The 72,089-nt window shown below is 46.5% G+C and overlaps 2 protein-coding genes and 2 pseudogenes across 2 annotated transcripts; 2 read left to right on the top strand and 2 right to left on the bottom strand.

Moving 5' to 3' along the window:
• Positions 1–7,064: 7,064 nt before the first annotated feature.
• Positions 7,065–24,026, bottom strand: LOC144124066 (putative transporter YutK). Its single transcript, XM_077656735.1, has 11 exons — positions 24,006–24,026; positions 22,985–23,338; positions 22,300–22,469; positions 22,064–22,205; positions 19,962–20,183; positions 18,871–19,032; positions 15,716–15,841; positions 14,308–14,401; positions 13,614–13,828; positions 10,717–11,056; positions 7,065–7,386 (listed from the first exon to the last, which is right to left on the bottom strand). Exons 1-11 carry the CDS (start codon positions 24,024–24,026, stop codon positions 7,322–7,324), a joined length of 1,911 nt encoding a protein of 636 aa, XP_077512861.1. The 3' UTR covers positions 7,065–7,321.
• A 10,810-nt stretch (positions 24,027–34,836) lies between these two features.
• On the top strand, positions 34,837–36,489 carry LOC144124065 (solute carrier family 22 member 4-like). Its single transcript, XM_077656734.1, has one exon. The coding sequence runs from the start codon at positions 34,837–34,839 to the stop codon at positions 36,487–36,489; it is 1,653 nt and encodes a 550-aa protein (XP_077512860.1).
• A 19,177-nt stretch (positions 36,490–55,666) lies between these two features.
• Positions 55,667–61,640, top strand: LOC144124064 (carbohydrate sulfotransferase 4-like; annotated as a pseudogene).
• Positions 61,641–67,500: 5,860 nt separating this feature from the next.
• Positions 67,501–70,697, bottom strand: LOC144124063 (prolyl 4-hydroxylase subunit alpha-1-like; annotated as a pseudogene).
• Positions 70,698–72,089: the final 1,392 nt, after the last annotated feature.

Genomic DNA, 72,089 nt, shown 5'->3' with positions numbered 1-72,089 from the left:
GTATGCCATCTGTGACGCTATATACTCGGGAGATGGACATGCTTCACAGTTGATAGTGGTTCGGCGGCATATTCACGCGCTTTTGAAGCGGGTTTTTGCTTTTTATGAAATCTTTTCTGGTTGGCAATGCGCATGTGTGCAGCTTTAGTGTTGTATAAATTCGTGTGCGTACTTCCAATAAAGCTTAGTTGCAACTTCAGCGCCGTTCTGTGTGTTTCTTCTATTCTGTCCTGTTTGTTTGCACTGTTGAACAATGGTGAATATACTCTTGGTTTGCCTCATCGATAATTATTGAGTCCGTTTCAATCCAGTTGAAAATCTGCGCGCGTTGTGTGGTATGGGGACGCCAACCTACAAGAGAGAGTGTGTTCACGGTGATATACCGCCCCTGTTTCAAGCGATATCTTTTCAGCCTCAAAGGTCAACCTGTTGATACAGCTCGGTAGGCGTCCAGATTTCTTCTCGAATGTAGTGTTTTCAATTTCCACAATCAAAAATGGTAAATTCATACTTCGCTTATGTTGTCACTGCTCAAAATGGCTTTGCCTCATTCGGTCTAGAACTCTAGAACTCTAGAACTCGCAGGGCAGATCCATTGACTGAATTAAATTAACCCAGGTCAAGTGATTCCTCACATAGCTGATTGACGTAAGAGTGAAACATTTTCGTTTTCCTTTTACGCCACGACCTCGGCATATCTGAATATCTCGCATGCATAATGTAGCATCCCTGACTAATGTCTGCAGTAAAGTCTCACAGCATTTTATAAATGCGCATTATCTCATTATTCTTGAAGGCAACGAATTTTTCCATCAATTCCGAAAATGTCTGTCTTCCGTAACGAAGCTTACCTTAACTATTCATGATTTTACTTTAGCTATAGATCTTCACGAGCAATTCGTTGTGGTCTGCATAGTCTTCGCAAGAGCTATCGACGAACTTTCCCGCAGTAAATTAGTGTTGAAGATAGAAAAAGCAACGATCTGTGGCACTATTTTCAAATAAATTGAAGTCTATTTGCCCAATCGCAGGCTACTGTGCACGCAAACGACTGCTCGTCCTCTTCGTCAGCAGTGTTTTCGGCTATCCCACAAGAGTCTGTTTTAGCTCCGTCATTATTCTTAGTGTGTAATAATGACATTACTGATGCTGTGCAGTTTCCGGGGGAATTCAAGCTTTTTGTGGATGATTGCATCTATGGTGCAAAAAAAATGGTATGTGAAAATGAATTACAGTAAATCGATATTTAAGCCGATTACTAACAAGAAGAGTGGGCTGCCATTTTGCTTTATCACTGGGACTGACAAATTATGAAATATGGACACATTCACGAACTTGGAAGTCACAATTACAGACATAGTTTGCACTGGCACAAACATATCGACTTTGCGTGCTCGACAGTTTGCGATAAACTGCCCTTTCTTAGGAAAAATGTCAGAAGATGCAGCGAATAATGCAACTGTCTAAAACACCCATACGTCCATCCTTACAGCACGCTTGTGTTCTTCTCAAGCCCCCAACAAAACATTCTAAAAGAGAAGTGTAAACATTTCAAAGAATGGTTGGTCATTATATTTGTCCAAAGCACAAAAAGGCGGACTCAGTAACAGCCATGCTATGATCAAATAGGTTTGAATTATTGAATAGACGAAGGCACAGAGCCACACTAAGGTTTTTCTTTCAGGGGAGTGGTGGTAAAAACTTTTATATACACACAAGAGTTTCTGGCACGCAGGTACCAGGGCCGCCACACGGTTCCACTACACTCACACGTTCATGTTCCTATGTCCATAAAGTCGGCAGCCCGGTCCCTTCCGGTCGTCGCCCAGATCAGGTCCTATGAGCGTAGCACGGTCCCCCAATCTTCCCAGTTTGTGAGATGTTCCATGCCCCGCGGGTGAGGATCCGCCAGGCATTTGAATAGCTTGTGGGCAAGGGTGACGGTGGCGTGGTTGCAGAGTGTGCAAGGGTGGTCGGTAAGGGTTTCATGGTACGGTACATAATACAAGGACATGATAGGGTTCTCATATGGAGCCGTCGGAATGGGGTTTGGTGGTTATTTTCATGGAGGCGACGAGGGTAACGCTGCCTCTGCTCGTTCGGCCTGAGTCCGCTCACTTAACGTGTGCATGCACTCTCGGGAGAACTCCAATGCGGGGGCCGCCTGTGCGCGGTATATCAGACTTCGGGCTTAGCTGCTGGCGGCCTCGTTGCCGAGGTTCCTCGAGTGCGCAACCACCAAGAGCAGCTACATATGGCGGGGAGAATTGGCACCAGGCGAGATCTTTCAAGGGCAAACTAAGATGTTCACAAGGTGTCCCGAAATTTGAAGAACGCGGCGGATCGCTCAAAAGTGTCAAATTCAATTGTGTTGCATTGTGTTCTGTCGCGTGTCCTCACTTTAATGACCCTGATGCGAGGATTAACAGGATCAGCAATGAATAACGAACCTCGTACAGAGCTGTTAAATCTTTACAACCACAAGTTCAGAGATACTGTTTCTAATATTACGTATATTTTTAAGCGTGTAGATAAGCCATTGTAAATCGTCTGACGCTTACTGCGATCATGTACCTTTAGTAGGCAAGGAAACACTTTTCTTTTTTCTGAGAATACCTAAGCGAGTGTGCATTTGTAATTTCAGGATGATTTATTTCCTGTAGATAGTTAAAGTTGTGCAAGTGACAGTAAGAAACGTAAGAAATGCGAAGAGAGGAATAATATAATATCCAAATTGGTTTCACCTTATTAATGTTCAAGTGCGCTTGTACTGTGACCCACACTGCTGCAGAGGAATGTCGGCTTTTTGATATATTGATTTGTTCTTTTTTAACCAAACGGTTTGCTTGTAGAAGAGGTTTTCTTCAAATGGACCAAGAAACGGTTAACAATTCTAGCACTTAAGCGTTTTCGCGGAGTCAGCATTTGTATGCTTTTTATTTTAGCTTCGGTGTTTAATGAAATAGCACCCGTAAATCCTCCAGGTTAGAAGCAAGTCAAGTTGCATTGCTCAATGAACGCTTTGGTATGGTAGCTGTAGGAACACATTTTGCAAAGTAACTGACTGAAAAGTAAGCATCTAGACTACTGGCATCGGTTATTGCCTGTATATATGACTATCTAGAAAGCTATTTTCTGCGTCTTCCCTCGCAGTCACCATGGAGCCTGTATAGCCGCCTACTTTCTTCTGGTGTCCGGAGCGAGCCTTCTCCACACCGCAACACGATCGCGGTTGCTGTTGGTACCACAGTTCTAATCTGCGCTGAAGTGCTACTATTGCTCGGGCTTTTCCGCGAATGGCGCCGAAACAAGATCACGCTCTGCGTGACCTCCGGCTGCGAGCAGTTCGCCAAGCTCTTCGCGGACGCCATTAATTGGTCCGTCGACCCGTGTGCCAACTTCGACGCGTACGTCTGTAGTGGCTGGCGGACCAGGCAGCAATATTCGGTGTACGAGCAGCTTATCGCCAATGCCGTGGACAAAATGACAAATGTCGTCAATAAGGACGCGAACGTGCCAGCCACCGGTCAGAGCATCCTTCAGAAGGCAACCGTCTTCTACCGGTCGTGCGACATGGTGTGGCGTGGCGAGCGCGACGAGGTCCCCGTGATCCGAGAGTGCTTCCGGCGAGCTGGCATCTTGTGGCCGAGCAGATCCCCAGCGCCGAATGTCTTACGAACGCTCTTTAGCCTCAGCATAGAGTTCAACTGGGCCGTGGTCATTAATGTGGTCCCAGTGCGAAACAGCCTCTGGATTCTTGTGCCATACTCCTTAGTGTTGGCTGCAGAAGAGCAAGAGAGGAGGCAGGAGCTCGACAGCAGAAGACGCACTTTTGAGTTGATCAGCGCACATTTTTCTGAGGGCGGTGCAGATTCAGTCGTTGCATTTGAAGAAGCTAATGATTTGGAGGAGGCGTTTTTTAATCCTCTTGACGACGCGAGAATCAACTCGGAAGTTCCGGCGTTGGATTCGAAAAACCTTGAGGAAGACAAATGGATTACGTTGCTCGACGAATTCAACGTGACGGCTGTGTCGAAGTTACAGGCCTTCAACCGAAATTACCTGATGACATTTGTCGACCTGTGGAAGAAGCATGGCGAGGACAAGACTCACGTTTTCATCTCGTGGATGGCGGCGAGGTACGCCAGTCTATTCGCAAACTACGAGCTTGTATCCAACTACTACGGCACAACGAATAAGGATTTTATTAAATACATGCATGGACACTGGTGTTATGAACTCGCGTACGTATTCTTCGGGGACTTTCTGTTCGCTCCGTACAACGCCCTCGTGTTTCAGCCGGATGTCCGTCGAGACGTGGAAGACATTGCCCTGAATATCCGAAACGTATTTCAAGCTCGTCTTTCGAAAAGGCTGACGTATCCTGTCCACGCATATATGGAGGTCTTGTGGAGCTCACTGGAGACGGTATTGAGCGCGTTGACTACAACAGTGCACCAGACAGAGAACGAAAGCATTGAAATCAACTCTCTGCTACCAAACATGAATCTCTCGCTTACAAGAAACTGGGAGGCCGCCTGGAAAACGACCCGGAGAGCAAGCAACGCCACTCCACCACAGAAGCTTGGCTGGCGTGCCGTCCACATGTTCCTGCCCTACGACCTCAGGTTCGGAGATTTTGTCATCGCTCCGTACATCCTCTTGTTTCCGTTCTACGACATTAACGTCGTAGACGCTGTCAAATACGGGGCACTCGGCGCTCACATGGCGAAAGCATCCGTTGATGTGTTCCTCAATAATTACGCCATTAGTAACCTGACGGACCAAGCAGTTGAAGATGCCCTTGGCTGTGCCAGCATATCTGATACTACCAAGGCAACTAAGACCCTGTCAGACGTGACGTCATTAGACGTACTGGTTCAAGTGTTTGCAGCGTACGGCTCCCAGTGGATACTCGCGGGTCTTAACAGCCTTACCGCGACGCAGCTGCTCTTCATTGCCTGGTGTTATATCAGGTGCCGCGTTTACTCGGAGCCTCTGGGCGACGAATGCAACACTGCTGTAAAGCATGTGACTGCATTCAGCACTGCTTTCACCTGCACAAGTGGTGCGCCTCTGAACGTGGAAAAGAAGTGTTCCATCTTCTGAACTTTTGTTCCAGAGCCCGTGACACTACATACCATCATAAAAAGGAAAAGCAGTGCACCTCAGATAGTGCACCTTTTCCCGTATGTCAGTGACACTGCTTTCGCTCAAATTGTATGCGGCACTGGGTCGTGTTTAGAGCATTTACTTTTTTTCATTTGATCGCTCTTGCATATTTCCAGCTTCCTTTATTAACACGAGGTTGCTTTAAATAATGTTATGTGCAAATGTTTGTCGTACTCACCTTAATTCGTCGTACTTCGATTCGGCGTGATTTGTTTATGTTCACTGGAAAACTATTGCAACGTGCGCCTTCGCCCGTTTCATACTGGGTGAATTTTGTTCATACCTGTTTATTTCCCGGCGACTGCCTGATAATGATATTGGCTGCTTCGAATGTTAGCATGGAATTTCCCGACCGTGTCCGCTATCTCACCTGGTGCAGAAACATAAAGCTACTTGTGTCAATATACGCTATTTTTTTCTATTCCAACTAATCCAGCTATATTTCACGCCCCTAGCGTCACCGCTACAGGCGCCGACCGATTGGAAGCGCATAACCAAAGGGTGGATGATGGCGATGACCACTGTTTAGACCAAGTAACCCGAGAACCTGCTCAGATGGCCGAGTAGTCTAATGGCCCTTGTCTGTTCGGCAATCCGGAGTGCGTTTTATATCTCTGCGAAATGAAAAGCATATCGCAATGGGCGATTTGGATTGAAATCCTTAAGGTTCATTTCTAGATCGGCGGTTGTAATATGCTACAAAGCGCTGGGGCAACTAAGCTGCTGGTGTGAATTCGGCTCTGAGCTATTATACGGTAAAGCCATCATAATGCTGTTAAGGCCGCATTTCCGGAGTATGCGGCACAGTTAGGAGTTAACAAGTTCCTTCATGGCAATGCTGCGCTTATTTGTAAAAACTCGAAGATGTCAAGTATGGCATTGCAAAAATTCGCCAAAATGGCTGGTCAAAATACAGTTTCCGTACAGGTCTGAACGAAATTATGAAGCCCTTGATATTACGAGCTCCCATCTCCTTCTATCTGCCCCCCTAAACACTTATCTGGCGTCTGTTGCAACTGACGTCTGTCTTACAACCTAATATGAATGGATTTGGATGGTTTATTAAGCGAGATGAAGAGGCAATGGATGGCTGTGGATTAATTTTCACCCCTTGGGGTATTTTAGCGGATATTCGCATCGCACGCCACAGCGGCATCCTTGGAATTTGGGCTGCATTGAAACGCAGCCGCTGTTGCCGAAATTTTTCTCTGCGCTGTCGGGCACAGGAACCACACGCCGTAGCCATTGTGTGGTGGAAGCGAAACGAAAAACACGCCCGTATGATGCGAGTGGTCAATGCACGGTAAAGATCGCCAGGTGGTGGAAACTTTTCTGAGCCCTCCAGCTAAGTCCTTGACGAAACGAAGTCACAATTAGACTCCCGCACACAAACACCTCCCACACGTTAGTTTCATCTATAAGGTACAGTCTTGGTCAAAAGTCTTACGGCCACACAGTTCAGGTGCAGCGAAATGTATTCTCCTAGAATGCTACGTGTAGCGGATAATTGAAAACACAAGGCAAGTAGGAAGTTTCTCAATCGCAAGACAAAACCTTCTGCTAGCATTTCAAGATAATTCGATCTTTAATTGTGCCATAATGGCTCTGTTATGCGGCTGAAGCGAAAAGCTTTTGGCCTGAAGACCTTTGACCAACACTGTACATCCAAAGATATACGTACCAGGACACATGCCCATTGTGAGGAGAACACCTAAGCCTATATGACAGGGTTTTAAAGTGTCAAAGAAACAAAGCAATATAGGCAATACCTAACCCAACACAAAAGCAGTGGAGGGACCCCCGATCGGCTGAAACCTCGATGGCCAGGCGAATAAAACATTTTTATTGCGCAAATTTTTTTATGCCGCAGGCTGCATGATGCTGGTGGCGTTGATGTGTAGCTCCTCCCTTTGTAGCGAGTACACACTAAACCATAGTGCTGCCATCTCTCGAGCGTATTTCAACTTGATCGCAAATTTTCGGCACCACATGAAAGACGGCAGAGGATCCGCATGTGGACTAGCTAATGGAAGAACATGAAATCGCCGGATGCGCTCCGAAAGTGCAACATGGATGCCAAGATTGTATTTTTGCATTAATGCGTTATACATTTCTGCATATATTACTGCAGGAATTTTTATTCTTAATTCTAGACAAATTCGTAACTGTTAAATCGAGCTGGAGCTTCGTACGCAGCGGTGTCCGTCAGAGCACCTGCAGAAAAATGTGACAGTTGTTAGCTCTAATGAACACAAATATTGCATAAATTAGTTCCCATATTTTAACGCCACTTTTGAAAGGTAAGGCAGTAAATTACGGAACTGAAGAGACCCTACAAAATAATTTTATTATCCTTGTAGAACATGTACCCATGTACAACTTTCTATAGGCACCGCCATGAATAAGAATCCTCGTTCAAACTGCAAGAACTTTTTATCTGTTATTTCTTTTTATAGTAACATGAAATACTTGAGAAGAAACCTTTTAAAAACTATTCCAATGTTGGTACAAGGGCAGGTATAATACGCTAAAAGAGTAGCTGAGGTGCGCAATTGATTAAGGTAATACTCTAAGACAAACACGATTTCACAAGATGAAATATTCGCTTTCAAATATCGTCTGGGCCGTATCATGTGGATGCTTAACAAGCTATACAGTTCTCTCATCTCTTTGCAGCTGATGAAACAGTCACGCTCTTCCTGGGAAGCTAATACCGCCTGACCTGGATATAAAACAGAAAAGCTTTTTTATAGCTAGCCTCACTTTCAGAAGACGCGTTACGCTTCTTTGTATAGTGTGTGCGCCGCAGATGCGTGAATGTCAGCAGTTATCAATCGCAAGATTTAGGATGACCCTACATTCTGGGAGTCCCAAAGTTCAGTTAACATCAATTTCGCTCTAAGTAGGTTAGTTTTGCACTGTTCCGCCATCTCGTAGCATCCTGGTACGTAGGTCAGTCCAGTAGGCAACCGCACCAAGGGGTCAGTGGTTTGAGCATCTGCCTCAAGGGTGGGAAGAGCTCCGTTCGATTCCAGGTGCCGAAGGTTATTCAGCGATTTTTTACGCCTACTAAACTGCCACCGTCCGGGTGCGTAGCTTCCGTTGGAGAAAAATCTTTTAAAAAAGGGTCATTGACCAAACCGCTTCTTCGAATGGTCGTTGATTAGTCCCGCCGCCGTTGAAATAAGATCGTGCAGTAAAAACCCAATTTCTGACCTGCTCTTTTCTCCCCCTTAGTTCTGGAGGCACGGTGCTAATATGCAGTGGAGTGAGGTTGAGGCAGCTAGCTAAGAAAACGAAACCGGACACAGTTGAAAACAAAATGACGAACGATCTCACACTGTGATGTGGCCAATCTGTGACAACATGGTGTCAAACGTGCAGCCTAGGCTTGGGCTTCGCGTTTTCTGGGCCTCACTTCTAATTCGGCTGCTCGCAAGGCTGGATCATCGCTATTTTTTGGTTTAGCTTCCGCTTGAAACATGCGCACCGCTGAGCTTTTGCGTGCTGCTCTTCCCGCTGCCCCCTTGCCCGCCGCCAATCGGCACTCCGAACATTCGGAAAGTCGTCGTTAGAGAGCGCACCCATCTCAATCACAGGGCCGAATACGACTGAACACAGCGCCGTGCACTGAGCTGGCCCGCGACGTCGACGACGTCAAGCTACAAACTAAACCATCTCTCACTCGCCTCCGAGCTTCCTCCTTCAACTTCTTCAACGGAACGTCGATGCGCGCTCCGCTAGGGGCGCTGGAGTAGTTTGCAGACAGCGCACAACGGCGACTTGGTGAAAGAGCGGCATAATGGCGTCGCAATAAAAAGGCGTAGGTATAACACTACGACCAGCAAATGAAAACCTGGATTAAAAAATTGCTCTCTTAGGGAGTCAATGATGAAGAACCGGAATTTTTCATTTGGCATTTTCCTCTTCTATTTCTTATGTCGGTCCACTAACCTCTGCGAAATGGCCACAGCGAATAACCGTGTTGCGAAGCGGATCTCTCAAGTGAAAAAATGTGCTGCCATTGGTGAGTTGGTTTGATATAATCGCACTTGTGTCTTCTCACTTCCTCGTCCTGTCCTCGCGTTGTTCTTTCCGTTGCCTTAAAGCTCGCCGGATTTTATACGAGACGAGCTCCTTAAAGCTATCGCGCAAAAGTATGCGCGAACTGCTATTGGCTGCTAATGAGGCCTGACTCTGATCTATGTGAACGACGGCAGCCGTGGGTCATCAAATTGAAGCATCGTGTACAACGCTCCTGCGACGATTCCTATACTGCTTTTATGTATATGCGAGTTCCCGCCTGCGACTTCCTCCTCACCGGTCCCTGATCATTCCACAAGTTACAAGGGCACGAAAAAAACCAGGCTGCGTCCACGCTTCAACAGCACAGGCGATGACCCACTACAGCCGTCATTCACATAGACCAGAACCGGGCCTTATTTACATCCAATAGCACTGCACGCATACTTTTACGCGATAGCTTTAAGGAGCTCGTGTCGTAGAAAATCCGGCGTTGCCATCGGCGTCGTTGACAGTGAGCGACAAATCCGTGAAAAATCCCGAGAAGCAACCTGGGAGGAAAATGGGCCACCAATGCCACGTAACCTTTGTCGTCATCACAGCCTGCCCATCGGATTGTGAGCAAACTGCCCACCGTGGCACATCGCGGTTAATGACTGGTCGGGAGAGGTTGCTCGCCAAGAAAATCTTGGGTCGCACAGGCGAGACCGATGGCGGCACCTGCCATAATGGCGCATTGCCTAACCGCTGCACCACAGCGCTAGGAACGGTACGAGGACTCACAGGTATGTGTGAATTTTAAGTAAATAACTACCAATCCTGCATATAAAGGCACTAACCTACTGAAGCTATCACGACATACTCTTATGGCGAAGCTTAAGTGTCCCATTCAATTTTTTAAGTTATTTTCTGCAATGGCAAGAGACAAGCTGAAAATTTTGATACAATGTGTTACAAAATAAGTAAATGGAAGAACTGCAAAAACAGGTTCACAAGCAGTGACCTGTCCTCGCAGGTTATTTTAAAACTGATGATCATTATGAATTTTTATGGCTCAAGGGCATCTTTGGCCAAAGAGCGCCATGAAACAAGGTATTTTCGACTTCTCATGGTGGGGTCAGAGACCCATTTCCCAAGAATTTCACCCTAAACAAGCCGAGCACCAGACCAGAAGAAAGCTTGTGCCCATTGCATCACCGGTGGGCACCCGACGGCACTGGGTATCGAACCCCGCACCTGCCGCATGCGATGTGGATGTTATTTTAAAACTGCTCATGCCCTTACAGAACGGTTTGTTATGACGACAGCAGTTCCTGCAGTAGAGTACGGCCCTTGTTTACAAAGACAGCTCAGCCCCGACAGCACCAGCCGTGGACATCTAAGGCTAATGGTGTTACTACGTCCAGAATTTCTGCCGATAGGACACGTATATATCCCAAAATGCAGAGAGATTTCATTGACAAGATAGTTCTACATTGTTTCAGTTGGGGGGTAGCCACACTCCAGTTCTGCCAGGCTCACCGGCTGTGCAGGCAGTCATGAAGCAGGCCACCGAGCCCGCGACCAAGGCCCGGCCGGCGACGCGGGCGCAGTCAGAAAGCCTCCCGGGAGCCAGGGCCGCGTATGCGCCCAGCTGCACGCCTAGGGCCCCGACGCTGGAGAAGCCGCAGAGCGCGTGCGTGCACACTAGCTGGGCGCGGGGCGACAGGAGGCCCTTCTGGGCGAGGCCGACCATCTCGCTGTAGGCCACCACTTCGTTCAGCGCCGTCTTGAGGCCCACCAGGTAGGCGACGCGCGAGCACTCTTCTGGACTCACGCCCATGGCCAGCGCCAGGGGGAAGAGCAGTCGGCCCACCAGCCACTGCGCATGCGGGAGAATAATAATGATAATAATAATTGGTTTTTTGGGAGGAAAGGAAATGGCGCAGTACCTATCTCGTATATCGTTGGACACCGGACCCGCACCGCAAAGGAAGGGATAAACGTGGGAGTGAAAGACGCAGCTGCTGCGGTAGGGTTCGAACCCGGGAACTCCGGATCAGTAGCCGAGCGCGCTAACCACTGAGCCATCGCGGCGGGTTGCAGGAGAACGCTGTCTCGAGTTAGAGGGACTTAAAAATGGAAGTTTGTCGAAAAGTACTACTGAGGGTGTTTATTCTCATAACTATACCATCACATATGCTAGGGTTTTTCTTATTTTTAATCCTGAGCTTGAAATTAGGAATGATTCATTTTAGCACATGTTTCATGATCGTACAAGTGTGGCCACTTCTAACGTGAAGACGAGACCACACTATGAAGTTACATCCCAGCTTAACAGAGCTTCACACTAGATGAATGTCCACATTACAGCACACTTGCAAGCAGCACGGGCCCTATAAAACGCCGCGCGCTTCCTCCTCCTCCTCGTTAGTTGCAAAGTATCGAACATATGACGTTTTGTATTTATACTAATAGTTTTTAATAAGCTGTGATATGTCTACAACCAAAACTCCACGTCACCAAAAAAAAAAATGTTTAGTCCGCGGGCACTATTGGCCTCCTAACCAAGAAAAAGCCGGTGTTAGGTGAAGCCTCTGCAGATAATCACGTGATGTAGGAAATAGCGGGAAATAAACGAGACTTGTAGTTAGTGTGACCTTTGCCAACCTGGAGAACTAAAATAAATATTTCCGCGACAGGGCTTCGAACGCATGGCGGCGCGTACAGCTCAGCTTCGCTGGCCAGTGCACGAGAGCATTATGATATTGCCGCAGCCGATCACGCCTCGTGTTAAACTGCAGCACACTCGCGCTGCGCATCCAACGTCGTCGTCTCTATCAACTGCCGTCTGTGCGCAAGTCACGAAAGGAAAGAAAACGAGCGTTCAATCGCGCTTTCTGGGGCTTGGCGGTGGTGTTCACGTGTAAAAACCTGCTTGCGCAGTAATGTCGTGGTTAACAATGCAAAATCACAGGAGGTTTTTGTGTTTTTCGCCGGTTTAGCTTTTTTTCCGGCTCTCCTTCATTTAGTTCCTGCTACCCCAGAATGTACACTTAATGGCGCAAGCAACAGGCCCCAGTCACCCTGAAGAAGAAGCCGAGCTGGCTTTCAAACGTAAAAAAAAGAGATTTAGTTGGAGTTGATAATTAACCAAACCCAACCAGACAGGCAATTCTGTCGAAACGGTGAGATTTCACTCCTAATTGTGGACGGCATTCTATGTGTTGTGTTCTTGTGTCATCCCTATATTTTTTCCTCGTGACTGAAATGACTGCGCTTCTTGTATTGGAGTGGTTACTAGTATATCGGGTACCAATTCAGCTATGAATACAAGCATGAGCGTGTATAGTATAATCCCATCAGATTTTTTCACTCATTCATCGACACACCTGACAGCCAACAAAGTCAAGCGTTGCCTAAAACTTCCACTGATGCCATCCCGATAGCATTAGCAATCCTTGGTCGTTTGTTTGCATAGAATCCCAAAAATACTTTTCTAACATCATGAATATCTATCGGGGAGACAGCAAAAAGTTCGCACCTTAGCGAAAATTTCACTCATTACGTGCGAGCGCGAAACTCAGGGACAAGCTCTAACTACTGAATTTATTTTCTTAACTACTGAACTTTTCCTTCCGTTCTTTAGCGAATATTTTTGTAATGTTAACTGTTCAAGCGCCTTCTGTATTGTGTGACATAAAAGCAGAGCATGTTTATTAATTATGACTGCCCTCGATGCAGACTTTTATCTTTGCATTCACAGATCTGTTCTCTCTGCACCAAAAATCACATAAAATGAATTTGAACAAATAAGTTTGATTAGCCCTAGCTTACACTAAACAGCCGTTGCGCACTCAATGCACATTTAGTCAGTCGGCTTTCATAAAAGGCAACGAGCAACCAGGATTTGTAGCCTAAAAAAATCCGACGCTTTATATTTTCGTTCCCAGCAAATCTCCTTCCAGGTGCCCATAAAAGCCAGAACCGGATAGCGTACTGCTCGCCCATTGCCGAGACGCATTTTGCTGCCCTGTGACTAACGAATAGAAAATTATTTTTTGACGTGAAATTGTTCGTATTGCGCCCTGCTTTCGGTTAAGGAAATACTCTGTTCCCAAAGGGCAAAGCTATGGGGGAATCAGCTAGCTGTCTTTTTTTTGTGAGTGTAAGACAACAGAAATCACCGAAAGGCATCGGTTACTAAGTCTCAACAAGATGTCTCTATTTGCGGCAGCTCTGCAACTATGAACAGTAATTGCAACACGCGTAACTTCATCATTCTTTCTTCAATAACGCCGAGCAGACTTGGTAATACAACGCATTTCAATTTGGAGGCTTCTACAAAACAAATTTCTTCACTAAAGCACCCAAGAGTCGACCCATTTACATATTGGCTTTAAATTGATCGTATCTTGTTTCGAGTCCGATCTCCTCACGTTGAGGCTGACGAAGTCCCAGCCAAGTAGGGCCCCGAGGTAGGCGAGCAGGGCGTCGACCAGCGCGATGAAGGCCAGGAAGCCGAGCAACGAGGCCACCACGTTGGCCGCCACGAGGAGCAGCGAGGACACGCCGCGGCTCATCGACTCCAGCACGGTGCACTCGGGGCCGCAGCTGCAGGGTCGATTGAGGTACAACGCAGACTCATCTTCCGCTACAGTAATGAAGGAGAAACCGCTTCATCCTACCTAGTCTCAGCCTCCTCATTTCGGAGCCGAGTCCCAGGTCTTCCTTGAATGACATGACATGACGACACCGGTTGGCACATTATAACGAGCCCACACTCATAAATTCGCCTCTTAATTCTGACAGTTCATAAGCACGCGCACAAGCCTCTGCGGACTGTGGATCCAAAGTCCAACGCTTTCGTTAGGACATATAATGTCCACGAAGTTTACATTAAGTAATATCGCCTCTACACCTCGACCTATGAAATCACTACTTTGCGCTTTGGACAAGCTGGGATTGCCACGAAAGTAGAAGCTGTGCCACCTGCGTCACAGCCGCAACGTAGCCGTGCAGCTGAAGCTTTTTGTCTCGCCAGAGTTTGCGTTTGTACCACTGAAGCATTTCAAGGCGCCGGACGGTGGCGTTACCTCTTCCGGACGTCACTCATTCTCTCTCGGGCGGCACCGTTCTCCTCTTCCTCTGGATAAAGCAGCTTGGAGAAGCCGAGCGCCGCCGGTGCCGACATCAGCGAGGCCGCCATCATGTGCTCAGCCTTCACCTGCGTGATTATGCATCTGTTTGGCTTAATATGGAGCAAGATACGCTTGCAATACAAGCGTTTTATTACAAAGGTTGGTTTATTATATCCCTTACGCTTTATGCGGTAACCAGCCTCCACTAATGATAGCTCAAAAGCGCTACCAGCCGGTGCGTAAGCTGAAGCAAGTAACTTAACAGAAAGTCTACACCTGTGACATGAAGCAGATCAGGTAAATATTGTATTGTATTGAATTGTAGGAATGGCAGCTGTTTCTATGTAAGACGCAGTAACTAGAAACACGAAATACAAAAACAAACATATCCGTAGGTGTGGCGACTACTGTCCTTTTTATCGCCTCGATATCCTGTAGAATGCCTTCTCCACTTATATTGATATATAAAAAACTGCCTCTTCGATTATGCTTCTTCCGCCACGTGTTTTAACAGCGTATCGACTTCAATTCAATTCAATAGTCTCGCGTTTGTGGAAGAGGCCATGCGGCTAAAATACAACCAAGTGTTCTCTAAACTGCAGAAACAAACATCCAAGGAATCATGCCGTACCCGCAACCCTCTGCATTGTGTTAACACCGTTTTCCTAACACAGTTGTCCTGAGTCTGTAACTGAGAGCTCTCGCTTTCCCACTTTGGCACAGACGTTTATTTTACAGCGTGAGCTGTTATGACTGCGTTTCGTTTCCTGCGGCGTTGTTGTCGGAATTGTAAAATGCCATATGCAGTCAGTCACGTTGGCTGGCCATCATAGTGTGGCTTCACGCTTCATCTCATTACAACGCGCACGCTCTGCGGCCACACATCTAGTAGTGCAAAAAAACCGCTAAAGGCACCCCTTAACCGAGTCACCAATCTGACTGATATGGACATTTCACACCACTAGAGCTGGTGCTGAATTTCACGTTACTTTAGAGGTAAACCTCCGGTCAGTTTTTTTAGTCATGTAGTTCAGGTACCCTCCAGTGGATGCGGCCCCGTTATGTGTGATGCGAGTATTTTTGCTCGGTTTCGACTAAAAGCACAGTCAAAAATCTCGAGTTTTCTTTCATTTCAGATGGAAACTATTGCTTCTAAGGTAAAAGCATATCCCACCTATGATACCTGGTTAGGCACTCAAAAAACACTGCTGCAAACACTCCCGTTGTAGGACGCAGCATGCAGTACTGACGGTTCATCAAACAGAGTAATTATTTTTAGGGTATCGGGTTTCCGATTCCCTTAAGCCAGCTTTCATTTTTGAAATGTCCAAGTTCTTGACCTGCTTGCCTTAGGCAAGCTAAGCAGTTCCGCTGCTAAAGACTACTTGTTTTACACTCACGCCAAGAGTTGTGAAGACGGCGAAGAGGCTCCCGGAGATTGTGGCAAAGCCGCATGCCATGACGGAGTGCAGCTCCGACTTGGTCAGTTGCGCCAGGTACGGTTTTATCAGGAGCGCCGAGTCGGTCTGCGTAAGTGGTAAACTTCAACTGGAATTCGAGCGCCAGTGTGCAATGTAGGCTGGTCCAAAAGAGAGTGGCGATTATATATTCATCAGAGAAACCAAGTCTCGTCGTACTAGTTAATCTCGTGCGCTTCCGATTGATTTAGAGTTACCTTGCTGTTCGTAATTGAAGCATGTTGTTTTTAATTTATTGTTTCGAAATTTTAGCACTGTTTCCAAGTGATCGTGAACTTTCCTTGCCAGGAACGCCAAGCCTCTATTAGGTCAGTGTTGCTCTTTGGAATCGACTGATTTTTTAAATATGTGAAAGCCCTGCAGGTGAAAATAATAATCTTACAGAATGCTCTTTAGAGGAGGTATTCACGGATAAGTGCATTTCAAGGAACGAACTTTCATCTGAACGCTGTCATAATGCTAAAAAGGAAGGATTTGAGGGGCGCTTAAGAATAAAATGAGATAGCGTTGTCGGGTCACGTTCGCATAGCCTACAAAGTTACCTAAACGGTAATTATCATATTCACAGTTTTTCATGTGCGCATCCGTACATAGCCGCCGCGGTGCCGCCGAAGTTATGGTGCTCGGCTGCTGACCAGAAACACGCGGGTTTGATCCCAGCCCTGACGGTCACATTTAGATGGAGGTAAAATGCCAGAGGGACATGTAATGTGCACAGTCAGTGCACGTTAAACACCCAAGATTGTCGAAATTATCGGGAGCCTCCCCTACAGCGACCCTCATCGCCTCAGTCGCTTTGAGACGTTAAACCCCATAAACCATAACAAAGCATCGACCTGTGTCTCTAAGGCATTTCACTAAGCAGGAGACAACACTGTATTCACTAAGTCCACCTTTCTTCAGCTTGAACCAACGAGCACGTCGTGGTCAATGAGAAACGTGCCTGCCTCCCCATCCAAAGGTCATGGTTTCGATTCATGCCGGACCCGGACCCCTATTATATAAAATTTAGTTTCAGATCACTTTTATAATTTTTTTGATTCTACCGGGATTTTTCGCTCCCGGCCAACGACGCAGACGACGCCGAATTTCCTGCGACACAGAACCCTTAATGCGATCACTTTAACATCTTTCATTATAGGCACATGAATGCCGCTCACGATAAGCATAGCAGTAGTTATTGTACTACAATTTCTTGTTATGAATGGGCTTTCCTAAAAGAGCCCGAAGGGATTGGCATATCCTGCGTTGAAAGCAGAAGTGATGCGCTTAGTCTGACCAAGCGCTGCGCTAGCCCAAACTACTGCAAGACATAGGCATCAAACGTCTAGCCTGGTTAGGCACTGCTTCTACCATTAAAATAAAGTGCCTCGAGTACAGTTTTACCTAAAACAGCTCCAGGTGATCCGTTTGCAGAAACGAACACAGAAAGTGACAGTCATGGCTGCTTTCATTTGTGAAATTGTTGAATTAATCCATATCTAAAAACGTCTCTAACAACCTCCATTTACATGGCCGCTGCTTTTATTTTAGCAGGCATCGGCCTCCCCGAAAACGCCGTTGAACAAAGCGCTTTTCCACTTGACCCTCCCACGTTGAGCTTGCGGGCAATGAGAGAGCAGATGCATGCGCAGCACAAGCCCGAATTGGTCAAATAAAACAAGTGAACATACCGCAAAGAGATTCCTTCAAAGTACTGCTGTTTCTATAGAAGTTGCAGAACAGAAAGAAGTTGCAGGCTGCATGGGAAGAGCAGGCAAATAACCAACTGCATTCTATAAAGCCCTATTTATGAGAATGGAAATGATGTAGACATCAGGAACGTTTTATAATATTAATATTTGATTTTTTGGGGGAAGTAACTGGCGCAGTATCTGTCTCATATATCGTTGGACACCTGAACCGCGCAGTCAGGGAATGGATAAAGGAGGGAGACAAAGAAGAAAGGAAGAGAGAGGTGCCGTAATGCGGGGCTCCGGAATAATTTCGATCACCTGCGGATCTTTAACGTGCACTGACATCGCACCGCACATGGGCGCCTTAGCGTTTTGCCTCCATAAAAACGCAGCCACCGCGGTAGGGTTTTGAACCCGGGAACTCCGGATCAGTAGCCGAGTGCCCTAACCAGTGAGTCACCACGGCGGGTCCTTCTGAAGAAACCAGAAATTCCTCTCTGCGAAATGTGTGGTGATGAACTCACAGTAAACCACATTTTAATATCATGTACAAAACTTGAGCAACTAAGGAAAAAAAATTCAGAATATTATACAATGAATTCATCCCATTAAACTCGATGTTGCTTTTAAGTGATCGAGTACTGGTTGAATTTTCAAGTATATTTAAGTTTCTCAATGAAGCGAATGTTTTAAACTCTAGAAATAAAAAGCCTCACCTTCCACAAAAGCTCTAACCTTATCTTTGGCGCATCATAGCCTTAGTTGTCTTTGGGGCATTAAAATTAATATAACTACATTACTTGACTCTCCTCGAAAAGTTTTAGCCATGCTAGGCTCTGGGAACGTCTGCCTACTGAGGCGCAGAGATGCTGTAATGTACGCATATGCTGTAAGCGGATTCGGTACAGGAGTGCCGACAGAGTGTAGGCCTAGATAGAGCTGAGGAACGGCACCTCAGAAGGCTGCAAACGGGGTCGTTTCTAAGCCCTGCGATTCTAAAACACACAGACCCGTCTTTTTCGGGGTACTGTGAGATGTGGGCAGATGCATGTCATATGGTATGGGGCTGCAAGAAAAATACGGAAACAAAATGAGTAAGTCCGCCAACGAGAGAAGACTGGGAGGCGACCTTTTCCAACTGCTTGGACCTGGAGTCCCAGGGGGCTCTGGTTCAAAGAGTGGCAGCGGCTACCGCCAATGGTGTCCCGGAATGAGGACAACCACCCAGGCGAGGGAGTGGTGAAACCCTCCACTACCCTCTGAAACCAGCCCCAGTGCATCCAGTAAAGTTTTACCACCACCACCAGATACGATAGGTGCGTGACAAAGCTTAACGAATCATGACTCCGATTTTACCAAAGCCAGCCATGCCACAGAAAACGCAAGCTAGAAAAAACGCACCATGCCCAGGAAGACATTGCAAGCGGCGCAGTACGACTCGCAGGCCGCCGTGCCCAGGGCCGCTGCCATTACCCGGCCGAGCCTGAGCGCCAGGAACTGCAAGATTCCGTAGTGGCAGAGCACCGACACCAGCAGCCCGAAGAATACGATGGTGGACACCACCTGTGGAGACGCCGACAGTTGAACCAAACCACATGAGAACCAGGTCAAGCACATGAAACTAGTCTCCATAGTCCTCTTTTCCGCAGATGAACGACCACTTAGTACAGTGACACTGTTCGCGCGGATTTATAAAACAAAATGAATTGCACAAGAGCAAACGAGGAAAACTAAAATGTGACTGGGACAACAATTTGCTTTCATCGCCTAAATAGGTAATCATTAGGTTCTACCCCTAATCATGTGCCGTGCAAGGCAGCTTTGCACAGTGCTGAAATTGCTACGAAGACCTGCACGAAGCATGGAGGCATAGTGTAAAATGACAAGAGAATTAGATAGGCACATACAAATTTCAAAATATCCTTAGCATGGAACAACCCAGCGTAATCATGTAAAAAGCACCAGATGGCCGGAGCGGCCTTGCAGCCCAGTGGTAGCGCTGCAGTCTCCAGCGCTTGCTGGTGCGCTCCAGCTGAAATTCTAAAATGGCTAATGTAAATCTGCGCTCTCGCTCAGTATGAAGCACCTTGATGGCGCGAAATCGCTCCCCGCACATTCTACCCTCTCAATTCTTATCATCCAAGCAAGGATAGGGATGACATGGTTTACTGTACGATAACTGGTTTAAACCCGCTTCAGCCAGGCCCGGGGACCGCGGCCTCGCCACTCGGCTGCTCGGACAATTTTGAAAACTTCAGTACCTTCTGCAAGCATGGAATTTCTCTATGCTATAAGTTTCAGTGTTGAACGGCGGACGCCAAGTGTATCCTCTGTTGCGATCGTTCTGTTGAGAACCTCTCATTGTGCTAAAGCGTCCCTTTGATATGGCACTCTTGAAAAAAAAACAATTATTAGGAAAAAATATCTCAACTTTAAGCTTAGGCGACAACGGGACACATTCTCAGGCCAACGGGACAGGCCCTGGTACCCACCGTGAATGCAAGCACTGGCTGCTGGCGCGGCACGACACCCTCGAGCTCCCCGGTGCTGAGGTAGCTGAAAACGAACTTGGCCCCATGGCCGGCGAAGGATACGACTGTGGCCACCTTCTCGGCAATGCAGACGAGGGCGCCCCGGCCGACGTGCCAGCGAACGAGGAACAAGCCCAAAATGAACTGGAGCAGCAGCCCGCTCAGCACAGGCCGCCACTTGATCTGGAGCAGACGGCGGCACGACTTGAACATTTAGTAGCTCCGTATGCCCCCACAACACAGCACACATTCCCACTTCAAGACACGTGAAAACACAATGGTGCCATAGCATATATAGGCATCCTGTGCAAATATAGTAAGTACGTTGTCTACACTGTTTCCTAAATGATCTCATCTTTTCGAGAGATAATCAGGCCCCACACTATGACGAGCTCGGTTCACTCTCTCACATGGTGTGGCCTGTCAGCGCAGTCCCTATTTTCCTCCCCATCCCACACCCAACTAAAGATGCTTGGGAGACCTTCCCCCTTCTAGTGCTCGAGTGCGATGGCACAAGCTGCCCTAGCACTCCGGGCTCGCAAGGCGTTGGGATCTCGCGGCATCCAGGACTAGGGACGCAGACCAAGATGATGTCGCTATTCACCAACTGCGCCGGCTCATCCTATTTCCTTAATAAAGGTTTGCTCTCTCTGTCTGTCTCTCAGGCGCCCGCCTGAAAATCCAAGAGGATTATACACTCTGTAGCCTCAGTATAAATTTATCGAATTAATCAGGTTCACTAGAAAGTTGAACCACACCCTCAGAACCTTCTAAACGTGAGATCATAGCAACAGTAGTTGTGATATGCAGTTGACTTTCAGGTTCTAAAGAACAGCGCAAAATTTCTAAGTCCCACGATTTAACCAAAACGTTCTAAACACCACGCCCGTGGCAGCGCCCCTCCTATTATAGGAGTCATTGAAATGACTGAGCCAAAATGTTGCCGCCGCTGTAGTCTTGAGCATAAAAAGTTTTCAGCAACTGCTTCATCTGCGTCATTCCATCTTTGCACTCTGCCATTCTCCGGTTGACATTCTCCCGGTGCGTTCGACGCACTAAAAGCTAACTAAATAAATCGTAGTGCTTTTTTTAAAGCATAAAATAGATTTTATTTCTGTAGCGCTAGTCGAGCACGCAACCCTTAAATCTTTTAAACTGAGAAAATGTACATGCCGTTTAGCTTTTGCACATGTCTTAGTATGTGTTGCGGTATGTCGCCCTCAACGTCTGGAAGCGGTAGATGGGCTATCAGCAGCGCCATAGTAGAGAACTTCGTATTGATTTCAACAACTAGAGGTTCTTGAATGTGCTCTGACATCGTACAGAATATGGGTGTTTTGAAATTTTGCCTTCAACGCCATGCGGGCGCAGCTACTCAATTCGCCCCCGCAGCCTTAGAATCAGCAGCCTAACGCCAAAGGTAACAAGCCCCCGCGCGAAATCCGTGGCTGTGCTCTCATTTGAAGCCTCGTATAATTCCAACAAGCCAACAAAGAAAGCTTGGAAACTCTCTTGAGATTTAGCAGAAAAACACCGCAGTACAAGCTGTAAGAAAATTAAGGGGGCGGTGAGTGTAATTGGTGCGACTGGATACGATAGCTTGCAGTTTGTGACTTGAGGATATCGAGTTGCTGGTAGCGGCTCTGCTACGATGGTTCCTATCTCCCGCCGTTCCTTTCGACTCCAAGCACGTCGATGGCAATCCATTGCGCCTTTTTGTACATTTCATTTGGAAGGGGATGAAAGTGGATGTACAATACTATGTCCCAAGAACAGCGCCAAAGTCTAGCAGTTTACACGCGAGACGAGAGGATGCGCTGATGTCCTAGTGGTCTGAAGTAGCAGCAGACAAAGCCGAACTCATTGCCACGCCCCGCGTTCGAAACACACGCGAGACTTGTGATTTTTTTTCCTTTCAGGGGCTTGACACCCTGGTTACTTTTCCCGAGCTCTTCCTGTGCGCCACCTTCGACGGTTGGCAAGTGGGAAGCTCGACGAAAATCAGGTTTTCGCTCACACGAGTCTTCTATGCTATCTCCTAAAACAATGGAAGTTGTCCTTGCCTTGCTACGATTTTTTGAAAAAATGTATCCGAATCCGATGAGGATGACCATTCCGAGTGCGGCAGCTAGGCGGGATCGGTGAAAGCGGGAGTCGACAGCCACGAAGAGTAACACACCAAACAGCACCAAGGCGCAGGCAATCCTGCAAATGTCGCAGCGAACCGCACAAGGTTTTAGACGTTGAGCTGTGATCTGCACATATCCTGAAGCCTCCGTAGTTAGTTATAAAAACGCACCGTGAAAAGAACATCCTTGCGGCGAGTTGAGACACCTGCTCGCTCAAGCAATTGGCCAGAGCAGAGACTTTCTTCGTCGGCATCCGGGGCAGGCAGCACCCGCACATGAGGCAGGCGTCCAGTGACGCCAGAACCAAGAGAAAGAGGCCCGAACCTTGGCACCATGGGTGCTACGAGCAGTAAACAGTGCGATCTGATACTCTATAATGTGGAGTGTGACACGCACTATGGCGTTCTCTGAATGGGCGTCCGCCGAATCTGGATTCCGCCTTTGCGTCATTGTTCTAAGATTACGCCCTTGCTTCATACTTTATTTCGTAATGGCGCTGCTCTGAGCATGAAACTGCAAGGGACTCAAAAACATGCAATCAGACAGAACTCAATAAAGAAGTCAATCATGAGAAGCCAACTAGGCCCATTTTTAGGTTTACCCCGTCATAATTTTTGACAGCATGTTTCTACAGAGCCCGGAACTTGAAGGTATTACAGATAGTAGATAATGTATTTGTGGCCATTGTCGTGCATGGCCAGAACCTCTCCTCCCGTTCATGGCAGTAGCTGCTATCGGCAATGTCAATCTCGAACCTATACCTTATTCAGTCCAAGTAAATATCTTCGAAATACTTCACGAAAAACCAGTTGCGTGATTTAACAGGGAGTCCCCTCTGTCAGGTTAAAATCTGACCTCGGGGTCCCATCCGGTCTCGACGATCGCCGTAAGGAGGGCCGCGTGAGCCATGAGCAGCAGCAGCGCTCTCAGCAGACGGGGAAAGCGGACGACCAGCGCTGCCCACGGTATGTGGCGCTTGCGCACCGCCACCGGAAAGGGAGGAGGCAGCGCTTGCACGCCGTCACCGCAGGGTGCGCCGTACGCCAGCGTCGTGGTGCTGGCCGTGACAAAGCCCATGGCTGCCGAACCAGCGGGCATCTCCGCCATGACGTTCGCGTTGTCAGGCATCCGCGAAAGGATGAACGACATCACGCTTCGCGTCTCGTCGATCGAGTCGTCGGCCGAAGCCAGACTCTCCTCTGAAGCACGCTGCAGAGAAAGGAGAATGGAGACCGATTAGGTCACAAAGTAGCTGAAGCGGACACCAGTATCCAAAATCTACGGATCTACGCATGGAACTCTACTACGCAATACGATGCACCTGTGCAAAAAGCAGTCCAGGTGCTCTGTTCGGCCACTGAAAGCAATGCATGGGTTATGATTTCTGGCCTCTCTAAGCCTCCTAAAGGAGATATCCTTAACACAAGTTCCTATCATGCTTGTAGAAGCCTGCTCCTGTTGGCGACATGTAGACATTTTACAAACACTGCGTCTTAACAGCTGACGGTAAAAATGCCCAGCGTCATGCAGCATGGCCATGGCGGGGAAGTACTAACTGCCTACTGTAACCTTTCATCCGAGCATTCCGAAATGATTTCCTGCACTAACCTTCCGCGTCAACAAGACAATCAAAATCACTGCAGGTGCTTATCTGTGCCTCGCTAATGTTACCAGAGTGTTATTTTTAGTGAACAAGAAAAACAGAACGTAGCGATGATACAGCAAATCCTGACAACATGAACCAGATCACGTGCAAAGTGATGAGCGCAAGAAAACCGTATGTAATGAATACCGCAGGTATACAGGGTTTATTCTACTTCACAGAGCGGCATTATCATAGTTTCATATAATCGGTTCTGCAACCCTTAAAACTTACCCTGCCTCTGATTCGGGACATTCCGTTCTTGAGCTCCTGAGTTGCTTTTCGTGACCGCTTCTTCTCCTTTCACTTTGCTTGGCACAGAGTCTCCTGAGCAGTGACAAGCCGCTCCCAATACCTCGAGCAAGACGAGGACCTTCCTCTTCCTCACACAAGGCGTTTCAAAAATTCTCTTTGACAGCTCGGACTAATTTGCAGCAATTCCTGTCGCTCTTTCTCTTGTGAACTAAACATATGGGGAAAGTAAATACCTGCTATACTGCGCAGAACCCTTTCATTTCTAGGCGGCTGTCTTTCGCGATTTTATAATGTATACGGGGTTACTTTTACCTACGCCTCATGTCCCCTTGTTCCTTACTATGCCCTTCTTCAAAGCTTTTTCTCAATTCTGTAAAAATATTTTGGAAACTTTTTAAGGCGAAGGCCTTTCGTCGCTCATCGTTGTCCGTCCGTTCATACGTCCGCGAAATCTGTCACACTATAGCTGTCAATCAAACGTGGTTCGGGTGTCCACCGAGTTATGTGAGACAGAAGTCATTTCTTTTCCTTAAAACCAATTTTAAATTCATTTTAGTTCCATTACGGCGCGGTTCGGGTGTCCACCGATATATGAGACAAGCGTCATTTCCTTAAATTGTCCAACGGGCAAGGTGTCGCGCCGAACGGGCGAAAGTGTTCCGTAGACCCCTTGGCAACGCTGCAACACGCTGTCGCGTCCCAATCTTAAAGACGAAGCTTAAGCGTCCTCCAATGTTTAAGCAGTTGCGCGCAGCCAGACTCTTCCTGAACGCCGATCTGGAAGTATGCCGCCGAAACGCTGTTTGTAGTTTTTAATCAACGTCTTAACTACACATCAGCATCAAAAGCAGCAACACCGCGCTAAAGGCTTTCGCCTCATCGCACTTTATGTCAACAAAGTACCCCCTGAATTTTTTTTATATTACCACCTCCAGATTCTTATTATCATCATCATCATCATCATCATCCCGGAATGATTCTTAACCAGTGCGCAGCAAGGAAAGGAAGTTGAAGAATATGACTGGGGAACAAAGGACAGCTTTATATAAATTAAACCGCTTTTATGGAAGCTGTCATTCAAATACGCACGCACATTACTTTATCTGCTGATAATACTGAGGTGTCGGCCTAGACGGCCGCAAGGACTGAGTCGAGATTAAGAAAAACATTACGAATAACGTTTCATTAATGGCGTGATGGGTTTTTATATGGAGCGATCACATGACAATACAAAGTACAGATGCACATTGAGAAGGTCAAATTCAATCCAAGTAGAACCAAACCGAAACTGAAACCTAGGACACAACATACTGCCTACCTTCGGTGAAAAACAAATATTTGCGAAAAATTGAAATTGATCAAAAAAAATTTGAATACAATGTTATACATATACAACATGAACAAATATCTCAACAGAGAAATTAGCTTACTCCTATGTAACCTTTAAATCCAAAGCAAAATTTCATACCTCAACCCGAAAGAACAATGAATGAACACTTAACTCATCAAACACGAACATTTCGCACTTCATCACGTGACGTGTAGGCGCAGCACTCGCCTGCACGAGTGTCAGCCAATAGCATGATACCGAGCGTCACCGTCCTCGGGAGCAGACAACAACCTCTAAATGATTGGGTCGTCGTAATATATTACAAGATGAAATAAAGAAATATATACTGCAAAACGTTTTTGCAGGGTGTTTATTAACTTAGGAAATGCAATGCGCATTTTTGTTTCCCCTCAACTAGAGCGCAACACACGAAGTTGTATCGTCAGTTCAGCGGATGCATGGATCACACTACGGAATTGTCGCAAAATTTCTTGCACTGTAAGTTCATTGTTGGACGACGAGTTCCTCGTGCGAAATACAAAGCATCCTTGCTTCTGTCGCGACTATATGAACAGCGCTATGCGCCGCGTTGAAATGGAAACCGGCGTTCCGCGGCATATGGGGTGCGACTTTCGATGGCTGTTTCTCTGCTCTCAGTCGACGGGCTGAACGACCGCTTTGAGACGCCGTCGTATTAATACACAGACGTGAAAGACGATACTGTAAGTGTAGGATCGAGCTTCGCACCAACATACATAATTTTTTTCACGTGAGTCGTCCAACGTCGATACCAACCGAACGAACGCGGCTTACCTAAACTCGAAGTATCGTTCAGCAGACTAAAATATGCACGCACTTTTAGTCGTGTAAGCGATTTCATCTTCGTCGAAGGCAAGGTTGCCACTGTGCTCGACGCATGGGTGCCTCAACGCAACGCTACCGTCCTCCTCGCGGACAAACTACACGGATTTACAAGGCAGCGCTGCAACCACTCGCGGCATTTATCATCAGAAAATGGCGTTTTGCGTTTGAACCGCGCGCCTTCTTTTTTCGTCTGCTAGTCTACACTTCCAAAGAAAGCAGTGTAGAAAGTGTACTTTTTGTGCTACACTACGCGTAAAAGAAATGCGTTCGTGTAGGTGGGAGGAGCTGCACTTTCTTTACATTGGCAAAAAAATAGAGCCACGCTACACTGTCTACACCAGTCTAGCCAGTTTAGGTAAAAAAACGGCCCTAGAAACATCCTATATGAATGACAAATAAAAGTTCACATCACCATAGAACATCGGCGAGCTTTACTCAACCGGAATATACACACATGAACATCGCCCAATTCTCTTAAACAGGAATAAACATACAAACGAACGGCGTCACCTGATTATAGATGCATATGCCTGCGCGAAGAAAAGGAAATATGCATGGTAACCTGAAAAATCGTACTCATTTCTGAACTATTGAGCAATACTTGTATCATTTTAGAATATCACTTAAAGGAATGTTGTTATTAAGAAATGCAACCTCATAATATTAATAACCCTGAAAATACAATGAAATAAATATCACAAATATTGAAGCATTTCACAACATAATTTCAGTATTATATTATGCACTGAAATATATCACATTCACTTCCCATACAATTGCTAGTGGGGAGGAGAAACTGCGAACGACAGAAATGATGTTGAACGGCTTGTAAAATGCCGGATTGCATTTCATAAACTACGTTACGGAAAGAATTCAAACAATCTAATACCCCTTCTTAAACAAGAGAGAAGAATGCAAGACAAGTTATTGGGATACATAGTCCTTAAACCAGTATGACTTGCGAGTGTTCCTTCTTGGTCGCTCCGGTGGCAAACTGGATTCCTGAGGAGACGTCCTCAGTCCAGGTTCCGAAGGCTGCCGTAGGCGTCGATTCGTAGGAAGAACAGCTGGGGCTGGCCTACTTTCATCAGGCAGCACTGAACACAGGGCAAGCAAGGCAGGAGGCACATCTTGCCTGCGAACAGGTAAATCACTTGAACACTGAGCACTTGTGCCAGAAGGCACATCACACCCGTTCACAGGTAAATCACTCACATCACTGTGGACGTGTGACGACATGGATTGTACGGCTGGTGTCCGTGAAGAAATGGTGAAGGGAGTTCTAGGTACTGAAGACTGAGGTGCCAATTATTCATCGAGAGGCTACCGAGGCAACACTGGGCCCGCCGAGCCTTGATCCTGGGCATAACTTTCAGAATCGTAGCGTAAAGATAACTGAAATAAATCAAAACGCTCATTCTCTTCCCGACTCAGTTGTCTCGGTACCTTTGCCAGCTTGGAAGCATTCCATAGGTTGCCATCATCTAGGCGGTATGATGCTGGACCATGTTGTTGAATGAACTCCCGTGGTGCGAAGAAACATATGTCTTTTTTGAACTGAATGAGGGGTTTACGAACTTTAACAAAGTCCCCTGGCTGAATTCTTGGTGGTCGTGTTCCACGTTTGTTATCTGTTTATTCTTTCATCATATGTTTCTTCTCCACCTTTTCCCTAAAATTTTGAATAGCCAGATATGGACTCTCAGCAAAACAATGACGAAAATGAAGGAAATTCCACAATATCTAACTTTGTCCCACGGCTTCTGCCATGAAGAAGAACTGCCGGCGACACGCCTGTTGTGGCATGAAGTGTAGATCTATATATTCCTCAATACTGTACAATTGGGGTTTTCAAATTCCGACGTTCCAACGATGACAGTTGAACAAAAGACTGGAAAGTTCTGTTAAATCTTTCGATTTGTCCGTTGGTCTGTTTGTGATATATCGAAGAAAGAGTTAACTTGATTGCCCTGTTACTCAGAAATTGCTTAAATTTTTTTGACGTGAACTGAGGGCGTTGATCGAATACTATCTCTTCCGGATAGCCTTCATGGGCAAAAACATAGAGTAAAAAATCAGTAACGTCTGTAGTTACATTATCTCTCATCTTCACATCAGGCCATTTCGAAAAATAGTCAAATAAAGTAATGGCATAGCGACAACGTCGAGGCGCTCACTCAAAAGGGCCGACTATGTCGATGGCCAACTTTTGCAAAGGCTTCTCTGGAAAAGGAACAGGGTGCAAAGGTAGCACAGATGTTTTCGCCGTTTTTACGTCATGAATGGTACTAGTTGGAATGATCTCTTCCTCCGACGCGTATGCCGTAGCGGGAATGTAATCTTTCTATGACGCATACTCTTGCATTTCTTTCACAGAACGTCGAAGTCGATTGCAGACTGGCTGAAAATGTCCAACTCGTCCACAATAAAAACAAGTTCTTTTTTGCGCAGGACATGCAGGTGCCGACGCTATGTGGCGATCCGATCCACATCTGTAGCAGTAGCAATGTGGCATGTTGCGCGTTGCACGTCTGTGCGCGTTCACTGACGGAACCCTGTCGGAAAAGTTGCGTTCGTTCGGAACGCTGGCAGCAGCGCAGCTGAAGTTGCATCTACTCGTAGGCGGTGTTACGATACGTTGTTGCGCCGGGCGTCGTGAAAAACGGGTGTCTTGAAACGGAGGCATGGTTTCTAGACGTCGGGGACAAGCTTGATGAAAAGACGAAATTTCTCTTTGAATTTGCGGAGGAACTTGTGGCAACGATGGTCGTGCTTGGTGCTGTAAACGAACTTGATGAAATGAGTAGGTGGCTTCCTGCATTGGTGCTGCGACTTCTTGAGCGTCGCGAGCCGTTTGCTCAAGCCGAGAAGCAATATTCGAAGCTGTTGCGAAGGAGATATCAGATCCTTTTAACAAAAGGCGTTCGCGAACACGTAGCGATATGACGCCAGTCACGAACCTATCTCTCATTGCTTCATAATAATAATAATATTTATTGGTTTTGGGGGAAAAGAAATGGCGCGGTATCTGTCTCGTATATCGTTGGACGCGTGATCCGCGCCGTAAGGGAAGGGATAAAGGGCGGACTGAAAGAAGAAAGGAAGAAAGAGGTGCCGTAGTGGAGCACTCCGGAATAATTTCGACCACGTGGGGATCTTTACCGTGCACTGACATCGCACAGCACATGGGCGCCTTAGCGTGTTTCCTCCGTAAAAACGCAGCCGCCGCGGTCATTGCTTCATCTGGGGACGCAAAAATTGGATGCGTTTGCCAGATCTCGGAGTGCGGATTTGTATTCTGTGACCGACTCATCTGGCTGCGGCACGTGGTCGTAGAATTTACGTCGTTCGAGAACCAAATTTGTCAACAAAGAAAACTCTTGCAGAATTAGTGTCCCTGCAGCCTGATACACATCTGGCGCAGTGTCTCCCGTCTCTGTGGGCGCTGTTGCTGGGAGCGACGCAATCTTCGGTTGTGTCGTAGTACGTGCAAAATAAATTCTTCGCCCTTAGTCCCTTGAATTGAATGTCAACAACGATTTTTTGCGTTTAGGTGATGCTGAAGAACCACCAGATAAGCTCAGATAAAGTTCAAATGTTCGTATCCATTGAGCCTAAAGCACCGCCAGGTGGCCTGGTATCTGAAGGAAAGGCTCAGGCGCATGAACGCCGCAGAACCATTGCGTCGCGTTCGACATTTTTTTTCTTTAATTCCCATTGACAATCTTGTTTACATCTTGTATTTCTCGAGTAGAATCGTCTCTCAATTCAACTTTCAAACGCCATTGCCAGAAATGACGCCATGACCTCACGAAGCAATACTCAATATGGCGGTTGGCTTCCTGAATAGTCGGCTACACGGCCTCCTGGTCTCTCAATGGCCGGTGATGAAAATGGCGGCAGCTTCCCGGCTCCTCCAATGGCCGGTTACGAAACAACAGCGGCCTCCTGAATCGCTGCTAAAGAAAATGCTCACCCACTACAACGTACTTGCGGTTCTTCATTCTTTCCGCATTGAATAGTGAACATGAAAGTTGGCGGCTTCCCGGTCTTCACGATATCCGGTTACAGAAAATAGCGGCCAACCCTCTTCCTTCCTCCTCTTCTGCGCAGCAACAGGTTGCCCGCAATGGCGATAACTGCGTAGGTCCGCTAGGCTTAGCGACCTCCTCAACCGGCTGAACTCGAGGCGTCTCAAAACATAACCTCGCTCATTTTCACAAAAACACTCTCCACGTGTCTAAGAAACGCCTCTGATGAACGCACTCACTCGCTATCCAAATCTTCAGTAGTCAGGGCGAATGCAGCTCCTTGGCAGCGGCCCAATCCTCGAAGACGACGTAGGAGGCAAGCAGACGCCGGTCCAACGATGAAGAAATTGAATTTGCCGCTTGAAACAGGCCCTGAAGAAAAGAACCGAACACAACGGGACGTCGTCACATTTAAACTAATTCATGAAAGCCAATTCACGCTAGGCCAATCGGCATAATAAATCGCGTACTCGTAGCAAATGTGCTGTCGGCCTGGACGGCCGCAAGAAGTGAGTCGAGGCTCAGCAAAACATGACGAATGACGTTTCATTAATGACGGGATCGGTTTTTATATGGAAAGATCACATGACAATCGAAAGTACAGATGCACATAGACATGGCCAAATCCAATCCAAGTAGAACCAAACTGAAACTGAAACCGAGGACACAACAAATACCTCTCTATAGAACTCTAGTTTTCACACTGTTGGGGGCTCTATGTGCTAAGCATTTGGAGCGCGTTAGGAACGTTCCAAAAATGCTGCCTGTTTTTACGTATTTATTAATTTATTTATTGCAATACCCACGGCGCCAAAAGTGGCATTGCAGGGGGGGGGGGGGTGAGAACACATCATGCAAACGAAAAAAGGCAACAAATTCCTACACATTCAATGCAACCACGAACGCAACGTCGTTTCAGCCCAGCAACAGCATTCACAGAGACGAAGAGAATAAATCACATGGCGTAATTCACACAACCTCTTCAGAGAGCCTATTCCAATCTCTTATAGACCTTGGGAAAAAAGCATACTTGTATATTTCTGATTTAGTTAATTTCCTTCACTTTTAATGTATGGTCATGGCGTAGCTTTTGGTGCAAGAATAAAGAGGCCACGGTTTATGCCAGTTTCACAGTAGTAAATACTACGAATAAAAGTTTAACCTCAAACAATATCTGCGTTTTTCTAGCATCTGCCATCCCAGCGACTTTTTTGCGCGGTAAACGCTAAGGTTCCTGGTATGTAAATTACTAAACACATCGAATACCCAAATTTGGTACCCTCTTCAGTTTATCTATATATATATTTTATGCCAAGGATCACATACCGCGCAAGCGTATTCGAGAACCGAGAAAACGTTAGTCTTGAAAAGCAAGTCTTTTGCTTCTAAAGGGAATTGTTTGGTGTCACGCCTTAAGAAACCAAAAACGCGAAACGCCTTTCCTGTTACATAGTCGACATGTCGTCTTCGACTTAGATTAAAGGTTAGGCATACACCGAGATATTTTTACTCTGATACTGAAGAAAGTTGCGTCGCATTATTTCATAAGAGAATTCATGCGGTTTTTTTTGTAGAGGGCGGAGCTATTGTGCTGTCACTGCGAAAAATTTCCAACTTCTTGGAACCCCTTCGCTCAGGCCGGATGAGCCGCCGCGACGCGCCGAAATAGGTTTTCGCTCCGCGGCGACAGGAATCGCGAGCATTTTCGCTTGCATGTGAAACAGGCTTAATGTCGGAGCGCAGGGTGCCCACCAGCTGCGTGCTCTGACGTCACTCCACCCATGCGCACAAATGAGGCGGGCGGCGTCTTCTTCGCCGACGGCGCAGAGGCGTGGCGCGCGGCGCGCACACCAGGGGCGGGATATGACGTCACTCCGCGCATGCGCACAGCAGGCGGAGCGCTGGTGCCACGGCTCAGCTCGCCTCGCGAAGTAGCTGGCGTAGTGTAGCTATCGACACAATATATGGAGGGAGTGATCGCCAGTACGACACCTGGGGCAACACGGGAGCCCTAAACCTGTTTTCTTTCTCACATATGGACACACTCGTGGCCGACACATGTGAGAGGAGAATGAACATCACAGCTGTCAGAATTAACAGCCTAGGTGTACTATGTGAAGCCGAGGGCAACAGGGGTGCCAAGTGCCGGTTGCACTTCTACCCACGCGAAATCCATGAGAGTCGCTTCTTGCGGCTGTACGGAGGATGGCAGCAGTCGTGGTAGCTCATAGCGGACGATTTCGCGGATAACTTCTCGCAAGCTCTAGCTTGTGGTGGTAATCGTGTCCAGACAAATTGCAGAAACACAAGCAGGGCAGTTGCACTGCCGAGTTTGGACGTGGAGGGTCTTCTCGATGGTGCAGGCTTGCATGAATTCCTCGACGCTGTTTGGCAGCAGGCGGACGAGGCTGGCAAAAAGTTGCTCTTTGACGCCAGGCATTAAAAGCTGAACTTTATTTTCCTTAGTCACGTTGCCATCAGCACGGGGAGAGAGGCGCTTCATTTCTTCGGCGTTACCGCGTACGGTCTCATTCGAAAGCTGGATCCTGGACTCGAGGTGTCGTTTGGCTATTTCTTTCCTCACGACACTGGTGACCAATCTTAAAAAGTTCTCCCTTGAATAGACTCATGTCGTTGCGGAAGACTACCACGTGCGTGCTGAGTCCTCCAGTAAGAAAGACTTGCCCTAACTTGCATCATACCACCTGTTGATCGATGCAACGCGCTCAGATTGGTCCAAGCATTCCTCGCGGTCTTCGCCTGGGGAGCCACCTAATGTTGGCGGCATTCGGAGCTGCTGCAGGACGATCGGGGTCGATGTCTGTGACGAGGGCATCGTTGACGTTGCAGCGTCTTTTCGTTGTCGGGCGCGGTCCGGTAGGGTCCTGAACTTAGGCTGATCTCCATGGAGACTTCGGATGGCTCGTCCTCCGGTGCGAAGCGCAGAGGGCTGGCATCATGGCTTCAAGGGGGTTTGGGGCCATGAACGGCCCCCCCCCCGCACCTCCACCAGATGTAACGAAGTAGTGACTGCAATCCGGAGAGAAGAAAGACGATGAAAATGGCGTCTAAACAAAACTCCTTATTTGGGCTGACTTGCGCCCACAATGGACTGAATCACACGGCGGCGGCGCAGCAACAAGCGTGCTCGGCTGTCGTCGAACAGGATGCGCGCCGCTCCCGGCCGTGCTCAGTTTAATGCTGATAGCGAACTTTCCAGATAAATCGTGCGAAGTTAATACAACATTTTGGAAAACGTAGAATCAGCTTCACCTGGATGCGATCAATCGAGATAAATCTGGTCGCTTCCTGTATCCGCAAAGTGATAAAGCGGTGTAGAGGCAGCTTTGAAGAAAGAACAAACACTGCTAAGGTTCGCGGCAATCCTACTAGGAGGTTGAGCAGTTAAATGTGCGATCGATTTCTCATTAAGTGGAATAATGAATTAATGTTATTCAGGCCAACGCGAGTTGGTCTGAGTTCTCGAATGCAAGCGCTTCGTCTTTTGTCACACGAAACGATAAAAAAGCCATTGGGATAAGCGATTGTAAGAGTGCTCAAAATTGATGTCAGGTTTGATATGTAATCCCAGAAAAAAGTAGTAAAATTCGTCTGCAGTGTCAGACGGGTCATTATAATATTCACCATAAGATGTGACAAGCTTGTGACATGAGGCGTAAGCGTATTTCTGTGTAAGAATGAATTCACTGTTTGCCATTTGTGTTCACTATTACCACAAGCTTGGAGATTTTAGAATCGCAATTGGCTTTCTTTGCCTGCCTTAGTTCCTGCATTTAGCGTTACAACACTGATGTTTTGTGTAACTAGATGACATTAAATTTTTATGAAAATTTCCCGTCTTTATCATGCTTGTGAGCAATCCTATCGTCACCCAACGAATGTGAGGAGCAGAAAAACGCTTTTTGAATTTGACAGTGGTAGATCACGTACATAGACATTTTTATGGACTAAGAAAACACGTCAGAAGCGGCTCATAGATTTTATAGCAGTTCCATTGTGGACCAGCATAGGCGGACAGCGACGCGTGAGATATACTGATCCATGTGAAAGACATATACAATGACCGATCGGTCAGGTTTCACCAAGAAGTTGTCATAACGGGGAACAAAATGGGTGAAAGGTCAGTTATGGAAGATTCCTGCACAGCACAATTGTCGGGTGCAAGGAAATTTGATGTTATATGACCAATAAGGGTATTCGTAACTCTAGGCATGCATCTACTAGGTACGGTAATTAGAGATTTGGCACCTTTGTCAACAAAACACGTTCACAAAATGAAGTTTTCAAAATGATTGATGAATATAGGGCGTGCGCCATTCAGGGAACTATTTCAGTTCATTACACTGTTAAACTAAAAGGTAATAATGTGAATTCCCACCCAGCAATAAGCATGGCACGTGGCTGTTCAGCAGACTTGTGAAGTAGACGAAAGTGCTGTCGCAGCTCGTGTGAGCAGAAGAAGAAGGTGTCTCAAAACGGTTGCTTCGCTCTTCCCCAACGTCAAATCAGAGGTCAATGAAAGAAGCACCCAGACCTTGTGCAGTCCTAGACCAGCGTCAGTGCGATGGCCGTTCTCATGTTAAGGCGACTGCCGTCGAAAGATATGCTTGTAAGCGAGTCTTTCGACTGTTACGACGCCTTCGGACACGGAAAGTTCCAGATGCGACTGATGCTCCTCTGCTCCCTCGGCGCCTTTTTGGCCAACGCGCATGGCTTGTCCTTTTCAATGATTTCGAGAGACGTGGGGTACACCTGCAAGCTTCCTTCGCTCTTCAACGACTCTGCAGTCACCGGCAACAACGCGAGTACCTCTCTGGAGCCTGGCGGGCAGTCCAACCAATGCCTCGCCTTCGAAGACCCGGACGACCCCGACAATACAAGGAGAGTTTCCTGCCAGGAGTGGGAATACGACGAAGAGTGGAAAAAAACAACCGTCGTGAGTGAGTGGGACTTGGTGTGCCAGCGGAAGTGGCTTCTCCTTTTCATGAGTCTGCTGCAAAACGTTGGCGCCACTCTTTTCATACCGACGGTTGGGCCCTTGGCGGACAGAGTCGGTCGGGTACCTGTCCTCCTAGCGTCCGCTCTGGTGCTGGCGGTCTGTACAGCTGGGGGCTGCCTCGCCACGACTTACAGGACGCTCGCGGTTAGCTTGTTTTTGAGCTCTGGTAGCTCCGCCTTGATAATGGCCCTCTCTGCTATCTCACTCTTCGAGGTAACTGCCCACAGCAATAGACCCCTCCACATCATCGTCACCGCCACACTCGGCCTCGTGTTCTCTGATTTCTGGTACTTCAGCATAATACCTGCGAACATATCTTGGCGACTAAAGAATGCATTATTCCTTCTACCACCAATGCTCTTGATTCCCCTTTTTTACTTCATGTACGAGTCGCCGCGTTGGCTGGTCGCAAAGGGTCGTTTCGAGAGGGCGGAAGCTGTCATGTTGGCCGCCGCTGAGATGAACTACTATCCTTTACCGAATGCGGGTTTCCTGTTGGGGAAGCTGCAGATGCATGGGCCCCGGAATGTTAACCGCCGCTCGACCATTATAGAAGACCTGCTCAGTGCGTATTCCATCCGGCTGCGCGCCGTCATAATATACGGTCTCTTCTTCTCCAACACCTTAGCCTCGTACGTCGTGAGTTTTTCCACGTCGGTGCAGTACAAACCTCGGCTTCCGTACGTCTCCTTCGCCACCAACTTAGCGTGCTACGCTTTGTTGCATCTTCTCATCAGGAGACTAACCATGCTGACAGTTATCACAACGTGGTTTGCGGTGCTTTGCCTTATCAGCTTCCTGTTAAGTCTGACCGTCGCCGTCGGCCAACAAGTAATCGTCGAGGCACTGGTCTTCCTGGAAACGGGCTTCTATTACTCCGGTGCCGTGACCTTCTTCGTCTACGCCTTCGAGCTGTTCCCGACTGCGCTGCGTGCTACCGCCGTGAGCTGCGCTTTCGCCAGCGCCCGCGTCGGTGCCCTCTGCTCTTGCTTCGCCCTGCCACTCAAGGTCGCTGGCCACGAAGACGTGGCGCTAGCCGTGGCTGGCTGTCTGCTGCTGGCGACTGTGATCAGCCTGCGCCGCCTTCCACCCGCCACCGCGGTCGAGTGCTCGAAGATGGCGAGTAGGCGCAGCTCGGCTGCGGTCAGGCAGATGTTCATCGAGCATATGAAGACCTCGCTGGAGCCGCGGCCGGAAGATTTAACGTCGAAGGATTAGAGCGCCTCTGGGGGTAGCAGCTGCAAATACACTCCCGAAACCAGCGTCACCATGCTAAGCCAACGACGCGCCTCAAGAACTGGATGGCGTATATTGGCACTAACTTCCGTGTTTATTGGACTAAGCTTAAGAAATATATTCAGGAGAGACTACAGAATGGGACACTGAGTTATTATTTTTTTAAGTATGCGAATTTTCTGCACTGTGTGAGGTCGTCTGACGCTTTGTGCAGTTCTCATGAGAACTTTTTGACACTGCATGAAATTCAACGTGTAACTTGGCTACTCGCTTTCTTCAAGTGTTTCGAATGGCCAGAAACCGTGAAGGCATTTGGACAACGAACTTGTGAAAACAATTAACGCAGTGAACAGTTTGATCTTTGATTACAACAATCTAGTAAACCAAGATTGCTGCAGTTGCGAATTCAGGAATTATAGGAACTGTAATGCAGTTCTAAATTTATGGCCACTTGCAGACTACGGGGTTTTATTTGCCTTACTCGAAGTTTTTTCTCCTTGAGGGCAGTCTTAAAATTGTTTTGTGACTGGCACTTGGAACTAGCAAGGTGTGCTGCGCTGAGAGGATCTACGTGCGCCTACTGTAGTGAAGATTAATAGCTTGTTTGATAAATTATTAGATCATCCCTTGCAGACCGACTTGTGGTAGCGATGCGCTTACTTCGGTAGCATGAGGCCCTTGAGAGGTTTTAGTTAATATGTCCTTGCTCCCTGAGATGCACAACGCAGCTCTGCGGAAGAACGCCAGATGTGCATCATTGTTTTTCATCTAGTACCTGTGCACATTAGGCGGATGCTTTGGGCCGCGTATAGAGTAAAAGGACGTAAAAGAGCTTATCGCGATCATTTTCATCCTCTTTGTGCGGTTCAGCTTTGAGCAAATGCAGTATAACTCGCCAGAACTTTCCGGTCTCATTTTGAGTAAAGGAGACTTACTTAAAGGGTTATTTAGCAGCCTTGGATGCCTTTTGTGTTTTTCCCGAAAGTACAACTGTGAAATTGGTACCTGCTGTAAGTTTTCACTTTATTGCGGAGAACCAGAGTCCGGCATAAACCTGTTGCAGTTTGACTTCTGTTTATGCATTCGAACCTAAAATCGCGAATCGGCACTAAGAAATTTATTTTTCTCTAGGTGCACCTGCATCATCTGATGTAACGGCACCGCCTTCACTGCCTATAAACAACATCACCTACTCGAACCATGAAATATTATTGACCACCGCGTATAGTGTTCGCACAGGTAATAATCGAGTGTGCAGCTTGTCTGCCTAATTTTACGTGCATATGAAAATAACAGCAACACATGATGCTAAAACGATGATGTCCCTGAATTTTGCCACTAATACAGTAGTGGAGCAAGACATGAGATGAAGAGAGGAAGAGAAAGGGGGTCCGGTTTTCTGGTTTGGATAATTACACTCAAGCATTAACTAGCCTCCAAAAGCTTCAGAATGACGTACAGTTAGGAATCGTGATGTCTTCCAATAATCTCCTTGCACAGCACCTTCGACTGGCTGATTAACCAATTGTTCTCTATTTTTGTCGTCCTCATCGCTACTACGGCCTTCTCCCTAGGCTGTGAACCAGGCGATTAAGCCAAGCATTCTCTTCATATGGACTCCAGTCATATGGACTCCACGGCACTCTGGTGATGTTGGAAACGGAGGCGCTCACGCCGCTGCCCGCGCGCTATTACCCCGGGTCCCCCAGCATTCACAGGAACGTAATTATTTTGGACCACTATTAAGCTGCAGGGATTTTCTCTGACATTCGATATTATTTATTTATTTATTTATTTAATTATTTGGTACCTGTATCGCCTTTCGGCATTACAGCAGGGGAGCACAATCACATTCCCAAAACAAGAAATCATGCACTTAACGCGCGAAAAAAGACTTCATTCGGTACAACATTAACAATATGTGGCTGCAAGGCACTCCATTCGCGAACTGTAAGGAAAAAAAAACGAATATCGGAGTACGTCACCTTTAAAAGGAAATTTCTAAAGCTTTCTAAGTTGTGGTCCCTTCGCTTTGAGACACAGAAAGGCGGCTTCAAATATTTCGTTCCGTCTATACCGGTCTTGGAACAAAAAATATTGTGTAAAAATTTTAATCTCAGATTTCTTCTTCGAGCTTTAAGTTCTGGCCACTGAAGATTCCTTCTGCTTTCAGAGATACTGAGTGTCCTGTCGCAAATTCCAAGGACAAAGCGGTCTGCCCTATTTTGGTTTTTTTGCAATTTAGCAATCAGTTCTTGTGTGTGCAGGTCCCAGCTAGCGCACTGACACATATCCGAGTGTTGTGCGGATGCAAGTATACTATAGCTTTTCTTTGAGATGCTGTGGAAGATGGATGAAATTTATCCTTAACAAACCTAGAATACCAGCAGCTTTCTTTACGATGTAATTAACATGCTTTGACCACCTCAGGTCAGCAGTAAGATAAACGCGTAAGTATTTATAATCTTGTTCTTCTTTCAAAGCCGCATCGTTTATTGTGTATATATAAGAAGGGTTAAAGTGCTTCTTCGAAAAGGTGACGTGTACACACTTTTTAGTATTCAAAGTCATGTCCCAATTATTACACCACTCGGATATCTTGTCTAAGTCGTCCTGCAGGCTTTGTGCAACAAGTCCAGTATTTATAATTCTATAAATCACGCAGTCGTCTGCGAACATTCTAAATGAAGAAGTAGCATTACCATTAATATCATTTATATATAACAAAAAAGAAGCGGCCCCAGAACAGAGCCCTGGGGGACGCCCGAAGTAACAGGGCCATAGTTCGAGGAGCGACCACCAACCACTACACACTGCTGTCGTAGAGATAAGTATTCAGAAATCCATACAATGACTCTTTCGTTCAAATTGCAGCTGCGTAATTTAGAAACAAGCAGATCATGTGCAACAACAACAAATGACTTCTGGAAGTCCAGAAGAATGCAATCAATAACTTTCTGTTCCAGTCTTTTGGCAGAGTCCCTTGTTGCAAACTCTTGTGAAATAATCGAGTAAAATACAATGACAATGTATCAGCACAATTTTTGATAACTGCTGCTGGAAAATCATCTGGGTCGCTTGCAACCGATTGGGTCACATTACGCAATACCTTTCGAATACCTGCTATGCTAAAGATAACTTCAGGCATCAGATCAGCACTTGGAATCTGTAGAACTCGCGAGTGGGATGAAATAAATACTGACAAGAAATATTTACTAAAGGTCGCAGCCTTACATGCGTAATCTTCAATTTGCGTTTCACCACTTTTGATCGTTGGTACCGAGCAGGCATCTTTTCCGCGACTGCGAACTTGCTTCCAGAATTGTTTCGAATCCTGTACTAACCAGTTTCCCAGTGAAGAAAAGTTAGAAAGTTTCGCTGTTCCTGCCAGCGATTTAAACTCAGACTTCAACCTTTTTAGTTCAGCTTGATTCGCAGGACAAATCTTTTTTCTAAGTTTCAGGTAGACTCGCTTTATTCTCTTCGTTAGAGCGTATAACTCGCTGTTGAACCACGGTTTGCTTTCAGCTCTTCTAGGAGATAAAGTTTACGCGGGGATGAACATGTCTTGTAGCCGTAGGAGTTTTTCTTTTAGAATCGTTCATAACTGCTCAGTGCTAAGTTAATCATCTAAAGTATCGAAAACCGAAAGATATGATTCTAATTCTATGTTAACAGCCGCCGCGGTGGCTGAGTGGTTATGGCGCTTGGCTGCTGGCCCGAAAGACGCGGGTTCGATCCCGGCCGCGGCGGTCGAATTTCGATGGAGGAGAAATTCTAGAGGCCCGTGTGCTGTGCGATGTCAGTGCACGTTAAAGAAACCCAGGTGGTCGAAATTTTGGAGCCCTTCACTGCGCTTTGGGACGTTAAACCCCCATAAACCAAACCTAATTCTATGTTAATGCTGTCATAATTCCCCTTACTAAATACAAAGACTTTTCGTGCCAGTTTTCTTGCGACTGGGACATTGCCAGTTGAAATATCAGCTATCACTATATTGTGATCACTTATTCCCGGCAGTACTTAAACATCTGTTATAATGTTTGGTGTATTAAAGAGCAATAAATCAAGAATATTCCGAGAGCCATCATATCGAGACGCATCATGAATGTACTGATGGAACCTAAATGAATTAATTAAATAAAAAAAATGTGGAGTACAAGGAACCTTGAGCACTGTCTCTTGGGGAACTGGCTGACCAATCTATGCTCGGGAGGTTGAAATCACCGCCCAACAAGGTAGGACCACCTTCAGTAGTGTCGAGAATATCTGATAGATGCTCAGATTCTGCTGGCGATGAACCTAGTGGGCGGTAGAAACCCCAACATTTAAGCCGTTTCCGTATGATAATCTTAATTTACAAAACACAGACTCCGTAACAGAAAAAGATTCCACCATTGCACATGGTATTCCCGTTGCAATGAGAATGAACCCGCCCCCGCCCGAGGAAAAGATACGTCGAACCGCATAAAAATCTAAACAGGAAGCAAGGAGTCAATTTAAGGAAATTGCAATCGAATTCTTCCCAATCATGTAAATTTCCGCTATATGTTTCCAAATTCGATTGATCCGCACTGCGCCTTCTGCGGTCAAGTGGCTGACTTATACCATGTGGTGTGGGCATGGGAGAAAAACCCAGGTGTACCAAGATTCAATAACCCAACAACTGAGGACTGGCAGGCGGCGCGGTCCAGCTCACATTCGGAGTACCAGCTTTCGCAGGTGAACCGGGAAGAGCGGCGGAAAAAGCCAATGGGCTCCTGGAATGAGGGCCCACAGAAACGTTTCTATTTTGAAAGCAATACTACGCCAGGTCTAACCGCCCGTCGCGTATGCCGTGCTCCCCCAGAGGTGGTGTGACGTCAGTTCTCGCCGTTGCTATGACGACGCGTGACGACAGCTTGCTCCTCGCAGCAGCTAGAAGGTAGCCGCTCGTTGCGTGTGCCGTCGCCCCCGAGCCGGCGCCGCGCCTATTCTCTTCCTCTCCCATTAAACGTTTCTCTCTCTCTCTCTCTCTCTCAAGAGTTGCTAGTCAAATCACGCACTATCATGCAGAACCGGCAAAAAGAGAGAAGAATTTAGAAGTACAAAAAAAAAACGAAAAGCAAGGGAGAGAACAGCCGATCTGACCGCGCTTGGAGCACAGGAGCGCAGGCAGTGCGGCGGCCGTGATTCCTCTAGTACTCATTCGCTTTAGCGGTCGTCTTAACCTTACATAAATGTAAAAAGAAGTTTTTAATCCACTAGGATAACTGGTCGAGGTGAGCGATTTCAGCGATCTGTGTACCCTCCGTCAGCGTGAAAAAAAGAGAAAAAAAGTCAGAAAAAAGCTCCACGCGTCGGTTACGAATCAAGGAATTTCTTGAGGGAATTAAGAACTTCATGGCCACAACGAGAGCCGTATTACTTGATGGACAGACGTGAACATAGTCTGTGAGGCTAGGCAGCAGAACTAGCGGCAGAACTTTCAATGACGTCATCCAAGATGGTGTGAGCCAACATATTGTTCATGACGTACACAAACTCTGCCTCCGTTGTTGTCATGAAAATCTACCGCCCGCTGGCCCATAAAACCTCCGTGCGTTACCCAGGCGCATCGGCCTCGCGCCAAAAGATGGACCTTGCAAAATGGGCAGTGCCTTGGCGTGTCTTAAATGTGTCTTATCCACACCATTGTTGCGAATAAAAGCAACAAAAAAGAAGATTGATATGGAGTGAATAAGGCGGCAGTAACAGGGTGCAGTGGTTCAGCAGAAGAGGGGATATAAGAACGTGTTTGCAATGAACAACAAAAGGTGTTTGAAGTGCTTTGAAAAATAGCCAAGCAGTCGTTAACGGGGACATTCAAACCTTGCTCTTCCAGAGTATGACCTGTAATTTTTGATTGTGCGTTGTAAAAGGCTGTGCGTTAGAACATGAACGTTAGAGACCTCAGATATGCTTGTTTTCGACATTGAGATGACATAAAAGGCCACAAAGCATGTTTACTTTAGTTTAATTTCATTAAAATTTATTCGTATTTCGTAATGTAATAGAAATGCAATATCACCTTTAAAAACTGTGCTTAACTGTCGAGTTTCCTGTGTTAGCATCCTCTTTAGCTCTGCGTAGCCTAGAGGCCTCTTCGCGCAATTCCAGAGTAGCGTCCTCTAAAATCTACAATTACGGCATCACAGAAGAGTTTAACCACTAAGGTAGAGAAAAAAGAAAATAAAAGGCAGCTATTAGTATTCATTCTAGGGCACTTGATTGGAGTTATTCCTTTCAGCCAGGTCTCTAAGTATACGCCTATATTCGCTGCTGAATTTCTAGCAATTCAGTTGGCAGTTCATAGGTTCCTTGAAACGTTAGTGAGGTCATTATACTTGCTGACAGCCTTTCAGTTCTAACTGCGCTCGCAGACTTCTGAGCCAAGATCTTCTGAGCCTCTCCCTAAGACTTTTTGTTTCACCATATGATAAAGAATTTCGGGTTCATTGGGTACCTGGACATTGCGGCATTGATATGAATGTGATGACTGATTTTATAGCAAAGTCTGCCCTTTGCGGACCTGTGGCGCTATTTATTCCAAACTCTGCATTTGGCAACAGCCCGCTTTCAACGTTTCCCGCAGCTGCACTCCTTCAATCAGGAGGCTCTTCTGGCTACAGCCGATTTTTAGAACTTGGCATTTCCTTAGAGTGTCCGCTTATGCGGGTCACGGCAATGCGAGGAGTCAATGACCCTCTTGCGGTGCAGGATAACAGGATTAAATCTCTATTTTTGTCGATCGGTGTTCGATCGGGGTTCTCTTTGACGAACCTTTGTGAATCAAATAATGTAATTGAGTCACTTGATCACTTTCTCCTCTCCTGTCCGCTTTTTGCTTCTCTGCAAAGAGCTTATCTGGAAATTCCCTGCGCACGCTTAGGGTTCCGTCTTTATATTCGGGTTTTTCCCTTCTTTGGGGCAAGCGCCAGGGGATATCTCCTAAGACCAGTGCGCATTTATCTTCATAATTACATCATTGCGTCAGGGAGATTACGTTGTTATAATTTTTAACTTATTTCTTCTCACACCAAATCGCATTCACGTTAAATTTATTTGCTTCAATAGGTCACTATTTCTTTAATGTGCTGGACACCCTGGCCAATACTGAGCTGTGGGTATGTCAGACAGAATGACGACTCTCCGTGGTCTGCAGAAAAGGAGACGTTTAAGCAACCCTACAGTGGCCAATGATTCAGCCGAAGTGGACAACACTAGCCTTTCTGAGCGCCCAACCCGAGATGTTTCAAAGTCAGGCACCACAACTATGGCTCAGCAGGACTATTCATGCCTGCTCTTAGAGCCATCAGTGTAAACATTTAGGTGGCCATCATAGACGCTGTCCAGATGTTCTAGAACCAAGGACAAGAATCTTATTTCTACCAGAGTTAGCAAACGGCTTGTGCGTCAGCTTGGGGTGTCGAGACAGCAGTGGGTGTCACCACAAAGCCATGGCCTCCAAAAAACAGCTTCTACAATTATTTCAACTTGGGGAGGCCCAGCCAGCTCAGATGCTGCTTCGTCGACTACAAGCTAGGACCCAAACTCATTTCTCTGCAGCCCTTCGCACATTAGGCACAGTGGTTTGGTCGCCCACGGGACGCAGCCGACCACAGACTCTATGCTAGACGTCCACAGAATGCCTCATTGGTGGACTGGGAAAAAATGCAGGGTGCATTGAATGTTTTCATCGACAGAACGTTCGACGGAGAAGCTCCTGGTTTTAGAGCTTTTGGTCCTACGTGCTATTTATTTTCCAGAGGTCTTAATAAGCGCACTCCCGTACTGGCACAGAAGACTTGCCTTCGACACATTCGCCCATTTTTTTTCGAGTTGACCTGATTTTGCCCCACTGTAACAATTGAATTGAAAGAAATTGTGCATAATAAAAAACAACACGTCCTCGTAAAAAAACAGCACGTCCTCGTAACAGAACAAAACTACCCGCGTCCAAACAGCTGGCCGCGCCATGGCGCGCTTTTGCTAACTGCGCAGTTCCTCACACACACTGGCAGGGCCGGAGTGCTTTCTAAATGGCTTACATCGCAGCATTAGTTTGGCAAACACATGTTTTTTTTTTAATTTTGCTTACCTCGCCAGTGTCGGAAACCATCAAAAATTAGCTGCGGTTCAAGTACTGCTGAATCTAATTAGAGAGCGAAAGCTGCAGTGTATCGGGCAAGTAGACGCGGTTTGGCCTCTAACGTTGAGTGCGTTCCGCACACAGGATAGGCAACGCGCCTACCCTGGCAGGTGGCAGTTAAATTAATGGTTGATCGCGCGAGGTTGGTCACTCGAAAACGCTGCGTCTTAGTGGGTTTGCTCGGCTATACCAGGATATACGTAGCGAAAGGTAAGGCATAGCATGGTTAGCCTTGGTTAATCTTGATTGCAAGTCCAGGTTAGTCTGGTTGTCTAGCTATGTTGTCGCAATAAAGACGACACAACTGTGGTTGCGGCGCACACGAGCTCTCTTTTTCAATCCTCCGACATGTTATAAGGCATGCGACGCAGCTGGCGAAGCGAGCGGAGGCTAGCGCAACGACGAGGAACGCGGTTTGACGTCTACCAAATGGCGGCCGCTGCGAGCCGCGTGGTGTGATCTCATGCCAGAGGGCGCGGCCAGCGCGCAAAACACAGTAACCGTCTCACATATCTCGGTGGACACCCGAACCGCGCCGTAAAGGAAGGGATAAAGGAGGGAGAGAAAAAAGAAAGAGAAAACTGATAATTGAAAGTTGCATTTTGAGGAAATGGGCGGCGCTGCTCAGCGGCGGAACGCCTGTGGCTCAGTGCTAAAAGTGGCGCATGCGCAGTTGTGACTAGGGAACGAGAGAGAGAAATGCGCCGGGTGTCGTCGCTGCTCCTCGCAAATGCGGAGCACGGCTCTCCAGGAATCACGTGAAACTGCTCAACCTGTGGCCAGTGAACCTTTCGCTTTAAAACGACACTTTCCCTTTGAAAAGTTAACGTGAAACCACTTGTTCAAACAGGCCGGCGGTTCCCGACACCCGCCGGATCGGCCGGCGTACTCATCCTAAATTGCTTGCAATGTAGCTTAGTTTGACAAATAAAAACGCTTCTCATCCGGCCATTGTCGGAAACCGCAGGAGTGACACGAAACACGCCAGAACAACCGGTAGGCCCCAAAGCACCATTCACCAACTGCGCAATTCGTTGCATACTAACCGACGTAGACAACTTGAACTGCTTGAAATGCAGCGTAGCTCAGCAAACAAAAAAAAATATTTCTCACCTTGCCGTTGCGAAAAACCGCAGGGTTTCCGCGTCGAAGATCAACAGAGAGGCAACAAACATGGAGGACGCTTAAGCTTCACCTTTAAGAGTGTAAAGTCATAGCCTTATCGGACCACCGCCACTTTAACGGGTGGTTTAGTGCGGGGAGGCCAAATGCGAAATAGGCGCGCGGCACTTCAGCTTTCGCTTAGGTTTCGGTTCAAGTCTCGGTTTTCAAGGGCAAGCAGGCTTGAGACAAAGATCTGCGAAATCAGACGTATTTCGCTTTAAGCGTATGTCTCGACAGCTTTAATAAGTAAATGACCATAGATGCGGAATTGGTCATTCTCCATTTAGCATACATAGATCGCTGCGAGTGCTCATACCACTCCTGACGCAGTGATGTAGGGGTCGAGTAATGCGCATCCGCTATGCTTTATCAACTGCTGCCACCGCTGGGACTTGTGCGATCCAGGTTGCTCTTTCTGAACAACCTCAAGGTCACTAAAGAAGGCTTCGGGCAGACAGACATCGGCGAAATCTGATACTGGAGATTTTAATGCTTGCATGCAAAAAAAAAAATAGAACGACGACAGTTCAGCAGCGGTCTTTTCTTTTTATGTCTGTGGTAACATCTTTGGGTGGTCGTTAGAGCTCATAGCACGGCATAAAAACATAGAGACACGGAAACACCTGCTTGGTGGCTAAGATGCTCTGGCTGTTCCTAAATGCGACCTACCTCATACACGGTGGAAAAGAAGGCAGTCGCCGCTGCCCGACTCCCGTCAGTCATTTCTGTCCACTAATTGCTTTGAGGTTAGTGGGGCTCTCTGCGAGGCATACGCAGCAGGAAAACGACTATTTGATGTCACACTTCGTCTGTAGATGCACAGGCGTACAGGTAGAGCATCCTGCTCGTACGCACAAAGACCAAGGTTTGAATTCCGGTGCCGAGCAGTTCTCCGCCAGACAAAAAAAAATAATCCGTGTGTCGATGGAACTGCATGCACAAGCCTTGGGCGCGGCCTGGCCCCGGTGACCACCGCCGAAAACCCACTCCCTCACCGCAGCATGATTTATCCACCCTAATGTATTAATTGGTCACCACCTCCTGTATGAACACTCTTTGATCATCAGCGCTGCTCCGCAAGAGAAGTGAAAAAAGACTTATTGATTGAGAAAGAGAAAGTCATCATCATAATCAACCAATTTTAATTTTGTCGTGCTGAACACTCACCCCAATATTCAGTTCAGGATCGTTAACTATACCTGTCTGGTTATTTACGAAAGCGTCTACAGATTCTAAATCTCCCTCAACCAGTTTTAATGTTTCCTGCGCATGAACCGCTTCTGTTATTAAACCTTCTGATTCGTCAAATTTTAACGATAAAGAAGTACTAAAATTTTATGCTGCTTTCACGCAGATAATTTCGCAAATAATGCTAATAATAATAATTGGTTTTGGGGAAAAGGAAATGGCGCAGTACCTGTCTCATATATCGTTGGACACCTGAACCGCGCCTTAGGGGAGGGGATAAAGGAGGAAGTGAAAGAACAAAAGAAGAAAGAGGTGAGTGTAGTGGAGGGCTACGGAATAAGTTCGGCCACCTGGGGATCTTTAACATGCTCTGACATCGCACACCACACGGGCGCCTTAACGTTTTCTCAAATAACATAACCCGAATTGGTGAAGAGCGTTCCACTGAGAACGTTACTAAAACATCAATGTATTAGGGTCGAAGTATGGAAGTTGTACCATCGATAACTCTTCGTATGCACACAGAATGATCTCATTGCTTTACATTGCGCTGCCTTTTCAAGACCTGCGGGGTGTTTGTGATTTAGATATGAACACTACAAAGTACTACAAAAATACGCACTCAACTCAAATGGCAAATAAAGAATGACGCTCAAACCCTAAGATACTTTATAATCAGTATTATCACTACAGAATAGATTCTATGAAGAGGCAAGCATAGCAGGGGCAGGAACGCCGTAAGCTGGGCGAATAATATTAGGGAGTGTGCGGTGATAAGTGGTTTGCTGCCTGCACAGGAGCAGGATAACTTGGGCGATAAGGAAGCGGTCTTTGTCCTGCAGCAAATGTTGTTAGCCCGATGCTTATATTCGGTGCCAAAGATTATACATCCAGTAGGAAAATTTACAAAAGGAATAGCTCCATGCATTAGTAGTGAAAACACGCCATTACTAAGAGTATAATTGTACTGCTGCCACATGAGGTGGAACAGCTAGTGTGCCTTCTTCTAAACCACAGCTGCGCGGGAAGGCTTCGTTAGCTGCATTCTTCTTTTGTATGGTATGCAAAAGTGTGTCAAGTGCGCTTTCTGGACGCATGTGCCTATCCACATGTCAAACACATGCTTCGTTTAAAGCCACAAGGTTTCATGTATGTTGGCTTGCGTAAAACGTTAACCTTCATTTTCTGCAGCTTGACTGCAGTTGGGGAGGAGCAGCGACTGCCTTTTGCTGCTATTACATCAGGCTGGTGATTGTTCGCTATAACTGAGGCTATAACGATGTCAACAGTTTACCAGTCTTGAAACGGTTGAAGGCGCATAGGAGCTTCCTGCTGACTCTGATAAAAGGCCTTGCGGCGCATTTCTTAATTCAAGAGTAACTTGCGAAACTAACAACCGAATGACTTTCAGAATTCTTAGAGGCCCCTGCATTAAATTCCACTTTCCTTAATATTTTTATCAGTATTTCCTCGAGTGCTTCACAGCTGATCTGTGCTCCATATTTAAACACGTCCTCTTCGCATATGCCTTGCCGACAGAGCACTCCCATACACTGAAGGGTGCGATGCGGTGATCCCTACATGGAGCAGCGCGTGGACTTGTCGTGTCCCTGGGGTCTACGGCAAGCCTTCTTGTAAAGAAGCCAGGTAATAATCATGATGAAAAAAAACTAAAACAAATTTCCTGCTTCTGCTAAACTATTGTTTATGAACACTAAGGGTCTGACTTTTTCCGAAAAGGCAAGAGACATGGTTGGTTGCAAAGAAAACAGGCGTGCTGTAACTCTGTTAGTCACTGTAGACACCTCAACCAGGCCGCGAAGAAGGGTTGAAGGCAAGGTTAAAAGTTTAAAAAAAGACTGGCTTGGAATAATTTTAGCGCAGTCTTGAATAATTCTGACCACCAAGGGTTATTAGCGTACACCGGCATCGCACAGTACATGAGTGCGTCTGCATTTCTCCACCAGTGAAATCAGGCCCCCACGGAGCATGTTCGCCCTTAGAACATGACACATTTATGTCACACACAAGGAGGTGGCACGTGCAGAAGGCAAACTGTGCGACTCACTCACCGGAAAATACGGTATTCGATAATAAAGAGCAATGTGGAAGCATAAAACAAAATAAAAAGGAGGGCTCAAACATTTGTCTGATTTTGTGTTTATTGATATTCACGCGAGCACATATGTTCACTCGACAGTCTCTTTCTGACACATGTACAGGGTGGCGTCACAACACAACTACCTAGGCACAGTGCAACTCGGCAAAGCCCAGTTTTCAGGAAGACCGCCTGTTGAAAAAACATTGCACTGTGTCTCTTGTGGAAGTTTCTCCGTATGCTGAGTAAGTTTTCTGCACTGGCTGTTAAGTTCCACCCTGGAGCATTTTGAGAAACGTCTTTGAAACAAGTGCCTACAACGGAACGCGTCCGGGTTCAATACTGCCCGCTCGTCGGAACTCAGGGTAAAAAACCTTAATACGCAACACATGGTTTATGGGGTTCAAACGTCCCAAAGCGACTCAGGCTATGAGGGACGCCGTAGTGAAGGGCTCCGGAAATTTCGATCACCTGGGGTTCTTTTACGTGCACTGACATCGCACAGCACAGGGGCCTCTAGAATTTCGCCTCCATCGAAATTCGACCGCCGCGGCCGGGATCGAATCCGCGTCTTTCGGGCCGGCAGCCGAGCGACATAACCACTCAGCCACCGCGGCGGCTGTAATACCCAACATATCTTGAAAAAAAGTCTTTATTGTGGAATAGATCGAAGACAGTCCCTTTAATCGCATTTGGTGGATAATTCAGATCCGGTAGCGCATCTTTTCAGCCTAACGAAACAGTGCGCCCAAGTATAAGTCACCGCCTTGTTTTAAGCGCAATCTCATAAAAGCAGATTAGTTTAAAAATCTCTTTTAAGAATAATTTAACATTGAACATCGCACTGCACACGGGGATGTCAGTGCACGTTAAAGATCCCCAGGTGGTCGAAACTATTCCGGAGCCCTCCATTACAGCACCTCTCTCTTCCTTTCTTCTTTCAACCCCTCCTTTACCCTTCCCTTACGGCGCGGTTCAGGTGTCCAACGATATATGAGACAGATACTGCGCCATTTCCTTTCCCCCAAAAACCAATTATTATTATTATTCACGAGGCTGTTGTGCGCCTTTTGAAAGCTGCATGGCTGACTCCGACTGACATCCTCAGCACTGCAATAATATTGATAATAAGAATAATTTTCGACGATACGCGTTTTATAACGTCTCAAAGGAAGTTAGTAACCATAGACGTTTTGCTCTCTAAGAGCCAGTGACAACCACAGTGCCATTTTGCGCAACTGCGGGCAGATTCAAAGGTTGAAACATTGCCTTCCTGTCCACCGTGTACACAGATAGCCAAGATAGCCACATGCTCGGGTCTCACACCGAGGCGATGAACTGTAGAGCCAAATAAATAGCGTAAATCTCAGCAGTCGTTGATTCTGTCGCGAGAGCCAATTTACATGCCCGTCTCTCATTCGTGTGCGGAATCACAAATGCGGACGCTGATGAACTTTTGAAGATTGGAACCGTCAGCATACACATGAATGTAACCGGGGTACCGCATCTGTATTGATTAAAGTGCTAACTGCTGAGCAGCGAATATCATCATGTCACGTTTCCTATTTATCCCTTCGACAGACAAATGTATTTTAGGCGTAGCTAAAACCGATGGGGGATTTTCTGTGTCTCCTTTCCGAAATTCATTGCTTGGAAGGAGCTGGTGGTGGTGTTGAAACACTTGATTTGAATGGCTTCCATCAAGTTCTTGAAGTGGGGAACCTAATGGGTGCCTTTCATGCTTGGTTATCAGGCGGAAAATGTGCCTGCAGGTCTCTGTTGTTCGTAACACTTCCAACAGAGGCTGCCATGACTCAGCAATTACCAGAGCGCTGGAAGTCGCTTGAGGAGCTCCCAAACACACAGGGAAACCCCAAGCTAACAATCTTTGCAGGCTCGGAGGTTCGCGACAGACCATGAAGAATTGGTGAGGAGCACGCAATTTTTTTATAGATGAGTGCATTGTGAACTGTGAGCAGAGATGATGAAGAACATCCCCAAGACATACTTGCAAGCCTTCAGATTCTTACGAGTAAAAGGCAGAACGGCTGTTTTTTCATGAAAGAGCATCATCTATCTCTCTTTTAAAAAGCAGTCAGTGGTATTAAGGCCTTCTTGCAAGGTCGACTGGATGAGGCCTGCAGTTTTGCCAGGAACCCAAATGCAGGCATCATCGGCGTATAACAAGCGGTATAAGCCAGAAGGGAGCTTTCGCGGCAAACCGCCATCATGCAGTTAGAAAGAAAAGCGCTTAGCACACTGCCCTGCGGCACTCCTTGCATTAGCTTATGTTCCGCGCTTTTTCCTCCACTTGACTGCGTGAATATTTTCCTCACACCGAGGTCTAGCAAACTTGAGAGGACATGAATATGACTTACAATATCGAATGCACGCTTGATATCCAAAAATACTGTGACGGTGATATTGCCTTTGCTACGGTCATACTCTACACATATTACTAGGTCCATGTTACACATGTTACATGTTACATGTAATGCTACATGTACCATGTTACGCATGGTACTACGCCGTGCTCGTTGCTAGACAAAGTCACATTAACGAGTTGGTGCAGTCTTCTGTTTGCTTTCACAAACACCAGCCCAAAGTGCAACCCTAAATGGAAACTTCCTTTTCGTGTTCTCTTCGCGTGTAAAACTCGACAGCTGCATCGTAGTTCAAAGTTGTTGCCAGATTGTCCTCCAAATTAACATTACATTAAATTAGCGTGGTATTTTTAAACGTTGACACTCTTATGCCGCTCTTATGCAACCTTCAAATAAAAAATAATCGCAAAGCGCTGCACATACATCTCAAAACTTCAGTCTCAAAGCATTTTTCATATGGTGGTGAAAATGCCGTAGACAACAGGCGAGTATGACAAGGATATGCCGCTCGAAACAACGAGAACCACTAAAAATGCCGAAAGGACTTGCACTGAACTTCCAAGAGTTAATTTAGAGCGAAGAACAGCTTACAAATGCGACAAAAACCCACGTGACAGCACCGAAGCACGAAAGTAATGGACAACAAAACACAAACGATTTGACTGGCGGGGCACTGAAATAAACTCTATTTCACCAACGTGCCTCCGCTAAAGACCGGCTGCAATTCGGTTGACTTGTGCACAAAGAGAAATCAAGAATTCGGGAGTTTCAGCAGCAACAGGTACGCTCAGCGTCCGCAGAAGGAAATGCCTGCAGCTCTCCGCCGAGTTCAATTTAAAGCTGACAGGGAACTTTCGAAATATGATTCAAAAGTAACCACAGCAATCTCGAACAATGCAGCTGGGAGTGGATGCGATCATACGAGATAAAGAACGTCACACCTCGTGTCACAAAGTGATAAAGCCACACGCGGGTGGCTTTGAGCACAAAAAAACTGTATACATCTTCGCGGCAAAATCAAAAAGAGCTAAATGGGATCTAGAACTTGAGGATCTGAGCACCGTTGGCTTCTTTGTCTTTTACAAAAATCGTTTTTAACTGTACAGCTTAAAGGCTGGCGTTAAGCGAAAAACTCGACGCTGTCCCGGTGGCACCGCGTTGTGTCAAGAAAATCACCTCACTCGTGACGTCACGTGTGGAGCTTAGCAATGAAAATTATCGAAAAGATGACTTATAATGTGAATGAAACGTCTCAAACTACTAACTTCGCAAGTCTATGATAGAGAAAGGGCAGGTTGATTGGTTTCTTGCAAACGCAAAGTGAACAAAGGAGGCGGAAGCCTCGGGAACTTTCCAACGGTTCGACAGGAGAAAGTATACAAAGCACAAGTCGTTTTCTCGAAACGTAGCCAGGATCCCTGCGCCTTTGCCATCCCTTGTTCACGGTGTCCTCCTGTCGAAACGTTGGCAAGCACTCTGAGGTTCCCCCTCTATTGTTCAAGTTGTGTTTGTTAACTTTATAACGCAATTTATTTTGCGTAAACAAAAGTTCCCACGACTTTTGGTTGGAATTGGAACCCCTTATAGCCAGACACGCTACCGACTAGGCTACGTGGGCACGGTTATCAGGCTTCGGTACAAATCGGGTGATGTGCGTATGGTGATGGCTTAATTTTCAATCTAATAGTTTGGTAATTAATGCACATAGAGACGTGCTAATTAATGAGATGCTATTAGAATAACGTTCTGCACTAAGCTGCCCCGTGGAAGAGTTTAAAAGACAAGATGGCGGAATCTGTGTTGTGATAATTGCGATATATGAGAGTGCCACCAAAGAGCAGAGACTGTTTGTGGAGAAAAACGTCTGCAAGGAGTCATTAGCGCTCTCGCTTCATACCCTTAAAGGCAGAGCTTAAGTGTCATCTCAATTTTTTTTTAATCAGCTCCTTCAAACAGTCAGAGCTTAAATTTTTAACACTTGAAAGCTGCTTAAAAAAAAATTGGCAGTGGCTTAGCTCGGCTATGCCAGGATGACCGCAGCGAGAGGCACTTTTCCCTGGCTGAGCTTATTGTGGTCTCTGTATGTTTATCAATGACAGACATTGGGTGGACCCATCTTTTATTTATTTTGCTTGACAGAGACGAAGACTGGTCAATGATCTATGCAGGAGCATGCAGCGTTCTCAATTTTGTCGATACAGTATTTCGATTTGGTAGAGCGTCTTTAGTATACACGCTCTATAGTAGTTCCCCATTGTGTAGTCTGGACGTAAGGGTCCAAAGCTAAAGTCAAACTTTTATTTCATATACTAACTAAGAAAGTCCTGTTTCCTTTTGAAATCACCCAAAGTCACACACATCTGCGAAACCGTGCCGTAGGATGGTATACACGTGGTAACAACATCAATCGTCTGCTTGACAGATGTTCCCGGTGCCACGTAGACTCCTTGAACGATAATGCTGCTTTCCAGATGCCGAATACAGCCAGCTTCACCGTTATTCATCGCGATCGAAGGGAGATGTCTGACAGCGGTGATGCTTTGTTTCACGTACGCACAGACTCCAGCGTTCTTATTTGGTTCAAGCTAACTTCCAAACGACAACCACAGGATCGGAAGACCTATATCTTCTCTTCTCTATACCGGAGTTTAGCAGCGGCTAGACTCTCCTTCTCTGCATGCATGTCAAACGTTGTGTTACAGACGCCCACTACATCTCCGCCTTTTATACGCAATCCTGCGCATGCGACGTGGTGTTCGGGTGATAGAGCGGCGTGCGCCGAGGGGGTGATGAAGAACGCGGCGCAGCTGTGGGGTCTCTCTGGTTACCATGGTATCGGCGCATGCGCACAACTGCTCATCCGCGTGACTTCACGCTAAGCTTTGACGGTGGAGCGGGCGCGCGGCCGCGACGACGGCGAAGCGCACGCCGCACTTTGCTCCTTTTCGGTTGCAACTGTAACGGTGCATGCGCACCACTTTCCTCTCCCATGTACCGCGAAATGCTCGACTGGTAGCCCAGTGTAGCTCTCGCTACAAAACTGGTGCCCTTGGGTTCTCGCAACTGGGAAGGATTCAACCGATTAGAAAATTCTTGTTTTAGATCAAACCCTGAAGCCAGTAACAGGCGACCATGCTTTCTACATTGCGAAAATGGCGTGCATCACCATCAACGTGCCATCATCATCAACCATTACGTAATGTATTAATCACTATATCATCATTTCCTCAATCTTTTCTCCAACAAGCTAGCGCTGATCACTGGCCAAAACAGGAGAGTAAGGCCCTCTGTATTTCGTTTTGTTCTTGCAGATGCTTGATGAAAAGGCGTACAAGCTTGGCACTCTTCGCAGGAGGAATCTGCCTATTTGCCTGCATCGTGCTTCACACATGGAGAGGTTTACAGCTGGCAAATCTCTGTCAGTGTTCAGGACGGGGCCCACGTACTATGGATACAGAGCGAGGTTATATGTAGTTGCTATTTTAGCTTGTCATTACCTTCCGCCTATAATTTCTGCGAAATTTCGCGGCAGGCTTTCATGAATAATGTCATTATCTAATGAGAATGTTTTGACATGGCGGCCCCAGCTGACTGGTAAAGGAAGTGGCGAGGAGGGGCTGACTTTATGAAGTGATTACTGTTTGAGAATCTGCTCGCCAGGTTTATGAAAAGTTTAAATCCTGCTTAACAGTCAGACACCTCAAGACACTCCTGCACTCTCTCAGATTAACTCACCAGGTAATAATTTTTCATACCCATGTAGAACAAATGACAAGGTGCATATCTGTTATTGCTTCCTCTACTCATATACGTGCAGCCTTACCAAGCCCTGTCTGACACCAGTGCACTAAAATCAGTTCAGAGATGTTGATTCCACCATCTGTAAAACCTTTTTTTAAACTCCATCTCGACCTTGGGCGTAAAGGAGTACCTTTGAGCTAAAGGAACATTCCTCCCGTAGTGAGTGATCTGCTACCTGGGCGATCAACGAGAAGCTTCTGAACAATGGTTTGCGTTGTGCCGTGATGCTGTGTTCGTGTGGTATGTGCTTCAGCAGACTCTTGAAAGCAGTACTGAGATTGAGATCACACCTTTCACTAAAAGGCCACCGTCAGTAATGGGACACCTTACACTAAAAGCTGTACACTGCCAGTAATGGGACACTCCGGTAAGCCATGTGAGCATTTCGTGTTCATAGGACCGTTTGGCTTGTGTAAAAACCGCATGATAGATAAACACGCATAAAGAGGTCACTATTGAAAGAACCGTGTATTTTAACGCGCGCGCGTGTGTGTGTGTGTGTGTGTGTGTGTGTGTGTGTGTGTGTGTGTGTGTGTGTGTGTGTGTGTGTGTGTGTGTGTGTGTGTGTGTGTGTGTGTGTGTGTGTGTGTGTGTGTGCGTGTGTGCGTGTGTGTGTGTGCGTGTGTGTGTGTGTGTGTGTGTGTGTGTGTGTGTGTGTGTGTGTGTGTGTGTGTGTGTGTGTGTGTGTGTGTGTGTGTGTGTGTGTGTGTGTGTGTGTGTGTGTGTGTGTGTGTGTGTGTGTGTGTGTGTGTGTGTGTGTGTGTGTGTGTGTGGCTGAAAATGCGTCTCCAAAACACGAACATTCGCCCACCGCTCACACACTACAATCCTTCAAATATTTTACCCGCCACCATCTCCGGCTTTCAGAACGCCTCAAGGATGTAACAACCTACCATCACCCTCCAGCCGTCGGAAGCAGCCTCCGATTTGTGCCTTTCTGGACTCCAACCGTTAAAAATGTATTTACGAACTGCCACTCTTCACCCATCACCCTCCCACCTCCATCTTCTAGAAGGGCTCCAAAAACAATCTTCCACTTACCTTCCACTCCCGGAGGCGTCCAGCCACTACTGACATTCACTCTTCAGAAACAGCCCCCAATGGATGCACCTGCGGGCGCCCACCGGTAAAAATTGATCTTCCACCTACGAGACTGCACCCACAACCTATCCACCTCCATCATCTAGTACGCCTTCACACACAGCCTTCCGGAAGCACCGCTCTATGTGTGCACATTCGAATACCCACCGGTTTTTTTTTAAATGCATCTCCCACCTAAGCTCTTCCACAAACAGACACCATTAAGAAGGCCTTCATCTGAGTGTGATTGCTGTGGATGCTTCATGTATGCCGTCGCCAAAGCGTAAGAATGCCAACAAGTGTAATTCGCTGGTATCAGACACCAAGAATCTGAAGTACGACATCGAGAGGCAGATATGTAAGCAGCTAGGCAGATAGTTCCAGATCCAGCCCTTAGAAAACAGCGTGACGATGCCGCCCGATAGCGAATGGCATGTTTTTTTTTTATAGGCAGATCCATTTTGCAGTTACATTTTATTTCAGTAGCATCTTTCTACGCGTAATCATTAACGCATGGCCGCGAGCGCACGCATCGCTTATTTTTTCTCTCTAAAGTGTCTACACCACTGCCACAAGCCCGCCTGGCCTTGCCTATTTCCGCCCTGTTCGACAAAGAAAAACTCAGTTCTTAGAAAAATGCAGCAACTTGTAAAGCCTTTATATTTTTTTAGTTTTAATAATATCTTTGGTTTAACGTGTCGAAATGAAACGGCAGCTATGAGGGGCGCTGTAATGGAGGACTCCAGATTAGCTTAGACCCGCTGTGGTTCCTCAACGTGCGCTGGCATCATTCATCACATGCGTGTTTCTTGCATTTCACAGCCACTGGTCCCTTGTGGCAGGTCTTATTTTGCATCTGGCGTCTGAGACAAGGAATTCCGCCGGAAGTAAATGTTGCAAAATGTGGTTGGATCTTTGCAGCCGTTACATATTTAGGGTACATGACACAAAGAAAGGGATTGGTTTTATGAGATTTATCATCCCAATTCGACTAAAGGCTATGGGGACACCGTAGTGGAGGACTCCGGAAAATTTCGACTACCTGGGGCTCCTTAACGTCACTGACATCGCACAGTACTCGCGCCTGTAGCATTTCGCCTGCATAGAAAGGAGATTGCCAAGGCCGGGATCCAACCTGCGTCTTTCAAGTCAGCAGCCGAGCACCACAACCACTGAGCCACCACGGGGGTACCAAAGAAAGAGAAGCTATTCGCCCTCGGTGCTTTATGACTTAGAACAGTGCTACCCAATAAAAAAAGAGAATCTTTTTACGCGTAATCTACGCGTGCATGCGAAAAATGGACGCCCTAATAATAAAATGTTCACATCAATCTGGCGTGCAAGCTCAAAAATAGCCGAGACCCCACTAGTGAAGCACCAATTAGGTTTCTTTTCTTGACACCAGACCTCTCACAGTTTTGTTGTAGCGTAGACTGGGTGCCATTTTTTCTTTGCCTAGCGCAGGCAGCCTTCGTTGTACAAAGCTAACAGGCCGCATATCTCAGTTCGTCACCAAAAAAAAAGTGTGCCGTGTTGCTAGAAAACAGGGACTCAACCCAGTCCCGACCCTCTTCGGAACCGTTCCATTGAGTCGTTTCGGTTCGGTTTCAGTTAAATGATGGCGAGAACAGCATCGGTTCGAAGAAGTTCCGGGTGTGGGAAAAAATTTAGGTTCGGTTCCATTTCGTGTTCAGGTTCGGTTCCGGTTCGACACCCTCTTTGTGAGGCCCCCAAACAAGGTTATTCAGAAGGAACCCCTGTCCACTCTGATTATGTTTTCCTCCGATCAAAACAATTGCCTGCAAATTCTTTTGTTATTTCTGCATTTCTAGAGCCGCTGTCAGGCGTTAGATAGGTGGCCATTGTACTTCAATAAGGTATGTTACCCTTCGGACGAAAATAATTATTGTTAATGATACAAACATATCATAAGTAGTCTAAGAAATAAAACACAACCTAGCTTCTATTGAGGTGGTAATTAAGATTTATGCTTGATTTTCTTCTATCGTTACATATTTCTGGGTTGAATACTAGTATAAAGGGCGTTTCATCGAAGATTTTACCCAAGTATCAAAAATAGGATTTTCGAGTTAGAATAGCGCTTTTTTTCGGCATAGCAATGTAAGCGGTGTAATACTTCATAATACAGCTAAGACGTGCTAACTTTCAGCTTGGTTGACTAATATCGAATAGTTAGCTTTTCAACTAACACTTTTAGGCTCCTTAATTATTGACATTATGGATATTACGTAAGAACTGATATGGATATTAAGTAAATAATATCCATATCAGTTCTTAGTTTTTTCTAAAACCCGCTTACCCTCGGCGCTGTGCCTCTACAAAACTGTATTTCTACGAGTTGCGAGCACTGCAGAGGTTGCTTTGTCTGCAAGCTTCTGGAGGGCTTATGTATTTTTCCGCGATGCAGCCATGATTTGTTTGGTCAGAGTGCTGAAGGTATCCGCGTTTTCGAAATTCTAAATACAGATATAGATATTACTTACAGCGGGCTACACGCCTCTTAATAATTAAGCTGCCTAACAGCAACAGTTAAAAAGTTTATTATTCAATATTAGTTCACCATCATGCTAGTTAGCACGCCTTAGTTGAATTCTGATGTACTGCACCGCTGAAAATTCTATGGCGAAAAAAGCACTCTTCTAGCTCAAAAAGTCTATATTTAAAAATTGTTTAAAGACCTAGCTGAAACACCCTGCTTACGTTGGTGTTTTCCTGCTGGAGGCGTTGCTTGCTGTCGTAATTGAAACGTTCCTGTATGGCAATGGTGCAAATTTTTGAGCTGTCATGCTCGTTTCTGAGAGTCAAAACTATCGTGAAGACTTTCGCATATACATTTATATAACTTCCTTTTTTCATTAACTCATCTTGGGAGTAGCTGCTATTTATAAGAGACATCTCAGATATTGTATTATTTTATTATTTCTCTTTGCAAAAATACGAACCACATGTAACATATTTTTAAAACGCACTTGAAGTAAAGGTTGCTTTCTTCACTTCAATCTTCAAAAATTGAACTCCATGAACTCTTGAACGTATAGTGCAGTGGGGTCGTGTAGGCACCCAGGGAGATACGTGTTCCAAATCCCTTGGTCAATAATGTCATTCATTTATGTCGCTCTCTTTCTCAGAAATCGATTCAGTGGACTCGACCCTGGAGCGGACGCTTCCGGCCACCTTCAGAACGGTCCTGGAGGCGTATCCTGTCGTTCCTTTTGCGGACGTCAATATAGTGCTGATCGTTAGCTACTACAGGTCGGGCTCAACATTCGTTGGCGAGTTGCTGTCCTCGGGACCCCGCACATTCTTTAACTTCGAGCCTCTGGTGCTGTTCACCATCAGCGGCCGTGTACGTCCCGGAAGAGAGGGCCACGCTTTCCGGCTGCTCGACGAATTGGTGAGGTGCCGGATGCTGAAAGTGCCCTTGTACACAGTGTGGTCCGACAATAACCCTTATTACAAGAACAACTACTTTCTGGCGGACCTTTTCGGAGGCGGTGAGTCGTGTTCCTCTCCAGGACACGTGTCGGCGCTGTGCTCGCGGGCCAGACGCAGGTGTTCAAGTTCACCAGACTTTCCGTGGGTCAGGTGAGGATGCAGACATAATTTATCGCTTTGAGGAAGAGTCAGTTATTCCCATATAAAACGCAGCAGGTGAACTTCTCCGGAAGCATCTTCGGTGTCTGCAGTATCCGGACGTTTGTGCATGCTCTAAGATGGTCTAAACGATGGTAATCTAGAAGAGCGAGTGGGCGGGCTATTTGGTTTTTTGCATGGTGAGGAAAAAGAGCAGGAGTAAAAAACAAGGAACATTGAAAGACATACATGGTCGCTGACTATCAACATAATTTTATTTCGATGTAAAGACGATATGTAGAGAATAGAAAAGAGGCCGTACATCGATGAGGGGGTTGCTCCGTCACACGAATTAAGACAATAGTCACGTCGGTGAGTAAAACATGCATTTGTGAAAGAAGTGGCTGTGAAAGGCGATTACGGGAGAGGTGGGTGTAGTGGCTCGTCGTGCAAAAAACTGATAAACGCTAATGGAAATTGAAATAACAAGTGCCCAAAAGAAGCTAAAAAATATGAAAACAGAAAGCTGCAATGGTGTACAGGGCCTTAAAAGAAACATTAAAAACTAATGCAAGGTGCAATTATAGGGGCCTAAAAGAGGATAAAAACTTAAAAACCAGAAAGCTTCGAGGTGTAGAGGGCCCTCAAACAAAAAAGCATTAAAAACAGTCTGACAATAATACTGGGCCAAGGTCCCAAAACGGAGCAGTTGAACAAAAAACACACTGATGCGAGCAGTGAAACACTCGAGCTAAGTCACCGGTCACAACGCATGCCCAGCTCTGCTTAGTAGCTTCAATGCTTTCGCAGAAAGACATTCGTAGACAGCTGTTAAAATATTTTCATGACTTAATCTCAAAGGCTTGGGCATGCCGGCACGCATGGAGTGATGCGTTTAACTGTGGTTCGCACTAAACGCAATGCTGCTTTCTTAACTGACGGCACGAGCACAAATCATGCATCTTTTTTTTGCATCAAGCAGTGAAGGTGATGAGGCATCAAGCTGTTCGGCTCATCCAGCTACTTTACGGTGCTGACTAGGTTGCTAAGCAATTTTTTTGCGATATAAGCAACATAATTGACGCAGGGCGCCGGAAACTTGACATTACAATGTATTAACTGTATGTCAACATTCTTTAAGAATTTAGTTACCTCGCAGGTAGATGCCTGGGTTCAGAGGCACCCGGACCTCGCAGAGTGCATCCGCGTGGTCAACCTTGTTCGCGACCCGCGGGCCATCTACTCCTCGCGCCGTGGTCTTCGTTGGTGCATGGACCACGAATCCTGTGGAAGTGCGGCGGCTCTTTGCACTCAGATGCGCTCCGACCTCGATGAATTCGAGAAGCTCGCTAGAAAAATGCGCCTAGGCCGTACGCACAGGCTCCGTTTCGAAGATCTGGCCTCTGAACACGCAAATTGAACGGCGCGCCTCATTGCACGACTCGGTTTGGACTTTGCGCCGTTCGTGTCAGCATACCTAGATAATCACACGTCGGCCAACGCCGACGATCTCCGGAACGCACATTCGACTAAGAGGAACACCAAACAAGTGGCCGACGCTTGGAGACCAAAACTGTCCAAAAAACAGGCCGAGGGAATCGCGAAGACGAGCGGCGATGTATTGCAACGGCTCAACTACGAACGCCTGTAGACTGAGGTGCCCGCTGTGGAACATGACGAAATACCTGAGATGCCCCCACCAGACCTTTTTCATAGAAGCACACCGCATTTGTTGAAAAAAATGACGGGACGTGATATTCCTTCATTCTCTACCTCTGGTAAGCTTAGCGCGTGCGGATTACCCGAAGAGAAACATGTTAGCTCTGTCGGAAGCGGTTTGAGGGCGACCTCTTCGGAGGGCGATAGCAGGAATAAGAGCGCCATGAAAGCTTAATTTTTCTAGTCTGTTGAAGAAACACTTGTCTGTAGCTTTTATACGTCATTCTTGTCTTCACAAACTGCTTTTGTGGCAAAGCAGCTCCTCTTCGCGGTAGTGAAGACAGGACAGTTCCCCAGCAGCCAGGAATTCGAATAATATCTTGAGGCTTGAGAGAGTACCACGCATCGTTGGACTTATCCCTCTTCATCACATCAAAATCCGCCTCTAGCTCCATTTTTGTTTTGCCTTCAAGGCAGCTTCGCGGCACAGATCAACTTGTGGACACTCGACGGGCCACAAATGCAAGTGCACAACATGAAGCTGTAATGGTGAAAGTTCAGTGCCTGTCCCTCGAACGAAATTGTTCAGGTGGAAGTAGTAAATGACAGTTAACCTTCTAGTTTACTACGTTCGCTTTATGGCTGCATTTGTATTTCACTATTCACACGACATCTGTCGCGGTATTAACACGACGGACAGTTTGTCAAATAAATCATTGAAAAGCGGGGTCATATCATATTCCCACTCTTTGTAAAGATGATAGCGGGTGGGATAAAAAGTTAAAGCAGCTCTGCCGTAATTGTGAACTCTTGTCACCGTTGTGTGCTAGCATTTACTGAGAAAGTGCACGAGGTAGCTTTTAGTCCCAATCACAAGCGATGAACACTCCCATTGGCCATTGCGACGCCCTTGTGTTGGCTGCAGCAAATCACCATAGCGCGGCCACTGTGCACACAACCACAGAACAAGGCAAATATGCTCTTAAGCCTTCGAAGAAGCAGTAAAGGAGCCAAAAAATGAAGAATGCATACTAGGGGGGGAATGGTAGTTGAAAGGAACAAACAGCAATAAAATTTCAATGACATGAATATCTAAAGCATGCTTATTAATCACACTGTGAAATAGCATTCAGTGCATGTGATATTCGCTGAGGAAGAAATTAATTCCTTCCAAATGCAACTTTGTTTGCCTATTTCAAGCAGTCTACGTCAGGTGTCATCTTAGGGAACTATCGCAAGTACGCATTATTTTGCGTTTCACATGGCCCTTACCTCTAGTTAGTAAGTCTCATGTATTTCAAATTGACATAAAGGCTTACATGCTGCAATGTCACATTGCAAAGTGCTCTCCTATTCAGAACTAGGAACCGTATATTACAGCAAAAACTAAGTCCCTAATCTACCCGGAAGACGACAAATGGGGGTCTTGTGAAGCATAGATTAGCGAACGCAAATAAAATAGCCTCAGCCGATCATGTCTATTCGAACATACGTTCAGCGCCATTCTTCCACAAAGTATTGGAAGCAGAACGATATTGAATTCGCAAGTCACTAACTTTGTGCGCATCAACCGCGATCTGAACTATCTTCATGACTTACAATAATGGACAAAAGTTTCCGAGGTGCGGATTCGAGGCATATGTATTTATGTGTGTGGGGGGGGAACTGCAGGGAACATATGCGCGTATGCACACATTTGCCTTTTGGGAATCTCATGCCAAGCATTCGGAAATGTACGCCAGCCAATGTACAATTTTTTTATTATCCAAGCAACTGCGTAGGCTGCAGATGCAGCTGGTGAGTTATAAGTGCCTTTACAGTTGTGTGCCTACTCGCTATTCTGTCTGCCGCTGCCCCAACGCAAGCATACTTAATATGTTATCCACGACAGGATTGAAGGCGTTCTCTCCTGTCGTTTTAGAAAAACATCGCTTTCTTAAGCAGAGCATCGAGTCGCGTTTTCAATTTTTTACAGGGCTCAGTGTTTATGGCACTCGGCTGCTAACCCAAAATACGCGGATTCGATCCCGGCCGCGGCGGTGAAATTTCGAGGGAGGCGAAATTCTAGATGCCCGAGTAGTGTGCGATGTAGTGCACGTTAATGAACCCCAGGTTGTCGAAATATCCAGAGCCCTTCACTATGGCGTTCCTTATAGCCCGAGTCGCTTCGCGACGTTAAACCCGCATAAACCATAAAGCAATTTGTTAATTAAAGGGACCTAGAAAGGGGTTCTCAATATAGTTGCGATATGTCTGGGATGTTAAAAGACGCCGCTTCATAATTATCCTCTAGCAAGAATTATTTTAATACGTTTTCAGGAAGCTGAGTTATATGCCGACAAAATTCGAACTTCCACGTCTTTGCGCTTTTCCTTCTCTCGCACGCCAAAACGGCGGCGCTGCTCCACTGGCCAAACTAAAGCCCCTTGATAATTTTGGGCTTTAGGCTCAACCTACTCGGACCCTCCCCTACCTCAGCCGCCTGCCGCGCGCGCGGAGTGGCCCCGTCCGCGGTAGCGCGTGATGTCTGAAAGAATTTGGCGCTGTGAACCAATGATAACCCCCAATTGCTGACCTCACTTGCACGACGTGACGTTGTATGCCAGGTATTCGCGCGAAAGCCCCGCACCGCGTGTCGCCGCAAGGTGCAAAAGTGGGAATTTAAAAATATGTATTCTAAATTTCCCGCTCGTTTTTTAGGTCTCGTACGCGGCAGGGACGCTCGGTGGCCTGTACTCTACATAGTGCAAGTGTTTTAAAGCCAAGCTTAAACACCCTTTTCAGTCGCCCTTTAATGCAACGCACGCACATCCGCGGATGATCTCAAAGCAACCAGCGAGCAAAAACAGCCTCACGGAAGCGAAAATTAAACTACGCAGGGTTGTTCTTTAAGGTAACGCAATCACTAAATTCAAGTCAATGCTCTTAGATCCCTTTCACAGCCGTTAGTTCACTCACTGAGCGCTAAAACCTGTCGACGCAGTTGCTGGTAGTTGTCGAGTCATGCTCTGTGCATTTATAGACTGCCGCTTGGAGGGAAACGGCGCTGTGCTGGCCTACTACAGGGATCTTCCCTATGTGAAATCTTTCTTCGGCTTCTTTTTCGTAGGGCCTCTGTAGACTGGGACTGTACCAGCTTCTCCATGAGAGGATGGTTGAAGTTTTAACGCCAGAGCATAGAAGGGCCGTGAAGACGGCAACTTTGTGGCGGCGTCGGCGTCAGGGTGAAGGCTCCAGCTGCCAGGTGCCTTTCATGGCAGATGGTGTTTACGGGGATTTCCCTTTCTCCATGAGCCACCTTTCAAACTTCCCCCACAACCCTCGCCACTGGTAGGCAGGAGGAGGGAGACGCCGGACGAATAATTGAAGAATTAGTCGGCAAAAATGGAAATGACATAGAAGAAAATGACTCGAACAGCAGGCCTACATGCTAAATAGAGATCCTTCCGAACAACAATCTCTAGCAGCAACATCAGCGTTTCGCAGGGGCCGGTGTTGCTGCTATAAAACTGTGCGAAAATGAAGCCGGCGAAAGCTATTTCCTTTCTCATCGCTCCGGATGAGCATCTTGGGTCTCAAAAGCCCATCGATGAATGTGTTCGAAACAACCACCAGCCGATGCAGTGGCGACCTTTGCGGCTTTGCGCCGGTAGTGGCAATAGGACGCGCCGCGACCTATCGATGGGACACATTGTGCGTAGGAATCAGAACTGGAATAGACTGTCGAGTGAAAGAAAAATGTCATCGCTTATCGTTCATATCAGTCCGAGTGATCGCACCTAAATTCTGTGCTTCCTCAAAACATGTCCCTGGTCCTCCTGTACAACACGGTACAAACCTGGGCCGTCGTTAATTCACCGGCATTACAGCTGTCATTACGCCAAAACCGACCTGTTGCAAAGAAATTTTCCAATTGGTACAGAGTGTGATTACGTCACAAGTGTCACATGAAATCTCAGGACGAATCGCAGCGCTCCGTCAGATTTGAAAATCCGTCACCACCAGTGGAGCTGGTTAGTTGAGACTGTATCAACATCGCTACTGGAGGGAGCAAGCATACGAGGGGTCGTCCGAGTGTTAATTGAACTGATGAGGTCGTAAAAAAATGAAATAAAAACTATAGATCACTTCTACTACCCGCATTAGAGGAATTTTGAAAACGTTTACGCGTTCTGGACACTGGTCGCCATTCAAACTTGACGCCATGATTGCTTTTCTTATTTCAGAAATTACTCACCTTAATTAACCAGTTTTTCTCATATTATATTCTCTTTTCATCTCAATAACCCATTTTTCAAATTTGGCGCCTCGATTCGTTTTCAAATTTGGCGCTACCGTTTGTTCCCGCCCACTTGCTATATACCCGTCCTGCCTGTTTAATCGTCCATTGACTCTTTGTTTATAATAATTACCTAATTGCTGCACGTCAATCACTATTACTTTTCATTTATCAAGCTTTTTCATTCGAAACTTTTATCTCGTTTTTGCACAATTTCCTACTCATTTCCCGTTCATTCCCATTTTACCGTCCACTCACTATATAAACGTGCGCGCTATTTCGACATCTTTTTTGACAACCTATGACATATTATTTTTGGGAGCATCATTTTCACGTCTTCCTCTTTGGAATACTACCACTCGTTTGGCGATACCTTGTCTGAAAACGTCACAACTGCTTAGGGCACGTTTTGATGGCACGTTTTGCGGACTCGACACCTTTAACGTTGCGCAGAAACGCTATCGCAATAAAAATTGTTAATCGCCGTGAGCGGGGTTCATAGCCGCGGCGGTGCCCAGTGATCAGCTTAGCTCGCCACTGCATTAGACAACTTTGCCATCGCCGCAGCCGAACATCCCGCGTGTTTAACTGCCAGTCTTTCCAGCTGTGCTTTACATGTCGTCGTCTTCATCAAGAACTTCCATCCACGCGTAATGGATCCAGAACCCACCGCTATCCTATTGCCCTCTTAAGGTGACTTAAGAGGCCCTGAGATTTTTTTCAGGCCATGGCCTGAGAATGATGAGGTTAGGTTGATCGTACCTTGACAATACGCGTCATGGGTTAACTACTGCCTAGAGTAGGCATACTAGCGCCCAACTAGCGTTCAAGATTTGCATTAATCCTCTTCCTAGATGCGCCTTCAGCAATGCTGATTAGAGGAAGAGGACATGTTATTGTCCACCAAAGGCTAGCAGACCAGAGCGGCATCACAGTTAATCAGCGCGCGGACTAGGCCGCACAACCTACCCACCACTACGGTGATTATGTGATTACGGCTATGATCCCAATTGCGAGAGCATAAGCAAAGAGTAGGCTTCGAAAACTTGCGCAGGTGGTCATACTTGCTTTGTGGAATTCCGACCCAATCTTCGAATCCATGTGCACAATTCTGTACCGTGCTCTGGAGCTCAACTTGCACTCAGCTTTCTACGACGTGGAGCAACTTTGCTGCTTAGTTTGTGGCTTGGTAACTCATTTAGGAACCACTAAGCATTTTTATTATTTCTATTACATAAGGTAGAATTCCTTGGGAGCTGCCGCCCCCTCTTCCCCTCTTCCCTTTCCTCCAGTGGACGGTAGCAAACCGTTTTCGTCAATGCTTAACCTCACCACCTTTCCTTCTCCTCATCGTCTAATGAGAAGTCATGGGTAAACGTTTCGCAAAATAATTCCATCTCTGACTCCAAAACCTAATGACATCATGTATGGTATTTCATTGCACGAGAAAGAAGCTTAACATAGCTATTGGGTTCGCTCGATTAATATGTTCATGCCAGCATAATAAAGGAAGAAACGACGCACAAACCGAAACACACGAGTAAGCGGGGCCGAATGAGTTCAGCAATATCCGCTGTCAGTCTGGGAGGTCGTAGTATACATGCACATTGGTCCGCTCGTGAATCCATTTTGTCATGATCCACTTCGAGCCTACGAGGACCGGACATCCCACGTGCTCCGTCAGGACGTCCGACAGTTTCTTCTGGTGCCAAAACGAAAAGTGCGCTGGAGCCTCGTTTCCCTCGTACGGTTCTAAATTGTACCAGAAGAGGGCGGCCCCTGCGCGCGGCTTGACTGCGACGGCCAACCTCACGAAAGCAGTGGCGCCCCCTGACTGCACATCCGAGAGTTACACCAACATGGTGGCCAATCGGTTGCCATCCCTGCGGTCCACGCGGTCCGCAATCTTGTCGAAGGGCATCCCGTCCGTATGCGGTGTGTAGTGGCCAGCCAGGCCGTAGTTGGCCACCTGGTACTCCTCAGCAGACTCCAGGAATAGATCCGTGGCAACTGCTATACGATGGCTTATACGCTGCAGCACAGGATAGTCTATTTCCCAAAGCCAGGCAACCTGGAAAGAAATTACGCGATGACACCGTTAAAAATAACGCCCGCTCAAACGTAATCAACTTGAGATTTGTAGTGTCCAAGGATGCTATTCGAAATTATGCACTCTTAAATGTACTACTAACTGCCGCAGTCTAGTACAGTCCATTTAACTACGTCAAAAATTAACCAAGGACGTATACTTTTCCATTGCATAATAATTCACCATAATCATCATAAGCGTAAGTAAGCTCACTTCCGCACAAAATGCTCTACATTTCTCTCCACTTAACCCTATCCTTAACCAAGTACTGCCACCTTACCCCTGCGGCCGTGCTAATCTCATCCACCCAACTGACTTTTTGACACCGTCTGCCATGTAATAAATACCTCCCAGCAATTTCATCAAGGAATAAATTGACAGCTCGATTATTTTATTACCTTAATTCCACAGCCTCTTTTAAATGAATGCGAAAATAAAGCACACCTTATTGCCAAGCATCAGTACTGGTCAAGCGAGTCACATAATGGAAATACTGTTGGAAGTTAAATTCTGCTAAATTTTCTGGCTGCTCAACAGGATAAAAGAAATAGAAATCAGGATTTCAAAGTCTACTTGTATAAGGGAGCACAATATGAATTAAATCTACAATTCCCGTTTTCTGGAAAAACCTAGTAAACAAACCTCGAAAAGGTGCTGCACTGCTAAGTGGCCTCTGTAACACAGACGCACTAACTAATGATGCTTTTTATTTCTAAATGTGTATAAGCCCTGGCGAACAGAGCCTAATTTGCGCTTGATCTTCATGACATTATTTAGGAAGCAGAACAGAACTTATACTTCAGATCTTCACATTTCTGGCGAATTAAGTTGGGCATGCAGCGCGTTCAGTCTTAAGTAGTAGTAAGTGTTTATTGATGAAAAAAATATTAAAAAAGGAAATTAAATGTTTTTTGCCAACCCCGGCATCTACCATCACTGTATCGGCGGCACCTGAGCTGGAGCGGCGGAAATAAAGGAAAGCAGGCAGTATGAAGAAATGAAATTAAAGAGGTGAGGGAACAGCAAGAAATAGCATAGGGAGCGGTCATATTTGCACTATTTACAAATGATAACAATAAAGTTGTCCAGGTTGTGCGAGTGTACAGACAAGAAGGAAAAATAAAATAAAACACACGCGCACAACACTTTGCACACAACGGCTGGGGTGGGGCGCCCAGCTGTTAAACGGCCAAGGTAGTGCACACGGAGGGTTCGGTCACAGCGCATCCCTACGTGGCGCAGAACAGATGGGACGTCAAGCCCATCCGTTCGAGAAATGCACTGAGCCTCGCCATAGTTCGCTTACGGGAGCGCGCACTGCCCTGCGGCCACAATAGTGTCTTGAGCGAGTCTGGGAGTATGCCCAGCGCTATGTAGGCTGCGAGCATATCACGACGAGCGTCAGCGAACGTGGCACAGCGAATTCAATCTTAACTGTCAAAGTCGGGATTTTGGAAAATTAATCTCAGACTGTTCAAAATTTAGTTTCCATAGACATGGACTCATATGAGATTTTTCGCTTCTGACCTTACGTCGAGAATTGTGAAAATTCTGAGAATTAAACCATTTGAAACATTTTTTACACAAGTACTTGCGCACCTTGGTAAGTAAACTTACAATTTTAACCCCTCTAACAATATGCGAGGAAGTATTTGAATTAGCAATTTACAAAGGTGATTTGTTCCCACCTTGCTAATGCGTTTCGAGCTTGTAGAAGCATGCGGCCCAACGCCAGTGTAGACTCCACCTCGCCGAAGCCCATTTCGTGTCGCTTGACGAATTGAGTTTATCTCTGCTGGAGAGAGGAAGCCGTGTAAGAGAACAATCCGGGGTTTCAACGAAAGCACTTCTATTCTAAGTGGCTGAAGCAGCAGCTGTGGGTCCCCGAAGTTTGTTGACATTTTGCAGACTAGCCGGCCCGTCGTAGACCTCAGGTCGGCTTCTTGTTTGTACACAGATTTGTACTCGCCGACGTCTATGCCTGGAGGCCGAGGATAAGGGGTTAGGCGTGCATTACTCCCGAATGCTTGCTCCTGAAGAGGGTACCTCATGTCGTTGTCTTGAAGCCAACGAAAGCCCACTTTCATCCGGCTGGACAGCAATCCAGGAATAATGGCAGCCCGTTCAAGGGCTGTGCGCGACCATTCGGAAACGTTGCCAAAAGGCCCAGCCGCGAAGCAGCCTCTAGCAACAGCAGCCATCTCTTGCGGCGAAACTGGCGGTAGCCGGCGGGACAACATAGAGGACATCCTGGACACCTCGATGCTGTAGGCTTGTTGCAGTTTGCAGATTCCGGCAGCAGCTCCACTCAGGTCCAGGGCGGTTGGCCACCAATCCTGAAAAGACGGAGGCCTTAATGCCCTGCCCAGGCTTTCAATTGGCTGGGGCGAGGTACGGAAGAGTGAATATGTGTACAAACTTCCAATACGGCTTCCCAGGATAAAAGTGGTCAAGCTGTGTGGTTCAGTGTGCCGCGAAAGTCCTCCCAGAAACTGCTCGTACCTAAGAGTGGCTTTCTTCAGACGCCTGTCCTCCCGCCAAAGAAAAAAGCTGACGTCTTCATAGGCAAGGGACTCTGTGACCAAGGACTCTTGCATGTTATCTGTGGAAGTGAACAAATCACCGCGGCATGTGACAAGCTCGTATACAAAAGATAACAAAACACAGTGTCGCCACTTGGACATCCTAACTAGCATTTGTAGCTTCATTTTCTTCTTCCCTGATATCTATGTGCATGAGGAGAGTCTATAAGAAGGCGCTTTGATATGATGTTTAGGGTAGATCTCAACAGGATAAAGCAACGCAAAAATAAACTGATAAATCTGAGGCGCACATCTTAACTTGCTCAGTGTGCATCCGCTTGCGCTCGAAAGTAGCAAAAAATATCTACCCACTATCCCTCGAAAACAAATTAACGCAGGGATGCTTGCTCCCTCCTTTGTCTCTGCGCGTTTCTTTGGGAATTATAATGTACATACTAGCTAACCTTCCCTTTTACTATCGACCCCTGAAGTTTGCAGTGAGGGGAAACGGGAGTCGCTCAGTAATGTTACCTTCTGAAGATCGCTAGAGAGATAATAGAACATATATGAATTTTCGCCCTGAACGGTGGGCAATCTCCCGCGCGCTAAGGACCGGGAGAATATGGTGTTCGGGTAAGGGAAGGGACAGCCATGCAGTGTTGCTTCGAGGCCATTCAGGGAAGACAGATTACCAGTTTGGGGTACCAACGTATTCTCAGACCTTGTTTAGAGATCCTTTTTCGAAGGCCTTTGATCGGGTTACGCATAACAAACTATTTAATAAGGTTGAGACGACAAGAGGTCAAGAGACTATAGTTAACTGGATTAGAAATTATTTATCAGATCGAACACAGTTTGCAGAAATAAACGAACAAACTCCCCACATAGTCCAAGCTGTATCCGGTGTTCCCCAGGGCAGTGTGTTGGCCCCCATCCTCTTTTTAATCTTCATCAATGGTTTAGCCGCTAATGCTAATGTCAACATACGACTTTTTGCAGACGATTGCATCATTTATAAGGAAATCAACACAGTTGATAACCATCAAACCCTTAACAATGCGCTTAAATCTATAACAAAATGGTTCAAGGACTGGCAGATGACCCTTAACGCTATTAAATCAGCTTGTATGACAATAACAAGGAAGAAGCATAATTCAAATTTTCCGTACACCATAAATAACTTACCACTCACTACAGTCACGGAACGTAAATATCTCGGTCTACTAATAAATGATGACCTCCGGTGGAACGACGTGCACATGATTACATCAACAGCTCTAAAACGGCTCTTTTTTTATTAGACGACGTCTGCGACTAGCCCCTGCCCAGGCTAAACTATTAACGTACAACACTTTGGTTAGATCCGTCTTAGAATATGGTAACGTCGTTTGGTTCCCTCATACTAATCAAAACATTGCCAAACTCGAAGCAGTTCAAAGAAAAGCTGTCAGATTTATATTTAACAAATACCAAACAACTGACTCACCAACAGAAGTAATGAAACGTGAGGGGATACAAACACTCCAAATACGTAGTAAACTCGCGCGACACAAG

This window comes from Amblyomma americanum, chromosome 3 (assembly GCF_052857255.1).
Source record: "Amblyomma americanum isolate KBUSLIRL-KWMA chromosome 3, ASM5285725v1, whole genome shotgun sequence".
Classification (NCBI taxonomy): domain Eukaryota; kingdom Metazoa; phylum Arthropoda; class Arachnida; order Ixodida; family Ixodidae; genus Amblyomma; species Amblyomma americanum.
Note: the sequence above shows the minus strand (reverse complement) of the source record. Positions and strands in the feature narration are given on the sequence as shown.

What these genes read in the sequence shown, in the direction of transcription:
- LOC144124065 (XM_077656734.1), top strand. Translation starts at nt 34,837, where the DNA reads ATGGCCGTTCTCATGTTAAGGCGACTGCCGTCGAAAGATATGCTTGTA.
- LOC144124066 (XM_077656735.1), bottom strand. Translation starts at nt 24,026, where the DNA reads ATGTCCCGAATCAGAGGCAGG. An exon ending in CCGTCTTCACAACTCTTGGC is followed by an intron (nt 14,402 to 15,715) that starts GTGAGTGTAAAA and finishes ATAATCACGCAG; the next exon opens with GTGAAGGCTGAGCACATGAT. An exon ending in TCCAGAGGAAGAGGAGAACG is followed by an intron (nt 13,829 to 14,307) that starts GTGCCGCCCGAG and finishes TCATTACTGTAG; the next exon opens with CGGAAGATGAGTCTGCGTTG.